Here is a 71,295-nt window from a genome sequence, read left to right as displayed (position 1 = left end):
AGAAGCCATTCACTGTGAAGTAAAATTAAAATTTTCTTTTATACCTGGTTGAAACTGTGATCACAATGTGGGTATAGTTCAATGGCTATCTGTAGCCATCCAGCATCTCACTGCTACTGAAAGGGTAAGGTTTCACTCACACTCCAGCACTACTATTTCTTTCTATCTGTGCCTTTGTTGCCAGCTCTGAGGCTCTGCCCCATACTTCCACCAGCTCTGGCACCCATCAGATCTTTCTCTGAGCCCATTCAATTTAGCAGCTCCACAGAAAACTACCCCTCTTTGGCTGGTTTTGTTTTCTTCCATTTTAGTGATTTAAATAGGCTCAAAGAAGGGCTGGGTAAGACCAAAAGCTGGCACAAGGTAAGCAGCTTTCCATAAAGTAAACCTTGTAATTCAAATACATATAGACATACGTATGGTATGACAACCATACTTCATATAGCCAGGTAATTGAGATGAATATTGGCTCTTATCCGAAGTCACACACAGGAATAATCATCCTCATAAGATTTAACTTTACCTAGGGTTAGAGGCATCCTGGAACAAGTAAGGAGCAATTAACACTAAAATATTCTTCCTATTCACAAGCTAATGACATATTGATTAGAGTGTAAAATGGATTATGGGACTTTTAAAGTTTAGGGTTAACATGGTAATTACTTTTTTTTTTCTTTTTTTTTGTAATTGATTTTCAATTGATGTATTTGTTACAGTAAGATCTGGTGACATTTTACGCATCTTCGGTTGTTTTTCTGGTCAGATTATACAGGATTATATGGGATATTTCCAGTAATATAATATTACTAAAATGTTTATACTTTCCTGCAAATTATTTTTCAAGTCATATCTGGCATATTTTTACATCCTGCCAGGAATTTCCACATAAATATGTTGAGGCGGCCCAAGCATTGTTGGGGTCAAAGTGTGGAAGCTTTGTTTCATGGACAATGAAGCAATGAAGTTGATCAATTATAATCTGCAAGGTACAAGAAAGATACATCTCTTCCGTTTCCCACTGGGTCTAGCTGATTAGAAATACCTAGTTTTATTCCAGTTTTCTAATCCCAAACTAGGTCATGAAAGAGCAGAAAGATAGTCCTGCCAAACAGTTTGTCCTGTCAAGCCCAATGGAAGTAGCATAAAAAGAGGTAAATCAGTCTGCCTAAGCTTAAAAGAGGTGAGAGAAACCACTCTCATATTATTACCTGGAGAGAGCAGGTTAAAAATAAAAATAAAAATAAAATAATAAAAAAGCATTATATATTAATCATATTTTATACATGAATTCAAGCAAAGTGAATTAAAAGTCATCAAGATTCAAAGCTCAGTCCTCCTGGACAGAATGTGCGTGATTTATTTGTTAGCCCATGGCTGGGAACAATTCTGAACAGTCACTGATTAGTTGCTATGAGTTATCAGATGGCAGAACTTAACGTGTTTTAAGAAAACTGGACTTGGCAGCAGCCCTGCTGTGACCGTGCCCCAGACAAGTCTTTGACTTCACCACCTGATGCAGCCTTTCACCAGACTGCATTTTTCAAAGAGCTGTTTTAGTAATATCTCTGCCTGGATTTAGGAACTGAAGGAAAATTATGCTAACTCTTCACAAGGCTGCTACATTATGAACATAGGCGAAAGAGCTTAACCAGTGTTTGGAAGAGGCAAGTTCAGAAGTCCGTGTTCAGTAAAAGTCTTTCCAGCCACTGCTTTCAAAGTAACGCTTGCCAAAGATAAAGAGGTGATAAATTCCCTTGCAGCCCTACTCTGCAGGCTCTGCATTATGAATGGGAAAGGTCCTGGGAGGGCTGAAGAAGTTCATGATTCCAGTTGTCCTTCACCCCTTGTGCCTGAATTCAGCTGCTGGTCAGCTGCTGAACCACCCCAGTATGAGCCTTAAGGCAAACCAAAATCAGACAGCTGTAATATCATCATCAGCTGTCCCAAACTACACCAGGTGTGCTCCAAACTACACCAGATGTGCACATGGTAGTTTTTTATTGCGCTTCATGAAATGTTTCTTGTATTCTTACAACTTCAGGAAAGTACCTAGATAAAATACATATGCTACATCTTCACTGTATCAGGTCTGTCTTACTCTAACTTTTAAGTTACTTGAAGCATAAGTTGGGAAGTGATCTTTTACGGAATTCTTGATTATGAAAAGAGGAGTTGTGTAAGTTTTTATAGCTGATCCTTCAAGCCATCAAAAATTGATTTCTCCAGGGAGGTGCATTGGCTTATCCAGTTAGACAAGGGCTGTACCACTGGCATACTGCTAGCAAAACTATTGCAGATTTGACAGCTGTCCAACAGCTTAAATCTAAGGACTCCGAGCTCTGTTTTCCTTTCATACAGTATACACAGTTTCATTGTACAATACATTTGCAAGTCTGTATATAATTTCTCTGCTTACTTACTGTCCACTAGTACCAGTTGTACATCTGTTCGTTTGACTGTTCTCACTGCTGCTTGGAACATGACAAAACTCGTTAAATCCATTAAACTGCAGATAGCCCGTTTCCATTATTTGCAATTTCTAATGACCCAAGCTTGTCATTATTACTGTTGTGTCTAGTTTACATGCTACATCTACATGCTCAGAAACACAGCTTCTCCTTCATTTTCAGAAGGGGATGCGTACTGGCATTTTCTTATCCACACCCTGAAACAGGAATAAAAATCCCAAGTCGTTAATAAATCACTCTTCACTTTTCAACTGAAATGATGGACTTAGTCACTGGACTTTGCAAAATTATGGAACTCCCCTTAGAAGCCATCAACACCAAGAACAAAATACTGAACTCGTGAAAAAAAAGGGGCATTTGACGTAATCAGTGAAAGATTGCAAAGCAATCACTAACGTAATTCTAGCTGTTAAAGAAAAAGTGGATGAGTCAAAAGAGAAAATCTTTTGCTTGTGATCTCTTCTGCAGGGCTGGCAAGCAAAGCACTGACAGAACAAAGAGGTGTGCATATGCTGTTGTTAAAGGACTGCACATGCTGATCTACTTTTGGTATCTAGCTCGTTTCTTCTGGAATACAAAGTCTGGTACAGTTTTTCATGATCTGAGTCCCGTGGGTCCCAGTGCTGTCATCAAACGTACAGAGCATGGGGTAATAAAGATATATGGTATATATATTCTGTCAGTTTAGGAGAGCACTAGGCACTCATTGAAAATGAAAAAAATGTTTAACCTGACCTGACTGCTACAGTCATGCATTCGGAAATACCAGAGATGTAATATTTGTAAATTTAAAGATTTTTTTTTCCATGAATTCTACCTTATTAGAGACTAGCCTATTATCTTTATTAGTATCAAGTGGTCTACTTAAAATTTAGTACTGTAAGTCTGTACAGAAAAAACTTTGATTTTTATCATCAAGGTCATGGAATTTGTCTTTTATTTCTGTCGTGTATAATTCTATAATCTGATTTGAAGCACACTCAGATGTATCAAACCTAATTTTAAAAAGTCTTTATTTTAGTGAAAATCATCTCCAATCAGCAATTAGAAATTCAGTGTGATAGAAAACAGGAATCCTATTTCTGTTCTCCTCATTTAGTTCCTTCTGAAGCAGATGTCTAGTGTTTGTCAAGATCGAACCACAGACTAATATGGTACTTGCCCCATTTTAAGCTGCAGAAGGGACTGCTCCTTCTTGCTAGTATTGCAGTGAAATAAGCTAAGGCAAAACGTTAAATTAAAAAAGGATCCTCCATTCTTAAAATCAAATGTCAAGTCAAGTGAAAGTCAAGGAAAGATTAACAATTAATATTGCCCTTAAAAATCTTTTTCCTGGGGGACCCAGAGGCATGTACTGAGAACAGAGCTTGGAATAAAAGTTCCTTTTTTTTTTTTTTTTTTTTTTTTCTTTTCGTTTTTAGGAAAAATAAAACTGTGTTTTGGTGTTATGTTATATATCCAAGGGTCTGCGTTCAGTTCAGATCAGTCAGAGTGACAGGTGTCTGGGTACAGACCATCTTTCTTGGTCCAGCCTGGGCGCGAGTGGGTGTGTTTAAAGCTGCATGTGAGTCGCAGCAATCCCACTAGGACTGCCTGTAAGGCCCAAGAGCTCGTGGGACCATAACCCCCTGTATGTCACCGCAATACTGGGGTGGATGGAGGCTTCTTTCTGCTGCGCAGGACCGTGAATGGGAGGCACACACCCTGGCCGTACCAGGCCATGTGGCAGGAGCCCGCTGCCTCATGGCTCAGCTAAGGTAGGCAGGCTCCCTGGGCTGGGGCACACGGTGGGGTGGACCAGCAGCGCTGTCAGCAAAACGGACACCTCTTGGCTGTCAGAGGGAGCCACGGCTTCTTCCCAGCCCCATGGGACTGAAGACTCTGAGTCAAGCCACGCTGCTATACTACCGGCACCACTTCCCCATACTGACAGCAGAGAACCAGGAAACAAATGCTAACGTTGAGGCACAAAATGATTAAATCCTCTATTACTTCCTTTATTAAATCCACACCTGTGACAATAATGATGATTCTTTCCTACTTAACCATGACAGAGCTTGCCTGCTCTTCCGGACATGCTGGAAATGCTGGGAAATAGTGGGTGACTGTCAGCATGGGTTTGTGTTGTTGCTCCAAAGCTGGCAACTTCCTAACCCCAGTGAGAGTACCAGGAGCTGGCCTGTGTCCCAGCTGAGCCAGCTCCTCTGAACCGAAATCCTTCCTCTAGACTACAGCGAGATTATTTCACGTGTCCACAGGTAGTCACTACACCAGTGTAAGAGCACAAGAAACACGCACAGACAGGACACTCCCTCAAGCATTCACAAATGGCTGGTGGTAAGGGCCGAAAGGCTGCTTTTAGTGGTGTGTAACAACCGTTCAGAGAGATGGCTGTCCTCATGCCAGATAGATATGACCTGCTGGAAACATGGATCTCGGTGTGCGGCTGGAAATGTGGATCTGTGCAACAACCAGTAGGACAGGCTGTTCTGGACCTGTTCCTGCTTAATAGGGTTGTGTACTCAGGAACCGCCAAGAATTTATCCGGTTTCAGAGCTTTATCCATTCAGAGTAGTTTGAAATTTATGCTAACCTAGATTTGAAATGCTCCAATTTAAAACATTCTGGGCTCTGAGACATTTCTGAAAAGTGTGAAAATTGGTAAATGGCAGAATTAGGATAAGTAACGGTGATATTAAGATGATGTAATTAAAGTACCTCACTCTGAAGGTACCAATCCACTTGGCAACACTGATATATTGTTGATTGGGTATCAGCATCATCTAGCCGGATAAAAGATAAGTTGTGAGTATACTTAAATCTTCCGTGTCTCTTGCTTAAACAACTGTTAAATAAGCAATATTGAGTTATCCCATCTATTGTTTTTGCTTGTTCCTTATTCATTAGCAATGTAATCAAACACACATCCCTTTTCACCTGACATTTTTAAAGAGGACTTTAAGATTCAAAGGTGTAAGGCGTTTTGCCTTTGACAGACATCTGTGCCTCATTTAGTTAAATGGTCCTTCAAGAGGCCTCAGCATACTTGCAGCTACACTACAGATACAGAAAGGACATTGAATATCTATTGTTTATCTATAAATATTAGTATTCCCATAAGTTACATAGCGACTGGCCATTCCTTGGTGTAATGGTGTTAATTTTGTAACTGATTGTAAAGAAAAGCAAGACCAGCAAGCTATTCTATGTTACACATAATAGACATATATATGTATATAAATATATAGAATATATTTATGCTATGTTACACGGAATATACTATATATGAAATCACAGTCAATGCCAGTTCAGATCTGCAGAGACCAAAGTTCTGCTGAAACAAAGGTGTCAGACAAACCAAATACTTTTAAAAATCTGAAAAAAAATCAATAACAATCCATTTGTATGATCCAAACTACAAAAAAGCAAGATGAAACCAAGTACCTGACACAGAAGAGGGAAGTGTATCCAAGCAATAGCATTAAGACTCAAAAGAAATAGGTCCTGTGGAGAGAAGTACTTAAATTTGGTAATCCAATGTATATTCAGCAGCAAAGATAAAGAAAGATTAGTGAAATAACTTAGACATCAAGAAAAAATAAAGAAATTAAAAGATTCCCAATCGGAACATTTTCTGAAGTTGAAAGATATCTGAGGCAAATGCACTTTTCTTGGTTGCAACAGTGAAACTGATAAAAAGTTCCACTGCGATACACAGAGTTAAACTGGATGAAGCATAAAATAACTCAAAGCAGATTATGGCCCAGTCTTTTACTTTTGACCAGCTCCTGAAGTCCTGGGGGAAATACCAGTGGGAGAAACAGAGAACTTTTCCTCAGAAGCGATAGCGTGTTTTCAGCCAGAGGAGAAAGACACAAACACAGCATTCATGCTGCCATATACTGCAGCACTTCGAACACTAAGATTACAAATACGTATTTAATATTTTATATCACTTCATTCTGTGGATTTCCTGTCTCTGGGAATAGCCATTGACTTTGATCTGCAGGCACTGATGAAGATAAGAGACAGAAAAGATCTTCCTAATCATGCTAAATTTGTCTTTCTTTATCAGTAGCTTTCACAGTTAAAAATACTGGCTGAAATCCAGACAAGTTTGACAAGGCAGGGGTAGTAACTAAGATTTATGGCATAAAGGTTAGCACTGCGGTTTGAATGTGAATGCAAAGGTTGGGTATTGTTTGGAAGGGCAGTATGTATCTGTGTGTCACGAGCACCCAGCAAGCAAACAGAAGAAATAAAGAAAAAAAAGGGGGTGTGGGTGTCAAGGGGGAAGAAAAAGAAAAGCCACAGGGAGAAGCAAGATCTGTGTGACACCAAGAGAAAGTCAAAATAACAAACTGCAAGCAGACAATCTTCCTCGTGTTGTTTGGTATTTCCTCTTTTCGGGGAATTAGGACTTGATGTACATTCCTCGTAAATAAAAACAGTGCACCACAGACATAACTGGGTTGTCTGTCACTGGTTTTCTTAATTTAAATAATACTTGCAAGGATGAATTTGGTCAGCAACAGAGACTACCAAGTGGGAAAAAAATGTATTTTTGAACTGCGTTCAAGCATTTACTAATCTTGACGTTGCCTTACAAAAGTGATCTTTATATTAAAAAAGCCAATCTCCAAGGAGATAAGTATTTTCCATTACACTGCTAGTTACTACTATTTTCTACCAGCTAGAATCATTACAAATAGAAATACTTCTTTTTGCCAATGACTTATTATTAAAAAAAAAAAAAAGGACAAAAGAAGAAACAAATTTCCCTCAGAAGAAGAAACAACTATTAAGAAGTTGTAATGAACCATGTTTACTGACTTCAGTTATCGCTTTCAATATTTTCTTGACACACATAAAGCAAAAGATTTTACTAGTTAAGGTAATTATTATTTACTCCATAGAATACATAAATAACTGGGACTTAACATGGCTGGAAAACTGTAAGTTATTTTTACAAATCTGGTTGAAAACATTAGGAATTTATCTTTTTCTTTCAAGTACAGAGAAGTATTCAAAATCTTTTTTTTTTCTTTTTTTTTTTTTTTTCTTTTTTTTTCACCAAAAACCCTGCAGCATGGAATTATTTCTGAAGAGTAATGGCTGGACATTCTCAGGCTTAGAGCTTACCAGACATGATGTACAACACCCACAAGACACTTCCTCTCTTTACCTATGGTAGAAGGTTGAAGACTGTTGACCAATCATGTATTACAACATGAGTTTTAAGGTTAAAAAAGAAACGTTGCTTTGTGTAAAAAGAAAACTCCAAAAACATTGCACAAGCTTTTATTTACAACCAACAGGGTTACGATGAGATCAGGATTACACCAGAGAGGTTGCACTGTGTTTCGCAGTTAACAACTTCACTAGGAACAGGATTATGATGTGGATTTTAGGGGGCAGAAACCCTCCAACCATTATCAGCTGGGGTGGCATGGACGCCAGGACACGTGATGGGACGGTGAGCGTGGTGGTGGACAGGACTCCTGCCCACCTCAGCTTGCCTTGAGGACATTACCAACAATGCAAACATAATGCTGACAGGTCCTCAGAAAGCTGTGTTCTCAGCCTCCCTGCCTCCAGGCGGCTCCCCTACCCCTGTGACGTCTCTATTTATGGAGGACGTGATATGTAAGTAGCCTGTTCTTAAAGACCCCAGTGACAGACCCTGACCATACCCCAGCAATCCTTTTTCCAGTATCTTACCCTTGAAGAACACTTGTCCTAATGTTTAACATAAAATACCCTGTTTACTATTTCTGCCCATGGTGGACAGCGAAAACAGGTTATTCCCACATAGTCATAAATTCTCACATATTTGTGGACTGTTATCATTCCTCCTACTCAGTTTTTCCTTCCGTAATTAACCAGTCCAGAACTATTCAGTATTTCCATGACATTCTGGTTGTTCCCATCTAGATGCTCTTCAGGTGGTCCGCATCCTTCTTGACACACAACACCCCAAACTAGCTTTACAACTGCTTAGCAAAGCAGAATTACTTGCCAAGTCTTGCAAACTCTAATCCTTATAATGGATCCCAGCAGAACACTTATCTTTTTTTTTTTTTTTTTTTTAATAACACGCCGTTGTTGACTCACACCCAGTCTGTGACCACTCAAAGCCAGAGTTACTATTGTACAAAACTGCTACCTAACCAGTTTTCCCTACCAGCTGATTATTCCTGCTTAGGTCTGCAGCTGTTTCAGTTGAATAGCTTCCTTTTTTTTTTTTTTTTGTATTTCTAATTGAAGATCATTTTATATTCTGTCCCTGTCCTCCTGCATACTTACTCCTTCCCTGCCTGATACATTTATGAATTCAGTAAGCATTTTCCCTTCTATAAGCATCCTTCAGGTCACTAATGACTAGCACCAGATGTGGGATCTGTGCAGTCCCACTTAATACACACAGTGCCAATTTGATAGAGCACCATCCTGTCACTCTGGTTTTCCAGATAGCTCTGTATGCACCTAGCTGTAGGTCAATGTAAAACACACTTGATTCATTTGTTTAAGGGAATCAAATGACAATTTACCTGAAAATCAAGACGTATTGCATCTGTAGCACATCTCTTTCCACAGGATAGGTCATCTGGTTACCAAGTCAGTCAGATGTATGAAACATAATTTCTTGCTGACAATTACCAATCTCCATGCTATTTTTCAGCAATGCACAATAATACTTATTTCTTTCACTGTTTTTCTAAGAATTTAAAATAATTTTGTTCATCTATCATTTCATACCTCCTCTTTGCTCTCTTCCCTCCCCTCCACTGTGCTTGTCACTTTACAGCCTTCCTCGATGCTACCCAACAATCACACTTTCTCAAAGATACTGATTAATGACACTGATATTCTGTGAGCAACACCTTTAAATACCCTGGGATGAAGTAAAAGAGGGACTTGAGGTCAATTTGAAAATTCCTGACTTAAGTACTTTACCCTTTTCTTAGCTGAGGCTAAAATCTTATCTTCTGTTGTTATTGCATCAGTTTCCTGATTTTACTGATCTTTTTAGTGAGGTCTGGAAGGTACTGCCCTTCTGACACCTTTAGTTTTCTCACTTGATAGTTAGAGAACCATTTCTACCTCGTACAGTTAGCATGTTTCTAGAGTGATTTTATTATTATTATTATTATTTTGCTTGCTAGTTGCATGTCATTTTATGCTTGTGTTTTTTGAATTTTGTTTCTACATACTTCAGTTATACTTTAATTCTCAGCATTAATATCCTAACCTACTATTTTTCCATCCCTATATATTTATTTCTTGAGTAATTTAGCCAAACTGGTTCGTTAACTATACTTGCTGAATTCCTTTGCAATAAAAACCTGTGTTTGCCCTTAATACCATTCCTTTAAATAACTGGCTGCTCCTGTGATTTCACTCTTCCTTTTCTTTTTACCTGTTATACAAGCTTTTCAGAGGACTTCTAGCTTCCAGTTCTCCAAGTTCAATCAAGTCTGCCTTTCTGAATGTCATGGGTTTTATTTTAATCCTACTCTTCTTACTCCTCCAGTCACTAAATCTGCTGTTTCGTGGACAGCCTCAACTAATGTCCACTGTGACCTTTTCAGCTTCTTGCTTCTGACTGGTTTTAATCAAAACTAGCCTCTTGCTAGGTACGGACCTTTCCAGAAGCCCTAGAGGGCTCCAGTTCATGTAGCTATCCACCTTCACAGGTGAAGAAGATAAAATAAGGTTGTGGCATTGTCTAGATTACACGCCCTGTTTCATGCAGCTGCAAATGTCTCAACATGTGCTCTCAGAGCCAGCACACACAGACCCAGGCAGACACAGTCACTGTACTCCTAATGGCAGCACCCTTCCACCCACCAGAAGACATGAAACCTTGTCTCTTCCCAGCCATTCCTGTACCCAGGAAGGAATTTTCAGGTTAATCACGTGTGAGTGACGCACACTGGAACAGCTAAGTATGCCAAGAGGGGAGTTCTGGCTAGCAGCACAGCATGTCATGGCCCCAGCTGTCGCTGATACTGAATATAACAATAAGGACATGTCTCATCACCCCTCTTTGCAGTATGCTTGCTTCTTGAAGCACTTAAACTTCTCTTGACCTCCCCACAGCTGACTCCTGCACACAGTTACACAACTTCCTACCACAACTGCTGTGGGCGCAGTTACAAAAGGGTGCTACAGGGGCTCTGAATGCAAACCTATCTCCTTTTCAACCTGGGCTACCTGGGATGCAAGGCTCGAACTTTCAGCTGGAAGTCATGCCTGAACTACAACACGGACAACATGTAGAGTAGACCCTAAGAGAAGAAGGACCTGTGGGTGCAAGAAACAAAGGGCCTGCAGAGGCTCTATGGCAGTAAATTACATATTTCCTGAACCACCACAAAGATGCAACTGGTGGAAACTCCTTCACTTGTGAGCTGGGCTGCCATCGTAGCTGTTGCTACCAAATCAGAATAGGCATAGTGTACGATGTTCCTTTTATCAAGCTGCTTATTTTTTATCACTTTCATACAGAAAACAAGCATAAGCAATACTTCTTCCTTAGTGTGTACATACTTGGCCTGGTCAGCCTTCTTTATGGGTTTTGATCAGATAGGTTTTAGCAAGCTGTTTGTGATGCTCTTTGGAAAAGTAGGATACTAAGTGGGTCATTGTAAAAACTGTGGGTGATAAACACTTGCAGTCTCTTTTCGTGTTTCATTGTCACAGTCAGCTCTAGCTGACAAGCAGCTACTTTTATTAGATCAAAAGTAGGACTGGAAGTGTCGTACATATAATATAGAAATTCTTTGCATTTGAGGTGTATTGACATAAGGAATAGTACAACCTCAAGTCTTAAATAGCTAAGAAGAATGACAGTTACTGTGAACCAACCTCTAATATAGATGGTCTCAAAGTTATTGTTTGAAATCCAGAGTAAGCAAGATGGCTTTGACACTCCGACTTCTGTAATGTCACCTGGAGTCTTCCTCTAGCATGGAGATTGATATTTTTATCTCAGTCCAGGACAATGAGTATTTGTGAGGTCAGATGGGTTGCTTTTCTTCTCGCAGCTAACAGAACTTGTTTTTTTCTTCTGATGCTAGCAGGAAAAGAATTTTGCTCTGAAAAGAATATAACAAAGGAATTTCACCTGTGTTTCATGTTGGGATCTGAAAATAAAATTCTGGCTTACAATAGCAACATTGGGTAGCATACCTCTTCTTAAAGAGAATGGCAACAAACGAATTCAATAAAAAGGACCAAATATAACTCCCATTAAAAATGAATATGGGGACTTATTACTGAAGTGAGAGACTAAACAGTGGCGAGAACCATCCCTTCAGAATCAGAGGGATATTTTCAGTGTCCAGAAAATTCTCTGAAATACCAAAATGAAAAACCTCATCTGAACTCTCTTTGCTTCTCATCATGACCTAGCTATCCTTCAGTCTTTTACACCACAACGTCAGCCAACTGACGTATGACTGACCCTCTTCCATTGGCTTTATCGCAGTCATTTCTTCATGCACAGAAATACAGCTGATTTATCCACGTAATCAAGTCAACTCTAAAGAAACTGAGCTACTTCTATCAAGAAATGAAGTAAGAGAAAGAGAGACTGATTAGTGGAAGTGCATTATTTGTGTATTTATATTCTTAAACACACGCAATCAATGACTGCTTGCGTGAACACAACTGAACTGAAATCACAGAAATAACCATGTCGAACACTTGCATGTTCCACGAGTAGGGCTTAAATCTTACTTATGAGGTTTTAAACATATTATTTCATTGGAGTTAAGAAGTAATAGCATTCGGGGCTATTATAGGCTCTTCGCAAATTCCATGGAGCATCACTGCAAATGATGACAATAATCATATAGTTCTGCATTCACAGATAGTCATATTTTCAGTAAGTAGAATATTTCAGAGAAGTAACAACTGAAAAATAAAAAAAAAAGCCAACCACCTCTCAAGAGAAAAATGTTAGATTGCCAAAGCATTGTGACACAGCCAAACAAACTTTAGCTGAGATTGTGTAACCTTAACGATCACTGTTGATAAAATTGCAGAATGGTCTTTGTATTACCAAATTAACATTACAGCTTTTGTCAAAGGATTTCAGAAACCTAAAGAAACAGCGATCGTTCTGCCTGTTTTTTCTGAAGTGCCGTAGGTCCACGGTAAAATCCGGGAAGAATGCAAGGCTTAAAAACTTCTCGCCGATGCTTCCACTCACTGCCTCTTGCTGCTTTATTTCAGTTAGGGTTTGTTGGTTGTTCAGTGTAAACGCAGTTTATACACCGCTGAATAACAACGCAGCCTCTGGCATGGGACTGGATGCTGCTGAGGAGCGCATCCCTTTCTCCTTGCATTCTCCTCCCCACTGGGACAGAAGTCCTTCAAAGCACTTGAAAATGAGAATCGCAGCATGCGTTTTACTCATTTACTTTGCAATTGCCTTAGGGACACACTGTTAGGTTACATCCAGAGCTCCTCATTTGCTTTTATCCGTAGAAACAACCACAAACTACCCCCCCCCCCCCCCCGAGCATCTAAGGCTGTGCAAAGCAAGGTGGCTGGGTTCTGTCAGTCTGCGGAGGGGCAGAGACTCGGGGGTGTTCAAGGCAAGGCTGGGCGTGGTGCTGAGGGACACGGGTTAGTGTGTGACACTGGTGGCAGGGGGACGGTTGGATCCCCATGGGCCCCCCCCCCTCACAGCGTCCCCTCACGGATCCCCCTCACGGGTCCCGCCCGCCCGCCATGACGGCGGGGGCGGCGCTGCAGGCGGCTCTGCGCTGTGGGAGGCCGCGGCGGGGATGACGCAGGGAGGAGGAGGAGGAGGAGGAGGGAGGGGCCCGTGATGGCCGGGGCCGCCGCCGTCGCGCTGTCCCTTTCCGCGCTGCCCGCCGCCGCCGCCGCCCCGCCACCGCCGCCAGCAGCCGGCTGCCGCCCCGCCGCCATGGCCGAGGAGGAGACCTCCAGCGACGGGTGAGTGCGGCGGGAGCGGCCCTGCGCCTCACCTCCGGCCGCCATTGGAGGCGGCCCGGCGGGACCGGGGACAGCGGCGCCTGCACGGGGGGGGGGAGGGAGACACCGCGGTCTGTGGGCAGCCCTGCCCGGCTCTGCGAGCCGCCCGGCCCCTTTCCTCCCGCTGACAGCCGCGGTGTGTGCCGGGTTCCCGCTGCCCGCAGCGGCGTCTCGCCGCTCCCCACCGCCTGCTGCCCGTGGACAGCGCCCCTTCCACACTCCCCCCCCCCGCGGTGCGCCCGGCTTGGTCGCGCCCGGTCCGGCGGGGACGCGCTTGCGGCCGCCGCCCTGCCTCGCACCGGGGGCGCGCGCCCGTCCCCGGTGCGTGCCCCGCGCCGTACCTCAGGGTGCTGGCGGCTGCTGGCCCCGCAGCGCCTCGCCTGCGTTGTCACAGAATATATCCTCTGCCTCCCCCTTCCCGCCATAACATATCCTGGCTCCGAGTCTGTTTTAAAACACAACACCTCCGCTGGTCACTCTGAGCTTGGTCTGTCATAGTTGGCGGCTCTAGCCCCGAAATTGCCCGATCAGGATATATCTCGCTTTGCTCCAGTCACACGTGTGCTGTATCCCCTTCTGTCAGATGTTTGAGCGTGCTCTTAATGCACTGTTTACATCATTTTTTTTCTTCTCCATCCTTTAAATATCCTGGTGGTTTATCACACTGCTGATTGTGCCGATTGCCTGCCCCCCCCTGCCCTCCCCCCAAACTCACTTCTTGCCTTTTCCTTCTCCTTTCTTTCACAATTATGTTTTTTTGAGGAATTTCACTTAAAATTCTTCAACAACTTGCATGAAAATCACACTGTACTTTCACAACTTCATATTCAGGATGCTATGTGCATGTTGTCGTATGATATGTCTGTTCTCTTATCTTCCAAAACGATGTTCTCAGTCTTGTTCTATGTGTAGACCTTTTTTGAGCTTTTGGTGTTTATATTTCAACTTAGAAGATTTGTTGCTGCCAGTGCAGTCTGGATGGACCAGAACTGGACGATCCATCTTGTCCAGATTATTCCTCTTTACACCTTTACACCTGCATACACACGGTGTTCTCTCCTCAGGTATAAACTTCACAGGCTTTTCTTTCAATGCACTGTGCAGTTCAGTCTAATCTGTAACTGCTCCTTCCTCCTTTCCTCAAACTTAGAATTTTTTTTTTTTTAATAATACAGTTTGTTGGTTGTTTTTTTTTTCACCTTCTGCAGCATTATACATTTGTAACTACAGTTCCCTACTTGGTTCTGTGTCCTTCCTCATCCATTCACATTCATAAAATACATCTAATTTGCAAAGCCTCTTCTTGATGATTTACAGATTTTCTAAGTAAGAGTCTTAAAATAGCTCTGCCTCAACCTGTTTTGTTTATATGTTCATTCAGCGCATTAGCCTGAACTGAATTAGCTGCCTGATTCGATCACACAGGGTACTGAGCGCTGCTTGGGTAGTGCCAAATGCCCTCAACTTCAGTAGCCCGTTGGAGATGCGGGATTGGAACATGAGATGATCTGGACGTAGGGTAAGGAGTCATAGGCTAAATTTTTCAAAGAGGATTATGAGAAATTTCTTGTCATGGCTTACTCCACTGGATGGCTTCTAAAGGGACTTGATTTTCAGGAAGTTGTCTGTGTCATGCTTCTGAACAATCAGGCCATTTAATGTGAAGTCTTTCAGAGTAAGCCCCCAATTCATTAAAGACTTCTAAGTCTTCTTAGACTTCTAAGAACAAAATCTCATGCTTTTCCATGAATTTGGAAAGTGCATTAGCTGTGATGAAATGTTAGTACTCCAGGTTGTTAGCACTTTTATTGGTCTGTTTCTAATGATGAGCATTTCTTCAACTTTTCAAGCAGAGGGCAAAACTCAGTACCTGGAAAAAAATGATAAATGAGTGAAATGTGTTAAATACTTCTGGATTTAAAACTTCGTAGCAGTGAGAGGAAGGCTTACTATGTAGCATTAGAGCCCTAAATTAAATTGTTAGCGATAGGTGTATACAAAGAATAAATATGAAGTTTATTTTATCTGCTTAGAGAAAATAGTGTGACTCATCTTGTTACGCAACATACGCAAACAACCGGTTTGTTGAAATCTAGTAACTGCCTAAGTAGGGTGAAAACAGAAAAGCAGCCACACGTTCCTTTGTAGGAAATCTCAACTGAAAGATACTCAGGGCCTTGTCCTAACCTAGAATGAGAAGTTTAACTAAACAAATATTTTGGTCTCCATCATGGAAGTGATCACTTGTTTAAGCATGTCACCTGCTAGCAATGCTCAAACTTCTTCACAGCCCTGAACCTTCTCTGTATAAGGTGTAGAAACAGACTTCAGCCTGTGAGACAAACAGCCTACCATAACCTTTTTGCCGATGCTGAGTTCACTTACACTCACTCTGAATTCAACAGGACTGTTCATGGCTTGTAATATATCTAGGAATAGCAGCTACTAAATATACGTACGTATCTGGAAAAAAATCCCCAGAACAGAAGTTCCCCCTTTGCCCCCCGTGAAAAGTGGAATAACTTCCTTTAAAACAAAAAAAAAAAAAAAATAGGGAAACTGCACTTAGGAGCCTACATCAGTTTTCTTGCTTATAACCTCTAGCCTCACAAAATAATGGCTTGGAGAAATACGTAAGAACATACACTGTAAGTTAACTGCAACACCAGTAACCACAATTATTTTTGCAATATCATTCAAGCTTGTTCATATCGTGATTCTTTTGGTATGTGATTTAAAATGATACAGAATTATTTTTATGGTTTTGAAGTGAGTTGTTTGAAATAAAAGAGGAGTAACTTATCGAGCTTAATAGAGCCTGTATCTGACTGTTAGTAAGACAGTTCACAGTGATAGATAGCACAATGATATATTAAAGAGTAATATTAAAGCATAACAGGACACTCTCAATCATGCTTTATTTTTCTGCTGGTTACATTATTTAGGTTCTAAAGCAAGCTAAATGCAGGTGGACTGATGAAATCTGGGTGGTTCTTACCTTTCTGGTGAAAGGAGTCTACTTCTAACAGCCTGTCCTGTAGCACACACGACTAACAGCAGGTTTGGGACCTACAGCTTCCATCTTTGAAGAGACACTGAAAACATAAGTGCACTGTGAGAAGTGTGTGCAGGAAGAGGTTAAAGGATGTTTCCTTCCTCTTCTGATTTTGTCTTTTTCACTGTTGTGTCAGTCATGACTCCAGTCCTTGGTGCCTTTTGCACTGCATTTGTGTGCTCATCTGAAAGTGTATGTATGAGCAGGTTTTCAGGCCATTATAAGGTTGTTTTAGTTTTCCAGTCCTTGTATGCATTCGGTAAGGGAAGAAGGTCTGTGGTGGTTGGGAAGACCTCTCCTCTGCCAACACACGCTTGAGAAAGGGAAAGATGGCAAAATACAAGAGCTATCCTCTCCTTCCAGTGACAGCAGCAAAATGATCTTGGCAGTGTGTGTCCTGTCCCAGTCAGTACAGGGCAGAAACTCACCTCAATGTCAGTAATGCTCTGCTTTTCAAGTCTAGCACCTGCAAGTGTTATGGAAAAGTTCTAAATATATATATATATATGTAGTGAGAATATAGAATTAGATGATCTGTTCATCTTTTTTACTTGGTATTGACTATTCTTTGGAGTCCCTTGTTTGTCAGAGAATCTTTGCCTTGTGTTTAGGACACTTAGGGAATAATTTCTTATTATTTTTTTTCTTAACTTGTTAATGTTTTTTCACATTGGTTCTCAATAGTTACATGTGATGTCCTTACCCTTGTGATATGGCTTTTCAGGGAGATCCATTTATAACTTACCCACTGCCTTTCAAGCGCCCTCAGCTCAGCGGGAAATCGGATGTTAGGGCTGCTGCCACAGAGCTGCTGGGGATCCGCGGCCTTGGTCAGGCACTTTTCATCAGGGTACAGCCAGGCCGCTGAACTTCCTTTCACGGTTTAACAATCAAAAAATAGTAAAATTGGGGCATCCCATTTGTAATTCAGCAAATACAATTGTGACTTTACAGATATATTTTTTTTTATTTTTTTTATAATTCGTAAGGGAGATCGCCTCAGGAATCATAATGGAGAGGTTTGAATAGCACAGGTTAGACACTGCTGTGCTAAAGGTTTTCTCCTCCACTCTTCCTGAAACTTGCTCTTGTATTAGACAACATGAGGAAAGGTACCACCAGCTGACTCCAGAGAGCTGCAGAGGTCTTTCCCCCTCTTTCCAAGCAGCAGGGAAAAAACCCTTTCAGTGGCTCCTCTCCATTTGCATGTGCAAACACTGGTTCCCACCGCAGGCGAAGCAGCATTCAGGTGCGTTGTTTCCACGGTCCCTACCTGGCCCAAACACAATCCCCGAGTTAGTGTGTTACACGTGCTTCACGCTTCGTTTATATAATACATGGATGTCCCATTACTAAAGAACATGCACTTCTAATGGCTCACCTGGAGCTTTCCATTGCCTCTGGTAGAAGATCCCGTTCTCCTTCCCTGATTATCTGGCTGAGTCATCTGTTATGACAGAAATCCCTTATAAAATATCTTACTAGGTCGATTAGTCACCTGGCTCAAGTCCTTACATCTGAGAATGAAAACGACAAGTGCCAGGATTAGCGATCCTTTTGCCAGGGTTGCATGTTTTTGGGCATCCCCCAGGGCTCTGTATTTTATTTGGATCAATTGGGCTGTGCCTTGTAGGCCCAGTTAGAGATTAGCCCTCTGAAAAGAATTGTGTCTGTGCCAGGAGAATCTGCACAATCTACAGTTTTTCTGCACATTAATGAGAGAATCTGAACCACTTTCCCAACTCATAAATTATTAAAGCATCTTAATTTTCCCCCCTCATATTTAGTGGTTTATTAAAATTGTTTGTTGAGGAAATTTTAATTAGCGTACTTCATAACTTGAGCATTTTCTTGCAACTCTGATCTTTCAGGATAGGTTTTTGTCCATAAATTGTATTGAGAGCCAGAGAGAAGAGGGCACGAGAGGAAAGGTGAGTGAGTTTACGTTGGCGCTGAAACTGAAAGATCCAGATGGGAAGCTGAACAGCAAGGGAGAGGTCAGTGGAGAAGAGAGATTTGTGAGTCCATGAAGCTGTGTAATGAAATGAGGCCACTCTGGAATAAGGTTAAGAGGGTAGAAGAGGAGGATTTTAAGGGTAAAGCCTTGGATGACACTGAGAAAATACGGTGAGGAACACCGGAGTAGGAAGGAGCTCTGAATGAGTTGTAGTAGAAAACCAAGGATCATATGAGGTGACAGAAAGGAGGGGAAAATAAAGCCCCCAAAATCTTTTCTGTAATAAAAGATGCACAAGGCCCTGTTGCCACTGAGGAAGTCCACCCATATATTGAAGTGAGGAAGAGAAAGATACAGCATTGCGGAGGAAAAAAATAAAAGGGGTGGGTTGGTGCTAGCCTACTGTTCTAGAAACTTCTTTCTTCATTACATTTAGTACGTTATACTGATGCTAAAGGCTTATTAATTATTCTTGTCCAAAGGGGGATGTTTGATGCAATGGCTTTTTGCAGCCTTCAAAATCAAAAAGAAAGCCTACAAGAAAGTAGGAGAGGGATTGTTTGTCAGGGAGTGTAGTGACAGGACAAGGAGTAAAGTTCTTAAACTAAAAAAGGGTAGATTTATATTAGATATTAGGAAGAAGTTCTTTACTCTGAGGGTGGTGAGGCACTAAGACGGTTGCCCAGAGAAGCTGTGGATGCCCCATCCCTGGAGGTGTTCAAGGCCAGGCTGGATGGGGCTTTGGGCAACCTGGTCTGGTGGGAGGTGTCCCTGCCCATGGCAGGGGGTTAGAATTAGACAATCTTGAGGGTCTCTTCCTATCCAAACCATTGTATGATGATTTTTCTTACCTCTTTCAGAGGTCACTTATGTGTCTTTTCTGACACATAAAACATATGCTGTGTAGTCATGTTAACAAAAGAGTCTTTTAGTTTCAGGATGAAGGGAGGGGTTGTGCACTTCAAAGAGTTTTCCAAGAAGTGGAAATGAGGCAAGGTAGCCCAAAGATCAAATACCAATTCTTGAAGTTTGACAAAGTCAGTCACTGTAGGTGACTATGATAACAAACACAACGTAGAAACTGTACTAACGGCAAGCAGCAAAACAATGCATCTTCAGTGTGTATTTACACTCACGCAGAGACAGGTTGTGTGGTAAGAGTGTGGTTTGCGTGTAGTGTGTCTGGAGCTAAGGAATAATCATGTGCTTTAGGTAGTCTTTTATGTGTGTTTTTTTTTAATGCTTTTTTATGGAAAAATAAACCCATCTCCTATTTAAGTTGTGATCTAAATTATGCATGATACAGTATGGGATATAAACAAAAGATAAACAGGGTAGAGCATGGGTGGGCAGCGGTGTATGCTTATAACAGGCGGTTGTTATTTTCGGATTCTGTTATTGTTCTGTGTGATGGAACTCGGGGACTGTCTGAAATGTGGGCCTCTGGCATGGTAGGTGTTAAAAGGCTGACAAGCAGGGTTTAAACAGTATATAAAGGTTGAGGTCATGTAATATCTGAAGGGCAGCACGAGTACATCCGTAGGTGGAGGAATGAAACAAAAGTAATAGAAAGTTATGTATATCTGAAGGACACCAAGAGAGAGTTTTCATTTTCTTTATTTCATTTATACATTTCTTCCTAAATTCTTGGTGCAGTGTGTCGTGCAATGTTTGTGAAAACACTCAACAACTGTGGCAATGCCAAGTTCTATCAGATGCGAATTTGCTGTGGAGGAGGCAAAGGGGTGTAGGTACTATCTGGTAGCTAAGCTGTGTTACATGTATGGTCTCTGTCACGGCTTTACTGTGACTGCCGGCCCCCCCCCCCCCCCCGCCCTGTTCCTCTCCACCACATCTGCATCTCTATCTCTGTGTTCCCTATTCTTTCCCACCTGGTCTGTAGCTGCCGACAGGATTTTTCTGTAGATTGAGTTTGATTTTGGCTTTTAAATTAAAATGAAAAATACTGACTCCTTAGAAAATGTGGCAGGAAGTAACTGAGGGCTTGATTACTTGGTTACTGTCAGCGGTTAGTGGAATGGATAAACAAATGGAAAGGCAGTACTGGGAGACAGAGAAGACAATTGCAAGGAGGGACGCACGGTGATGTAAGGTATACAGCAAGGCATACCTGTGGCTAAGGTTCAGCGTGGGAGAGAGCAAATTGTGGGTAATCTCCACTGCCTGAATGCTCAGGTTGCTCAAATGAGTTCAAACACCGTGGTAAACTTCAGTAGCAATAAAATAGCCATAAAGTGCTCATTGTTCATGGATTTACCTTATCTACGTTCTCAGGTTAATTCCGGTAAGCAGTAGTCCTGTGTAGCACTGTTGATATAAATAGAGATGGTAATAAAATTTCCTTGTGAATTTTTACAATAATCTTGATGTTGAATGTTCTGAATACAGAGTTCAAGATGCAGTAAGCGCATGAGGAATGCATTGTTTTTACCTCTGACCCAGTGTAGCAATATTCTGCAATAACCTATCATGGGCTTCTTGTTGAAATGGACCTGAGGTACATTACACTTCCTAGAAATATTATGCAGAGGTTTTCAAAACATTCTATTTTAATGTTAGTGAAGTATCCAGGAGTTTCACAACATCTAATTGCATGGAATGTCTTGGCTTGACATTCATCTAAACAGAACTTCATAGGCAGGCTTATGTCATCTGGGAAAAAAATGCTTTCCTTTTTAACCCACTCACAGCACTTTCATATGGTATTTTTGTCATCTCATGAAAATGGTAAACAGACATTTGTTAAAGGATTTGGTGCTTTGTTCCCCTACCATGTTCCTAATTCTTGCTCCTGAGTCTTGCCATCGTAGTGTGCTCCTCAAGGTCTTCCCTGAGGATTGCAACATTTTTTTGGTCTTTTCATGCGATGATTGTAAAGTGGACCCTGAAATATTTTTCTTCTTCTGATGTTTGCAGTTGCCAGAAGTTCATTTTTGTCCCTGGAACATCTCATTCAAATTGCTGTGATGGCCACTACATCTGGCTCCTGCTGTATGTGCAGAAGCTCTGCCCCTGGTTAGGCAGCCTTTGCAGTAACAGTTACTGTACATAGATAGTGTGTGACTGATGATCATACATTTATGATTGTATGATCGAATTATTCTGACTGCACGCATCATCCTCAGAAAATTGAAGTCCTGAAGAGCAAGCTACGCTTTGGGGACAGGAAGGAAGGGCTGTAAGAGGGAGTCCTAAAATTGGTTACGCAGTTAAAGCTCTCATGAAACCCTATCCTCAGCCCTGTTCCGGAGGCATCCCTGCCCAGTTAAATCCAAACCGACCGAGGTCGTGATTATGTCTTACTGTCAGTGGCACCTCTGACTTTAAAGCTTGCCATCCTCCAGCGTGCCCCACTAGTCTTTTTTTCCACATTATTAGCCCATAGATCTTCTGGTTAACTGCTTCACTCCTCTGCCAGCTGGGTCTCAATAATTAGTTGGCTTAAAATACAGCTTCTTTTAAAGGTGAATCTTTTCACAAACCTGATGGAGAGAGTAGCCACAAAAATAGTTGAACAAAATGGAGGGAACACTAAGTTTTTAGATCTGATCTAGTAGTGGTAATTGCCTGGGATTCTGGCATCGGGTCCAGGCATCAGATCACCCATTTCACCTCCTACTGACACCAGCAGGAATAAAAATGCAAAAGTAGGGTGCTTCTCAGAGATTGACTAATACATGGACTTCTCTGTGCATTTCGTCTTTCTCATTTTAGAAATCGGCTTTTATTACTTAACAGACTAACAATGAAGATTAACTGCAGTTAACTTTATCTGGTAAAGGTTTAAGTCTAGTATATATTATTTGCTTCATCCTGTTCTCAGTTTCATGCAGAGCATGTTGCTTTCACATGATAAATGTATTGTCCCAGTTTCCTAAAATTTGTGAAATTTAATGAAGAAACTGGAATTTTCTTTCATGCTAATCAGTAGTACTTTCTCTTACTGTCAATTAAATGTCCTTTTCTTTATAGCTTTATTTTAAAATCAGTAATATCTCAGTTACATTCTTACATATCCTTTGAACAGAAGGAACATTTATCTTGGTCTTTAACGATGGTTTTTTACTTCTCTACATTTAACCTTTCTCCATCCTAGTCATCCTTAGCAAGATTTAAGCTCTGCCTATACTGGTACCTAGGTTGCATGTATAATTTTATTGGATTTCAAATGGTTACAGCTGTTGAAAGGCAAAAGGAGGTCAGCTTGTCTGAAGCTATATTGGGGAACAGGAACCTGTTCACAAAATTAAATCTGCAGTGATTACGTGACATCCTAATTTTAGTGGTAGTGCCCGATGCATTTTACATTTCATATCACTATTAGTCATTTAGTACTGTGGTACAAAAAGAAAAATGCTACCAAATTTGATTCAGAGATGTGCAGTTCCAATACATAATAATTTTTAAACTTCCTTGAATTGGAAATAGTTGCTGGTTCTGTATCTCCTCGAGTTTACTTTTCAGTTTACTGGGGTTTTAAAAACATGCCTTTCTGTTCTTTCACACACTAGCTCGAAATAGGTTATTGCGTTTTTCTCCAGAGTATTTTTTTTCACTGATTTGTTACACAACTTATATCCAAGGCACGTTCTCCAAGGTATAAGCAGAGAACAAGATGGAACTTGAGTATAGTGAATGGCTTTAAACCATTTTAAACAATGCCTTTAAGCTAAGAGAGGGTAGGTTTAGATATTAGGAAGAAACTCTTCTTATATATAATTAATGAAATGAGAAAGTAAAAGTGTATTATAATTTAACTCTTAGACATCAGTTAGCCAGATGTAAACCTGCTGCTTCTCTCTGATACTTTGACACATGAAGTCATGTTTGATTTTGGCATCCTTGACAGTTTCTTTTGCTTTGTACTGCTTCAGGTCATTGCCCATAAGCTTGAAATTTAATAGCCCAAAATGGAATTGGCTCTGAAAACTTGTTGTTGTTGCTATTCACCTCTTTGATTCTGTATCAACTACAGCTGATGCTGACGAAAATGCAGAAAGCATTTAGTTAAACAGACTTATTTTTGCTGTTTCCCGGAAAAAAAAAAAAAAAAAAAAAAAAAGACTATGCCTTGGTATTTTCACTTAAGCACATATGCAATACACACTGCAGCGTGTTTTTAGAGCATTGTAGTAAGACGCTGTTTTACTTTTAAAATTGACATTTTGCCCTAAATTTGATATATTGAACTTTTGCCTCGTTGTGAATATGGGAAGCTCCTTTTCACTCCTGTTTTGCCTGTCGTTGGTTTTTTTATAGAAATTGAAAGGGTTGACTGGGTTGCTTTTCTTTGCAGTTTTAAATGATACTGAAACCAGCCATAACAGTAGCTGCCCCATTCTTTTAATTATTGATGTATTTTGACTGCCACTTATAAAAAGTTCTAAATTCCTTTGCTAGCACAGTACTTCAAAAATACTTTCTGCAGAAAAAAAAAAAAGAGAGAATCTGAGCTGTTTTTCCATTAGCTTACACTTGTTTCTCTGTTACAGTGCAAGCTTCTCCTTAGTTTGGGACTAGCTCAAATCAACTGATGTTTGTAATGATCACGCTAGCTGGATGGCCTGAAAATCAGAATGCCATTCCTCTTAGTGCTATGCAGAAACAGTATAACAAATTCTGTGCATGTAGTTGATGTAACTCTCATCCTTACAAATAGCTAGAATTAATTCTGAGAGTCAAGAGAGGGGAGGGTTAGGGTTTTTGAAAGATCAGCTTGATTCTAATAAGCTTTAAGGGTGAAGCTTTAAATGATTTACCAGTGAGTTCACTCAGTGTTTTAGCTTTTTAAGCAGAAATTCAATTGAAAATATAAAATACGCTCAGTTGTTGAGAGCAGAACAAAAGCAGATAGGCAGCTCAGTTGTTCATGTATTTAGTTACATTCCCTCAGTCCTTTTTGAGTTATTGTGTAACTGTTGCAGATGCTGAGCTCTGACTTTCCTACTGGTGGAATTTTTAAGTCCAGATAGTATTTGTGATGAGAAACTGTTCTCCACGATTCTGTCACTGATACATGTTTCAGTGTCTCCTTTTTGATTAGTACTGGGAGTTCTAATTACCTTACTAATTTCAAAATTTGTAGTCAGAAGTAAAGTTTATCGTAAACACTGTAGAAAGATCTCCGCATATATTCTCCCAGAAGGTCAGTAATTTTTGACAAATCATCACAAAGCAAATGACATTGCTTTCATTTATTCTGATTTGGTGGAGATCTGTCACGTACAGATTTTGTGTTTTCCTTTTTTGACACCCAAGCTTTCATAGATTATGACAGCTAGCTCTGCAACAGTTTTATACATGGGAAAACACCTCTGATTTTAAGCTTAATGCACATTCAAAGTCACACGTTCATACAACTCTAATGGGAGTAATTACATTGTGAGCTTGAAGAGCAAGTGAAGACTGTCTGTATATTTATATCTCCTATATAGAATTACAAACAACTTCTGTTGAACATTCAGTTGAACATCTTGATATGGTAGAGCTTCATTTTTGAAACCAGCATTACAGGCCAGAAATCGGGTAGACTGTCAGCTGTTTGAGTGCATGCCTCAGCATAACAAGAAGTGTTTACAATCCTTCAGTATTATTGACGCTTGCATGAGCTTTTTTTGGAGTATGCCAAATTTGTAACTGGCCACAAATCCATCAGTGGTCTTGCACATAATCAACTCTCATCGAGCTAAATAGGTTTAATCTAGCTGTCAGAACGATAGTTACCTGTGTTACCTATTTGCCACATTCTTCATCTGATTTGACCTAGTTGGTGGAGGTGGATGGGTGGGTCACATTCGCTGTGCCTCTGCCTCTACTTGATGCTCAGTTCTTTTGAAAGTTACCCTCGGGCAATTTAAGTTGAGCTGTGACAGCAAATACTTGTTTCAAATAAATGTTCGAGCAGCTAAGAAAAAGAAGTATCACCCTTTACACAATATTCAATTATTCTTTACCCCTTAGATTTCTGCAGACAGTAATCATTACTTATTTTTAATATCTGTTTCCTTTCTCATGCTTGTACACGTAGAGTATGTAATATAAATGAAAAATTGCCTTCTTCGTTCTGACATCTAGTATCCTCTAAATCCTAATATTTTAGTTTGAGCATGCTTACATACGAGATTCACTCAGTCAGCCACACTGCCGGTGACAGCTAAGTCAAAAGTTTGTCTACAGTATATTTCTTCATTGAGTGGAATAAGATTTTTACAATTTTCCCAAGTTAGATTTACCTTGTTCGGGTGAATAGGTTTTTTCATCTCTTTTCAAAAAGTGCAATATGAACATTGTCATATAATATACTGAGTTGGAGCTGGGAAAATGTTGTAATGTTCCCCATCATGGCTTGTAAGGCTTAGTAGAAGGAACAGCAGAAGCAGAATCATCACCTCTCAGCTGTTTTTTAATTCTTTTTTTTTTTTTAATTTTTATGTAGCTGGGAACTCTTGAAGTCTTAAACCCTTTCAGACTATCACAAATGATCAGTTCATGAGCAAGGAAGCAGAAATACAACTAAGACTTGTATGGAACACTTTCAAATAAAAAAAAACACCACTCAGCTTTGAAATTTTCCTGCGGGAAGGAGGAGCTAAGGGCTGTGAAATTAGGTCTCATTTTCTGACTTTGGGTATTGGAAGTTGTGCCTGTGCATGCCAAAAAAATTCACCAGGTGTGCTACTTGTAGATTAGGAGCTTCCATCTAACTTCTCCTGTGAGGGTGGTATATTTGAAGGCCAGCCATGTCTTGTTGTGTTTGGGAAGGCCTTCCCTCAGACCATCATGTCCCGTAACATCTGTGTGCACCTCCAGAGGAAGGCCTCCTCTGACTCGTGTGGTGATCGAGCGGCACGATTAAGGGCTGCCTAATTCAGATCTCTAGCTTGGTATCCACGTGGTAAAAATAGTCTGTCAAAATACATTGAAATCAGTCAATTTATAGCATGGACAATGAGCATCACACCATGTGAGGCAAGGCAGGATTGCTGTACATCCACAAGTTACCTAACACTGAAAATTTAGATTAGTTTGAGAGATCTCTTTCCTCTTATGTAACTTCACGGCAATCTCCTGTTCTGAGTGGTTCACGGACACCCAGGCCTGCCGCTAAAGAAGGAGCGCTGTGCTTGATTAAGCAGGGTTTCTCATTAATTGAACTGCATGCTACGGTTTCCCATTGTTTGCTTTTGATTGCATAGCAAATAAGGGTGCGATTGGGGCGGTCTGTTATTAAAATAAGCCAACAGCAGGCTGTCATGGGGGAACTGGGTAAAATGGCTGCGACACAGAACCGTGCTCCCCAGTGAGGTACAATGTAAAATGTATTTAGTAAGCAGGATAGATACGGCAAGTGGATAGTGACTGAAATTATAATTTTTCTGTTCTGCAACACACACACACATCACACGCAAAGCTCCAGCACTCCCAGCCCGGTTTAGACCAGCACCACATGGACCCAGAGAAGCAGGACTACCAGTCAGCGCGTTGGGTCCTGGCCCCTCTGCATTGTGGTTGTGGCTCCGGCTTCTACAAGGCATCAAAGATCTGTGTGTATCTCCCGCGGGGGCTGTTTTTTCATTATTTGTTACCATGTTTGTCAGCATAAACTACTGATGGTCTAGCTAATTTGGCCTCACGCTGGTCACCTTGGCTAAGGCCATGTAACACATCTCTGGGACTTGCCCTTACCTTATGGCCTCCTGCCTCAAACGTGTTAGGAGAAGCCTGGAGGTCAGCTGCCTCCTACAGACTCGTGTGTGTTGATTGAGCCCTTAGCAGGGCAGCAACCCCCCCACCTGACCCCTCTGATTTTTCCTTGTTCCGATGCTCCAGGCTTGTTCAGGCAGCTGTGTGAGCAGAACTGACCCCAAACAGATGTGAGGAAGCACCCTATGGCATGGCTCTGCCCTCTCAGCCCTACTGATTATTAGCCGTTTTAGCATGGGTGTGCAAACTGGTGAATGTTCCTGCTTGGCCAAACGAGAAAAGACATCTTCAATTCCACTAGTTACATGCCTTGGTAGTTTGATACTCAATTCCCATTGCGTACAATCACCAGCAAACGACAGAAATGGGGGCTGGCAGTTGCCAGATTTATTTCACGCTTTTTGATAGAGCAGGCAGCTAAGCACAGTGGATTTCCTAACTCCTCAAAATACAAGATTCCTCTGTTTTTTCATCTTTATGAAGGAAGGTGGAAACAGAGTGTTTGGGAAGTGGTGGCTGGTGAGAGCAGAGTGGGGCCTGCCTCTTCTGGCAGTGGTTGGCTCGCTCGCAACGTGAAACTACAGCTGAAATGCTTAGTTTTCTTTCATGTCTTACCTACATTGCTGGTGAACAAATGGTCTTGAAAAAGCCATTCCTTTTTTTTGATGCTGCATAGCTATTTTACCCTAATATCACAGTAATAAAAATGATAGGTCATGTAAGCAATTGACATTCTTGTGTGCATTTAGAGGACACATTTAGCACAGATGTACAGAATAAATAATACCTTTGGAAGGCTACAGTGCACCTATAGCAGGGATGTGATTAAATAAATTAAACAGTTCATTGTTCTCTGCATGTGAAAAACATCAAGCAATTTGTTGGAAGGAGGTGGGGAGAACAAAGGATTAAGTCTTGAATATAAATGATTATATATTTTCTTTCTTAAATTCTTAATCGCTTTTTGATGGAAAGTCATCTTCACTTGCTCTTTCAGTTCAGCAAGTACAGAATGAGTGAAACATATATATAATTGTTATTCTAAGCATTTCAGCTTGCTGACTTTATTTGTCAAGGTTTACACGTGTGTGATGTCTCCTCTGAATGAAAATCTCTGTATTCATAAACAGTACTGATAATTAGCAAAAGGAAAGAGTGAACACTTACGCTAAAATTTCCTGATTCTGATACAATTCTTGAAATATTTTTCTTGGGTATTCACATGCCTCCCTAGGACTGGGAAATGAAATTCTGAGGTTGTGAACTGTAGATTTTTGGGGGGTCATATCTCTACACTGTCTTCATGTTGACATGTTACAGCTATACATTTCCTTACTAAAAAATCTTTTAAAAAGTTCCTTTGCTAAATAAGTGTTTTCCCTAGAAGTAAATATTTTATACAGTTTTAGCTTGAGGGAAACAGCAACTGGATTTTGTGCTCCTGACTTGAGAATTATGAATGCAAATGTGTATTTCAGCACCTAACTAGCAGAAAGTTTAGCTTAAAAGGGTGGAGCATGACTATTGTTTAGTAATTCACCAGAGTAATTCATAATATTGGACGCAGTGATATTGATAAGCCCAGATTTAACAGTTATTTGCTGGTGATGTCGTTTTTGGCAGGTGCCAGCTTTAACCTCACAGATACCTCTTCTAACCCTTTAAGATATCTATTTTAATGTGGAGGCCAATCAGTTGGATACCATTCCTGGAGGATGCTGAGTTTCTTCAGGTCTCGGATTGCACGAGGCATCTGGGCAAGCGTACAGCATTCAGCTGCCCAGCTCTCAGTCCATACGCCATCAGCGTGCTTCCCACATTCTGGGGTTTAGGAAGGTCATGTACAGACCAGCCAGACATCCGTGTGTTTCTCAGGAAAGTAAATAACGTTGAGTAACAGTGGCCATGGGTGATTGGGTGATGAATCCTTTCTTGACCAAGTATGTTGTGTTTGATTTTTTTCCTGATGTTCCCTAAATGCAGCGCAGCTCGCGATTGCATTGTGCGTTCCCAAAAACCCTGCCATGTTGTATCATAAACATAAATAGCTGTGCAGCTGGGATAGCTCAGCCCCTGACAAGGGTGGGGAGAACATTATTTGGATAAAGAACTTGGAAGGACAAATGGTAAATTTGTTATTGATGGGTTGTGCAGGCTCCGAAAAATTGGACACTAGTAGTCTCGCAGTCTTTTAAGATCAGTTTTTGTCCAACTGATACTTGCAGCATTCAATCCTGAAAATACTGTAATTAATTGGAAAGGAATTCAGTGTGGGAAAAAAAAGCACTAAAAGAAAATTGATTGCAAGTTTGGTGTCTTCATGCTCTTCTCCACAAGGAGTGGTTTGAGGTCCTACAGTAGCAAGCTTTGCACTGCAAGTAGTCTGAGCTACTTCAAAAACAGGCAAGGGAGGGAGAAGAGGATTCCTTGTTGAAAAAGGGGAAAAAATAGCACCTAGGAAGAGCTGCACCTAATTGCTGTGTCCTTTGATGTCCCTGAGGCTGTGCTGCTAGCTGAGTCATTCCCCTGCTCTCATGGTCAAGAGGGTACTATAAAGATAGCAAGTGACAGCTGAAAAGTAGCTTCTGTTAGGGGGGCTTGAAGTTGCTGTTTGATTTTCTGCTGTGACTTTGTTTCTAAGTCTCTAATGAAGTCCCTGGTGCTTTGCTTTGCTAGAATAAACCTGCTTATTTTCCACTTTTTGGATTTATTTGCTGTGTGCATCTTAGTTCGGGTTAGGCTGGCAGGCACAAGGCTTGTTGCTTTTCTGGAAGCAGTGGGTTCATGCAGGGTAGTGTATGTGCAGGCAGGCTTCCAGGGGAACCTGAGAGGGGCCTGGAAACCCCCACGATTGTGTTTTATTTCCTGCCAAGCTTCTCGGGTCGCTGTGAGGACTCATGTCTCCAGGTTCCCAGAAGAATCCTGCTCTGACGGAGGTACATCGGTACACCCTGATAAGGGACAGGCAGCGGAGGGACAGGGTGCTGTTTGAACAACACCCCTGATCCTAACACCACTTCATAAAAGACAGGGAAGGTGGATTTCTTCCTACTGCTCGCTCCTGTCCTGCAGGACGTGTGGTATACATGGGTTCTTTCAAGAGCAGCAAAAGGAACTTCTTCAAAGCACCAAATGGTGCAGAATGGGATCGGCTTGCTCAAGAACTTTATATTCTGTATTGCTGTTGTAGGTTGGGATGGTTGTTCAGCTGGCTTCCTGCTTGGTGTCCCACATCGCTGCTACACCTTAAAGAGGCCGAGGACAAAATGCTAAAATGTAAGTCTGTTTTTAATAAGATTTATAGATTTAACAAAATTTTCTATCATTTTCCATAATCAGATTTTTTTTCAAATACAGCTTCTACATTGCAATGAAATAACCATGTTTAGAACTCTATTTTCATTGTTCCCTTATTTATTATATTTGCCTGTTGGCTCTGCTTTGAAAGGGATGTCCTATTCCAAACAGCAGTTTCCATAAAATGTACTTCATATTGTATCGGTCGTGGCTAGCAACATCATTTTTTTGCCTCTCTTTTTTTCAGGTATTACAAGCACATACAATAAGCGGTATGTGTATATAGCCAATGGAAATAAAATATGGACGCTGACGTTCTCTCCAGACCTCACACGTAAAACTCCACTTGTCCTCCTTCATGGGTTTGGAGGAGGTGTCGGAATGTGGGCTCTCAATTTTGAAGAGCTCTGTGAAAACAGGACCGTTCATGCTTTCGACCTCTTGGGATTTGGACGTAGCAGTAGACCCCACTTCGACGCCGATGCTCGGGAAGCAGAAAATCAGTTTGTGGAATCCATAGAACAATGGAGAAAAGAGGTGGGGCTAGAAAAAATGATTTTACTTGGACACAACCTAGGTGGATTCCTGGCTGCTGCTTACTCACTAAAGTACCCATCAAGGTATGTGAAAATAAAGGAATGAAGGAATTCCTTTTCTGTTTTTGACTGGTGATGTTAGCACAGGTTTTATATTATCAGGCTATTTATAGATGGTCTTTAAGGAAATGGCTGTGCTGATTTAAAGGAACTTGATAATGAATTTTAAGCCCCAAGTGTTAATTGCGTGGTTTGTTTCCAGATGAGTAGAGATAAGTAGATGTGGTAAACACATTTTTTTTCTGTCTACTTTACTTTGCTTCTTTGTTTCTGTTCAGTACCCCCTTGGCATGTTATAAGGCTAAATAGCAAGGATCATATTTATATGTGAATGTTTGAGACATCTCTGATCAAACCTATTATTTTAGGACAAAAATAGGCCTGTTTCTGTCAACTGTCCCATTGTTATGGCTAACAGTGAAACTTCTGAATTTATTTTCCCTAGGTAGTTTATGCCTATATGTTAGCAGTCAGCCTCGTGCAAGCATGATGATGTAAAAAGAGTTTTAGTGGCTGTTTGATTTAAATTATCTCTGTGCCACTTCGTATTTCTTCTTTGAAAAACAATCCAGCTGTAGCAGTGCTGGAACCACGTCTCATCAACATTTTCTGCACCACATCATGGTTGACAGCTAATCCATTTTTTTTACCCTAAACTAATAATTTGTCTCTTTTCAATATAGCCTAGTTATATAGGCCCTGTTGAGCGAGGATCCCACCAGCTGAGGTTGTTCTGTATCAAGAAATGACCTTGCTTTTGTCTAACTAGGCATAGCAAACCCCTGTTAAAAGATGTGAATGGAAGTCCAGATTGCCACATCATATGGGAGATTCTACATTATACAGAACAAATGTCTTATTTTATATTAGCATCAATTGATACCATACGCATACCTTGCTCTCTCATTTGGAGATCATGGTATAAGGCCATACATCTGTTTTTTTTCCTAAAAAGCTTAGTCTCTTTCTCTGTCAACTGGCTGACAGCTGGCACATGCTGCTGGAAGTGAGGTATGAAAGCAGGCTCGTGTCTAAATCCAGAATTTGAATGAATGCAGTTCTCTGCTTTAGGGATGTAAACCTCTTATCCATTTGGGTGTAAAACAGCTTCTAGCTGACTGCAGGTGGTTGCTTGTAGGGATGACTTAAAAGTTTCTTACCCTTTCTTCTGAAATTTCTGTACGTGGTTCTGTGTTTCTGCCTTCTGCTGTCTAACGTTGAAAGTGGCTCCTCTGTGTTTTCATGCTTCACTCTGCTTAAGTTGGGGTCAGTTCATTTGGGGGTGTTTTAGTTTGTGCTCTCACATTACTAACGTCTCTCTGAAAAAACTAACACCATCAAGTTATCACACTGACTGATAGGATCTTAGGGCAGTGCTGAATCAAGTGATAAATATAGAACAGCTTTCAAACAGATTATCTGACAATTCATTAGAGGCTTAAGGGATTCTGGATCCATATTGTTATGAAAGTAGATCTGTTTCTCCAGCCTCACATGATCCGTTAATTTACTGTGTTGTACCAAATCTGTACATGGGACATCTGAGATTATTAATTCAAAAAGATTCCCATTTAGAATACTCCTGGGTGGTGGTGGGGTTGTGATTTTCAAATACTGCAGCTTCTGGACTGTCACTTTTTGAATGGTTTTCATGGCCAGCTTCCTTTTATCCAGCTTGTGCTTTAGACTTGATTACCAAAAGGAAGAATGCAAAAAAAGGAAGGAAAATATTAAGAAACATTACAAGACAAAAAAGCTAGCTCTGTTTTTATTTCTGTGTATGCTGTGCTATGTTTAATGGCATGGTGTATGCACAGAATATTTAGTTGTCCTGAACAGCCCCTCATGGCCTACACTCCTTAGCCTCTAATCTCTCATCCTTGGTTTATGTAGTTAAATTCTACCCTGTCCTCTGTTACTGCTCTTGTTTGCTGCTGTGTGCAAATACGCTCATGGCTGAGCTGACAGCCAAGAAACATCTTTGTGAGCTTAATCCTTTTCAGCCCCTCATTTCAAGCACAGATTTTTGGTTTCCCGAACGATTATGGTCCAGAAATAGCCTGCAGAATCACTTCTAAAATCGTTTTAGCCACTAAGAACTCTGCTGTATTAAATACCTGATCTTGTGGCTTTGAAAGAGAAGGAAGTCTTGAAGAAGAAAGTGTTGAAGCTTGCATGCAAAATCTCCTTAAATATGCAAAACTATATTGGAGTCACTTTTCCAGGTATCAGCAGTATCTAGTACAGCCCTGTCAGAGCGGGTGTTACTATGGGATTAAACAAATGGATGATTCCAATCCATCAAGGTGAAATAAATTTTTTGCTCGAGGGGAATTTGCAGCATGAAGTGATTGATTTGTTGCATGTGCTGGAGACGCCTACTGTACCCGCTGTACTGAGATTCCTTTGAGTGATAATTTTATAAATTGTCTCTCAGGCATTGCTTTTATCAACCAAAATCAACAAATTTAGAAAACATCTGCTAATTTTGATCTGCTTCACTCACTGCTTCACTCAGATCAAGTTTTACTTTGATAAGTCTCTTTTTCAGATAAATTGCATCCCTTCATAGAACGGAGAGCTGAGATGGCTTGGAGAAGAGTGACAGAGTTTTAAATGTTTACTTAAATGAAACTAGTGCAATTCCCTTTTTTTCTCTCAAATTAAACTGCTCCTTCCTAAACCAAGTAGGTGGGTTTGGTCATTTTTTAAAATAGGAAAAGGACTCACTGTTTTCTCAAATGTCTATGATAGTAGGTATCTATTGAATGCTGAGTTTCTCGTTGTGACGTGAGCTTCCAAGCTTCTGGTGTTCCTACATATGATTACTTGAAATTCCAGCCTTATTTAAGTAGCATTTGAATGCAGAACCTCGATGGGTCAGAAACATAATAGGCCACTATGACAGAAGTGACTAAAACAGATTGTGTCATCCTCAGAGAGCAATTTTATGACTTTCTCAATCAAAGGAAAGTCACCGTACTCTAAACCTCTGAACCTTTTCTGCCAACAGGGTCAAACACCTTATCTTAGTGGAGCCGTGGGGTTTTCCGGAGAGGCCTGACAATGCTGAACACGAAAGACCAATTCCAATCTGGATCAAAGCACTAGGAGCTATACTGAGTCCATTTAATCCGTTAGCTGGGCTGAGGATAGCAGGACCCTTTGGTGAGTTTCAGCTACTCTTAAAAACCGTTTGCCTGAAGTGTAAGCAAGGAGCAGATACCACACTAAGATAGGCTTTGTTGCAAGCCCACATCACCCACAGGGAGTATAGTTGGAGGAGGTGGGAGGGCTTGAGGAAAGACGAACTCTTGAGGGCAAGATCTTTCTGTTAGAAATACTAGTGTGGTAGTTTACAGCACGTACTGTAGGCTACAGCTACGATGGGCCAGAACATGTGGACATCTGCTGGTGAAGCCTGACAAAGAGGCATTGCTGTGAAAAGGTTGTCGGGTTGCCTCCAGTCACAGTCCGTTTAGTTGCCCTTCCAACTGCAGTTTGAGTGACAAACAAGATTTCCAATTTTCCTTAACATTAGGATGCAGTCTCTCGTAAGTACATTTGTCTTTTGCTGGGGTTTAAAGAAATTGAAACCGTGTTCTTTCCATCGGCCGCTTTCCTGTTACTCTAGCAGTTTTGTGAACCTCAGCAGTGTCCTGCATTACAGCAGCAGTCTGTCATTCGTATTTCTACATTTTCAAAAGCACTGATGAGATAAATTCTGTACACCCTAACACCAGGACTAAGTAGAGATGACCAGAATACTGCTGTTTTAGTTGATACGGGGAGTGAGGAGAAGTTCATGGTCAAATCTTAAATTCATCATACGTATTCCTCCTGGAGGACAAGAAGTAATCTGTTTATTACTCTTTGTATTACTGGAGTATCTGTTGGGGGGGCTTGGAAAAAGATAGCCTTCAGACCCCTCAGAAGTTATTTATAACTTTGTGTTTACCTCTCCATCATTTTTAGTGTTCAGTCTGAAAGGAACTAGTGGCATTTCTAGGCTTTGTTTAAACCACATCTGTTTCTTAAATCTCTTCCTATAGGTTGTGTATTTTAACATGCTAATGTATTCGATTGTTTTCAGAAGGATGACAAAATTAGCGTTTCAAACAAGCAGTGTTTTGTACAAACAGATTTTCTTTTTGAGTAAAATGCTTTCTAATCTGGTTAACAAAACAACTTGAAGCATATTGAGTGATAAGCACTGATTTAATGCATTCTATCCAATAACAAATGTATGCATAAATCAATCCAGCTGGAAGAGTTCAGAGCTGAAGTTGTCTCCCGTAGCAAGTAAATGCAGTCAGAACCATGCTGTGGAAACAGACCCTGTCTTGTCCAGGTATCCCCAGACTAGGCTTGCCTATAGGTTGAAGTTGAGGGCACTGCTTTTCAAAAGTTTTCATTAGTTTCTCACACCAGATGTTCAAAACGTTTCTCATCATCAACTTACCGTGTAGTTCTTGACAGGGGAGGCGTAGTTCTTAGAGAAGGGTAGGTTTAAGCAGTGCAGGCATCAAACCCAACCTGATGAAGGCACTGAACCAAACCCAGGTTTCCTTCTACGTGCACTTGTGCTTGAACTGCTGGGCAGGTGTAACTGTGTGAGCCTCAATAGAAGGCGAAGGCCTCTTGCTCTTGTTCAAAGGTATGAGTTAGACATTTAAATGTGGGCAGGGTTATTTGGGGTACCACAGTGCTGTCTCATGGATATTTAATCAAACCTGCAGGCAGACACCTAAACCTGGGAGAGAAGTAGAATTGAGAGAGAGCTTTTTCCTTGAGTGGTTTCCAGTTAGTTGATTTTCAGAAAAAGACAGAAGTCTGGCAACTAAATTTCTCTATAGAGAAAATATAGGTGGCAGAGCAAATTGCAGAAAGTTTGCAAAATCTTCATCATTTCAGGACTTTAAATGTCTGTTTCATAAGCAAATTGTTTTCTCTTTCTCTGTATTCATGTTCTAAATTGACTTAAAGCATACATAAGGGCATGTTGCAATAGTCTAATCTCAAGGTTACAAACGCATAGATCACTGTTACGAGGTCTGCATAAATAGTGCCAGGCCTTTGGCCAGCAACAGGTGGATAGAAGTGACATCATCGTGATTGCACCGATTAACAACAGTATTTTCAGTTTATAAACTCAAGTGGTAAACGGTGAGCCTCTGTCTTCAGAGGTGAGTAATATTCTCAGACTGAGATTGGCCTTTTATGAGGTTTTTGTCCCAAAGATCCACCCGGTCAGTTAGAAGAGGGTAAATTCCTTAAGGAAGGGATTCAAAATAGGAGCTTAACTTTAAAAAGCCCAAATTGCCCCCTGAAAGGACCTGCCTCTTTTCTTTGGCTGTTAAGAGAGCATGCAGATGACAGCTTTCCTAGGTGAAATCCCTTAGTTTATAGAATCGCAGAATTGTAGAATCGTTTAGGTTGGAAAAGACCCTTGTGATCATTAAGCTCTCAGTCATCAACCTGATACTAGCGAGTCCACTGCTAATGTCTTGTACTCACGTCAAGATTTCTATACCTACTTTTCAGCGCAGACTTCTTTTATTTCACCTAAACACTAATTAGATTAACTAACTTCAGAAGAAGACTGTTGTATAAATAGGAGGAGTATGAACTTATACGTAAAGAAGAAAAACATCACAGCTTTTTCAGCAGTGCCTTCTGACTCTGAAAGGCCGGATGCTTTTGGCACACCCGGTGCTGCCAGAGGAAGAAGGAAATTGTTGCTATCATGCAGAACTATATTTTTGGCAAAATGGTATCTGCCTAGTCCTTTCGCTGGTTCCCTTTGCTCGTTTCTTTTATTTTGCAGTGACCCTTCACAAACATTCCCCATATTTGGTAGGCATTAAATTGCCCCTCTTCTGGTACAATGTAAAATCTTTCAGAATTATTATGTTTAGCTCCTGTTTGCTATTGTGTTTTCCTAAGACTTGTAAGTGGTGTAACAAAGCATTGTTTTAGAAGTCATCAAAGTTAGCCACGAGTTTCACGGGAGCATGTTTGGAGGGTTTTAATGAAAAGTGTTAGGCAGTCTGATAAAGTTGTCTCTACTAACATTTTTCTAATTTTCTGTCTTGACAGGACTAAGCCTTGTTCAGCGTTTAAGACCAGATTTCAAACGAAAATACGCATCAATGTTTGATGATAACACCGTGACTGAATATATCTATCACTGCAATGTACAGTCACCCAGGTGAGTGTGAGTTTCCTAGTCTATGTTTTGAAGTCAGTCTTTCCTTTACTGATGGCCTACTGCTCCCTCCAATGGTCATGGCAACAGTGTGCAGGTGTTTTTGTTTTGTTTTTATTATTGTAATATTTACTGTATTAATTAAACAAAAAATAGCGTTGTACTTTCTATGGATTTCAGAAACTAGATGTAGAAGCTATCCGAATTTGTTATTTCTTTTAAATTACCCGTGTCTTAATTCTGAGGGGTTGGGCGCTTATTTTTAATCCCAAAGTTGTTATAGTGGTTTGAATTGTAAAGATTTTCTTAAAAATAAATAAATTTGGTATCTTACTCTTTTAAGTGTTATCACTCAGTACTACATATAAAAAAAGGCTATGGAAAACTGCTTGAAAATCTGTTTCTTAATAGTCAGAAATCCCACGCTCATGCACTCTTTTGTCTATATTACCAAAAGGCACAGATACTCCAATTCTTAGGTAGGTATGGGTAAAAGGAGAAGAGAAAAGGCAAATCCGTTGGAAATATAATTACTCTTACCCTTTTTGAATGGCTTGAAGTGGTGAAACAGCTTTCAAGAACATGACTATTCCATACGGATGGGCAAAAAGGCCGATGCTGCAACGGATTCCACAAATGGATCAAGACATTCCTATCACTGTGGTCTACGGAGCACGTTCGTGTATAGATGGCAATTCTGGCAGCACTATCCAGTCTCTGAGACCAAATTCATATGTGAAGACAATTGTAAGTTCAATTCCTAAGCAGTTGTTTAGTTCGTTGTGTGGATTTGTTTAAATCATATCAATGTGTTTTTTATACCAGCTGTGGAAATGAGGGCCCTTTGATTTAAAGACCAGGGTAATAACTTCTGATTTCTTTAATGGAAAGACAGAAAACAAGTGTTAGCATGTCAAAGAAAGTGTCAAAGAAAACCCAGACAAAAGAGTGTTTCCCAGAGGAAGAAAGAAACTTAACTGTAGCACTGGGAACTGAATCATATCTTTGAACAAGGTCACTTCTCTGCTTTACAATTCATTTTTTTCTGTAATGTGCTAATAGACATAATTTTTGTGGTCAGTGGTAAGCACCTGGGGATTTGACCGTTTATTTTAAAGTAAACTTGTGCATTGTCACATCTGTCAGACGTGGTAATTGAATATACATGCATGTATGTTGCAATGCTGTGAAGTGATAAAATGTTCTTGTGTGTGTCAGCTGCCTTCTTACCGATGTCTCGTCCTAACTGGGCAGAAATGCATATGTGGTGCTGATAGTGTATTTCGACAAGTCATTGAAATATGTTTTTATCATCTTGATACTGCTGACATCAGAGCTGGAACTTGAAGAAAAGACGTTGTTACTGAACTGCTTACACACGTTAAAGAGCACAAATACATGTCACAAATGCAGATGTCCAGATCTGAAAGTATCACACTGCTGCTTAAACCAAGAGTTAAATTACAAAAAAAAAATCACTATTAACAAGCACACAGCAGCCTACACCCCCTGTCAAGGAGTCCCTTTCCAGCTCTCCTGTAGCCCCCTTTAGGCACTGGAAGGGTGCTCTAAGGTCTCCCCAGGGCCTTCTCTTCTCCAGGCTGAACAACCCCAACTCCCTCAGCCTGTCTGCAGAGGAGAGGAGCTCCAGCCCTCTGAGCATCCTTGTGGCCTCTGGACGTGCACCGACAGGCCAACAGGTCCATGTCCTTCTTGTGCTGGGGGCCCCAGACGTGAAGGCAGTACTGCAAGTGGAGAAAATTCAGCTATAATTAAGGCAGAGTGCTTTAATTTAAAGACTGAAGAGGGAGTGTTTTAATGGGGGAAGGGGAAAAATAGATTTAAATACAAATTAATCTTGGATTGACTATAGGATTAAAATAGTCAAGTACCTTTGTGACTTATGGTTTGCTTCATACCAGTTTTGTCAGAGAATGATAAATTTTAGAAATGCAGTAACCACCATGTGCGTGCTTACTTAAGCCCCTAATGTTTTTTACATAGTTGCAGTGGAATGATAGGCCAGAAATTTGTTGGTTTGGGTTTTTTTGTGTGTTTGTTTTTTTTTCCCCATATGTTGCATCATTTGGGTTTGACTGTCCCCTGTTTAACACAGTAATAGTTAATTGCGAGGACTGAAATCTGCTTCTAGAAGGCTAGAAAATCCTCAGCAATTTCTGTCTGAGTTGTTAATCATTTATCCTAGTGCCTTCTTGAGTCTTTTCCATGTAGTTTTCATGATAAGGGAATACAAATGATTAGATGTTCTCATACAAACACTTAAAGAACCGAAGACCTACTTTGCAGAATTGTTTGAGCAGAGAATGAAAGGGATGAACGTTAATCAGGGGTTTGATACATTCTTTTAGGTTTGTTTTGCAGTTACTTGCATTTACCTGAATCTTTTATCAACAAGGTGTGCAGTTGAGAAAGCAGTGGTTTTGTCCTTTCTTCCTGTTTAGCGAAGCTCATTCGAAAGGTGAAACAAACTTCCAGTTTGCCTTGTATTTACAGTCTTTTTTAGGTTGTATGATACCACCTCCTGGCAGAAGTTTTGCTAGCTTCATTAACACACGCTGGGTGCAATGGATCAGTTTCAGTTTAGAAACTTCTCCTTTCAAGTAATAGTGGTTTTGTTTTTGTGGTGATATTCTCCACCTATCCCAGTATTTTTTTATTTGTTTATCATTTTCTTCTCCTTTTGACCTGTTCTTTCACCTTCGTCCTCCAGGCTATCCTCGGTGCGGGTCATTACGTGTACGCTGATCAGCCTGAAGACTTCAATCAGAGAGTGAAAGATATCTGTGATTCCGTGGACTGACTGTCTTCTGTTCTTCAGAAATTCATACCGTAGATAACATGTAATAGCAATACTTTCTAGGAAATTATTAAAGAATGCGGAGCTAATGGAACAGGCTCTGTTTGCACACTGTTTCTTCTAAGAAGCCATTTGCACACTTAAACCACTTAGTGCCTTTCTGGGGGATGGGGAATTTTGAAGCAAACTTTGTACAGCTTTGTTTGAGATGTGGTTTTAGATCGTTGGCCTGCCGTACATGAAATTACTTACAACTTTTTAAACTGGAATTTTCTTCAAAAATGGAATGGAATTTCATTCGTGTGTTGAACTCTATAAAGATGCTGAATTCTCCATTAACACAGAGATCTATACCAGTATAGACGTAACACATAAAATGTGATTGTGTTTCTTCATAAACATTCATATTTTCTAGTTGATGTTTCATAGCGAGAATATGAAATCGCTTATATATTTTATTTATGGAATTCAGAACTCCATATACAATATTTTAACAGGGTTGGTTTTTTTTCGTTGAAGTGATAACAGCTTATGAAGCTGATTCTGAGAGAGAGACAGGGCCAAAATAATGAGCAGTCTTTATCACTGAATAATGTGTTACTTTGTAAGAAATCAGGGCTCAATATTAGGAAATCCTTCTTCTGTTGGGTTTTACCTCTGTTTATCTCAAGGCATCTTTTCCACGTGTGCAACTTTTACAGAAGCTTCAGTTTGTAAGAGTCAGTGATGACACCAATGCTCATGCTTCCATAAATATTTTGATACGTAGATTTCAGTGATCTAAAGTACAGAAAATGGCTTGTTAGTTATTCTATTTTTAACTCTTTATGATCATTGCAAGATTTGTTGCTTGCCTAAACCTAACAATCATAGAGAAGTTGGCAACAAGATTTTGATTAGGGCTAGGGAATGCTCATCTGGATAGTGAGCGTAATTCCCCTTTCCTTTAGATAGAACTTCTAGTCTGCTTTCTAGTAAATTTGGGGTGGGGTGTGGGGTGGGTGCAGAGGGATATTTTCTAATTGGCAACTACAGCAGGTTAGTGTATTTTAGTTAGCATGCAACCTCCTTATAGGAAGGATTCTTACTGGAACAAACAACACCACTGTAACAAATTGTAGTTGTACGTTTTGGAGATTTCTTTATATAGTTAGATATTTTGTGTATTTTGAAACTGGAGATAATCCAGCCTCCGCATCTCTTTGAAAATGTAGTTTGTTAGTAATTCTTTACCAGCCTAGTAAATTAAATTAAGCAAAATACTTGGTCACTTTAAAGCCAAATTATGTGGTGGTTTGTTTTTTAGCAAAGAGTTTACATCGAATTATTGATCTGCTTCTGAATGTTAAATTGACTACTGAAGAATTCCTAATACTTTTGTACACAGAGAATCGAATTGATAGCACCATCTTAAGGCTTGAGTGGAATTCTGTGCATTTTTGCTCACATTAATTGTGGTGCACATTGATGATAAAGAAGGCAAAGATGCCTAAAATCTTCAGGAAATACTCAGGTTATGTTCCCAGCTGAACATAATCTCTCTTTCTGAAGGAGATTTGTATCTATATGGTGCTATGTAAACATCAAACAGTTTTTGTAACTGCCTCGACTGCTAGCACTTGATATCTCACAAGCTAAAGATTTTAATTAAAATAAATTATTGAATTAAATATTGAATTTTCACTTTAGAAGATGCCAGATTTTTAAACAAAATTCTGTGTTATTTGCTGAATTCTCGAGTTCAAATGGAAAATCAGAATAACAATTTATTTAATATAAGCTATAAATTATCAATCATGCCACCATTTAGGTGGATCCCTTTGGTATGTATTTTTTTCACCCTTTTGATGTCTAATTTGTATTTATCAACTTAAACAGCTGTTCAAATTGTATGTAAAGGCCCGATGGAAAATACGTTTTGCATGTCTTCCAAATAATAAAAGGTGAAGCGAGATATTGGCATTTTCAGATAGCACTTAATGATGGGAATTCTAGATTCCACATCAAGAGATGGAAGTAGGGATAAAAATTGCACATTGAATGTGAACATTCTCTTAAATATCCCTTGCTTTTTCAGCTCATTGTACTAGTAAGACTTACTTGCTGCTTCAGTTTTGCACAATAAAAAAAATAAAAACACCTCTAAAATCTTGTGGTTGGTTCATGTTCAGACATGATGTTGCTTTTGTAAAAAATGTGTAATTAAGCTCTGGAATTCAAGAGTAATTAATGAGTTAAGCTAAAGCACCCAAAATACATTAAAATGTAGTAAAGCTTTCTCTTCTAATGTCTCGATGTTCTTAGGGTTTCTGATATTTAACTGAAGAGGCAAGTACTGGTGTACAAGTGGCTGCGTACTGATCATATACATAAAGAAAATGTTTGTTGGTTGTCTTCCAGGCAGCGTTAGATGAACCTGTGATGGTCAAGGTGGGATTTTTGAATATCCTATTGTATGCAGCATAACCCAATAAAGTTACTGTAACAGGCATTGTAAAAGGTGCTGAACAGCAAATGATGCATGTGATGAAAAGACTTGGAAGCCAGACCATTTAATTACTGCCTGGTAATAAGCTTGGCTTCTGCAGACACTCTTGATTCAGTGTGATGACCAGTTTCTTAAACGTTCTGCAGAGAATACCGTCAGCTGGTGGTGCTATTTTTATTAGAGTGCTGTAAAATAAGACAAGAATCAGTGGCGTAAGCACACCCAAAGATCTGTCCTGTTCTAGCATCACAATGAAGACAGCTTTGTGTCAGAGGCCAGGGCATAACAAAAAGAGTCCAAAATACTAATAAAAATCCAAGATTAACTAAGTTTCCAGGACATGCTCTTCCTAACGTTGTTGTGATAAAAATTTATTAAAGTAACTTAGTGATGTTTTGTTTGCATGGCTGAGTTCATCTTGTTACTTATGGAACCCTGCCAGATTAGATTTTAGTTCTAAAAAACTTGATTTTCAGAGAAGTAATTTATTGATAAGACTCAATAGTAAAGCATTCACAACCGTCACAGGAAAGTCCCTGTTTGCATCTGATTGTCAAGTGCAACTGAAGAACGTGTGACTGTGTAGGCAGTGAGCTTGGAAATGGGTCCAAACAGGAGAAACGTCATCATCTCCATCATCTTATTTCACCTGGACTAAACCCGTGCTGGCGTTTCTTTTCAAACCTTGCATTTTTCATGCTTCTGTTTTAAGGTTTGTGCTGAACTGGTAGGACAGCCTGGCTGAAAGGCCCTCTGGAGTCCGTGGTGGTTCCTCGACTTTCCAGCTCGTGCAGATCACCGTTGCTCAGGTTTTTGGCTGGGAGTAAGACAAGATGAAATACAATAACCCCCCCTGGAATCGGCATACGGGCAGACATATTCAGGAGTGCCTACACTGTTAACATTTATTTAAACGGGAGCCTCCAGAAGCATCAGGCTAATGGGCAACTCCTAAACACGTTTTCCCCATAAATGTCAGGAGAATGAAACAGGTAAGGGTGCTCGGCACGTTACTTTTCTAGCCCTCTCCTTATAACAAGACTGCATCAACCAAACTCGTGTGAGGTATGGAGTGTGTTCACAGTATTTCTCCCTGCTACCTCTGCATAACTCTTGAGTTAGGTACGCCGTTCACACCTGGGACTTCCCCTTCACCAGAGTCAGGTTTATTCAAAGATTAACTGGAAAAAGAGGAGGTAACTGTAGAAAAAATGAAAAGCCCTGTTCACTTTTCAATAGAGCGGTGAGGAGAAGTAACTGCAGGGATATTGCTAGTCCAAACGCCAGTTGATAGCCTTAGCGTGCACCGTTTTCTGCTCTGGGTGAGAATTTACACGGGTAGTTTCTCAGGGCTCATCGCAGCACCTGCCATTTTATTGGGTCCTTTTACATGGGCCAGTTCACCCTCAGCCCAAGTCTGCTGTTTTTGAGCACGGCAGGCGGGTGAGAAGCGGTGAGCTGGAGCAGGAGGGAGCCTGCTGCTGCCGGGGGAGCCCCTGCGGGGAGGTGGCAAAGCCCCAGGCTGCCAACATCTGTAATCCGGGTAAGTGCTGAAGTGTCTTCTCAGGTAATTAATTCCTCCTTGCCGCCCTAAAACGATGAATCTTTGTCTTAACCAGAGCTTTCTCTCTGGCCACTGGGACTGGGCGGCAAGCTAGCATTTACTCCTCCAAGCTCCCTTCTCTCCACTTTTATTTGCACCTGCCAAGACTGCCACACAATAATGAGGAGTATCGAGGTAAGGGGAAGGCCTGCAGCACCAGCTGAAGGGTGCTCTGGCAAGCTTGCATCCACGATGTGGGGGCCACGGGAAGTTTGGATGTGCCTCCTAAAGCTTGCCATCTGAACACACGTGCTATTTTTAACAGGGAGTGTTCAGATCCAGCATCCCACCAAAAAATCAAAAATATTTTAGTAAAATGGTTGTTCAGTAGAAATATAGAATCTAGAAATACTTGCCACATATTGTAAAAATAGTAACTATCACAACTAGCAAGGACGTGGCACTGTACGGAAAATTACACGTTTTCTGATATCTATATATCATAATCTGTGCTATTAATTAGCAGTAAGGTGAAAGTGGTGACAGTGAAAGCTAGGTACATGGTGCACATATATTTTATGCCTTGCTTGCAGAGGAAAGTTAGTGAGGTGAAACTCCTTTTGGGGGGAGAAATTGGGTGAGGGCAGTGAGGCGGAGCGTTACCCAAATGCACAGCAGGAGGTAGATGTGCTTTGAGAATAAACTACTGCGAAGCAGAATCTCCATACATTAGCAGATCTATTTCTGTACTTTTGAATTCCCCTCATTCATGTGTAAATCACCGGAGCTGTATGTGGAGCAAGGTGGGACCATCACTTCCCAGCTTCGTGAGGTTTTAATACGTGCCTAATATCCAGCAGCCTTTCTGCCTTGGCTTCATTTAAAGGCATTTGCGTTCGCTCAAAGCTCAAATCTAAAACCGAGGCTGAAGAGCTCAGTGGATGCAAATCCCGCACCCAGAGCCCCCCCCCCCCCCCCGACAAGGAGATGACTGCCTGCAGCCGCCTGAGGTTCATCGCCCCCCGTACCTGCCAGGAGGGAGACGGGGCTCGCTGAGCCAGGCGCGGAGCTGCTGCCTTTGGCCACACAAGGGGCCACTGTTGTATGGAAGGGCTACACTTTGCACAGAAAAAAATAACTCAGGTGCGACATGCAGGCAGAATCACCCAAATGCTGCATAAACTTACCTTTTTTTATTAAAAATAAATAAATCTGGCAGATTTCAGCAGTAATTCGGGGGGACAGCCACTATTAACCACACAGCAGTGTTTGCCCGCTGCAGGTTGACTACAGCTTTATTTTTTCTAAGGGGATTTAAACCCAGTATTGAGTTAGATGCTAACGGGTGAGTGAGGAGCTGCGTTTATTTCTCTCCCTGGCAATATCCGGAAAGAGATGAACATGCAGCCAGGTGAATGAATCTGAACTCGGATCGAGTCACATCTTTAATTAATAGGCAAATGATTACAAAACCATTTCCAGCAGCTCCTGGAGCACAAGCCAGCTCCTAGCTGGGGCCGTGCATCCCTCGCCCCAGAGACCCCAGTCCCCTGAAGTCAGCCCTATAGGTGTGGATGCCTATAGGATTGGCAGGGGGGAAGATGAAGGTGGAAGAGGAATTTGTGGGTTTTACGTCCCCTTTCATACAGGAAAGGGAGGGCTGCGGAGCAGGAGGGAACAGCGTGGTGCCATCAGCTTGGAGCTCCGTAGTACTGACTGTGCCATTGTTTTATTACCCTGATGTCTTTTCACAAGGCAGAAATAAAGCCCACACAAAAAGACTAGACGGGGGGGGTGCAAATGAACCTCCTGTGTTATTACAGGCTGGCCGCAGAAGGAGAATAAATGGTGATAAGAGGAAAAACAACTGCGACGGAAGGGGCAACTTTGAAAGTGGCTCCAGTCTGGCTTCCAATTTTGTTTCCATAATTTGATTGCGGGTTGAAATGGGGCTGCTTAGACACCAGCCACTCGATCTGTGAGCAGCAGCAGGTGAGCAGCGCGGAGGCACGTGCCTGGCATGCCATCGGGTGCGCAGGGCACGGCTGCACCCACGCTTCGGGGCTAAGCAGGTTTCACCCCTCCTGCTAGCGCAGCAGGGAGAAACTCACCTTGGCTTTGTGAATGCGTCACGGGCAGGTGTCGAGACCCCAAAGATGAGGGCACAGGGTGTAGCACGAAGGTGGACGAAGACAGCAAGAGCAGTGCGAGTCACTCACAACTTGCTCCAGCAGCCCTGGCCGAGCCCGGTGGCATCTCAACCCTCCATTGCGGCGTGCCGCCACTGCATGTCACTGTTAGGACAGAGCCACAAAGGAGGGACTCGGTGAGGCTGGTGCGGCTCTGGTGGGGACAGACCCTGCTGCCCCCGAGGGCCACGGCTGCAGCAAGGTGACCCCAACGCAGGAGGGGAGGGCAAAAAAAAAATTGCTCCAAAGAACCGGTTGTGCCCAAAGTGACAGAAACAAATGGTCCGAGCTACATACTTAATGAAGTGTTGCTGGTTTTTTGTCTTTTATTTTTTCCCTGCATAATGGGTAGGGGTACCCGTGGTGCAGGCAGTGGTGGCCTCCCCTGCCCCCTAGTCCAGCTCGGGCTGGGTGGCTGTCCCCTGCGTCCCTCCTCTGGCTGGAAGGTGGGAGCACGGCAGCAGACAGCACGAGGGAGGAAGCGTCTGCCAAAAAAACAGCATGTTACAGAAGCAGGGCGTGATTCGTGGTTCAAGGGGAAAGCTGAAAACGCGCCGTGTCCTGAGTGTTAATCACTGGGGACTCTGCTGTAAATAAATGAGAGACTCTTGCTCGCTGTCTCCTCACTCCCACATGCTGCCAGACATCTGACTCCCTCCAAAACAGGGATTTTTGCCGAGGAGGAAGCACTGCAGTGCCCAGGAAGAATCACAGGCCACTGAAATACCAGTGGTGGCATTTAAAAGGAATTTGCTGTGCCAGTCCCACGGGAGATGCCCAGGGCACCCCATCCATCCTGCGTGCCCCGTTGCACCCTCCCTGCTGCATCAGGTCTTGTTGGGAGACAAATGCCTTGGAGGTGCCCATCCCACCTGAGGAATAGGGACAGCCAGGGGAGATGCCAAGAGAGGGGCTGGGCAGTTTTATGGGGTGCAGCTGGCTGGGAAGCTCCCACAAATGTTTCCCCGGTGCCCGTCCCCGTGGTGAGGCTGTGCCGACAGCAGCTCAGCCGCTCGGCAGGTCCGCCCGGCGCTCACGCAGGGGCAGCTTGTCTCAACAGGATATTAAAAAGCAGAGATTATGAAAGCAGGGCTCGGCACGAGGCGAGGCAGTGCCGGCATTTATCTTCTCCCCGCAGCTCATGCTCAGCGTGCAGGAAACCTCTGCAGCGCCAGCACACGTCCCCCTCCTCCTGCTGCCATCGGTCCCTCCTGGTGGCTCTACGGTGGGGACCGGGGTTAGCTCGGAGGGATGGGCAAAGACCAGGTTCACCGTGCCCCAGGGCTGCAGGGTTGCTCTCTGTTGTGGCTGCCAGACCCGATAATGGCTTATTCCTGTTTTCCCCCACCCCACAGTCACTTCTTCTCCTTCCTCCTCCCTCCTGGTTTTACAGTCTCTGGATGGAGGGATATTTTTAGGGCTCTCAATTACTTTTCAGATCTATTCTAAATTTATCTCCCAATAATCCAAAGTCTTCAAATCGCGGCAGTGGGATTCACGTCTGCAGAAGAAGAAGCTGAAAGCACGGTGTGCCCATTCGGGCCTCGCCTCCCCACAGTGATCCCTCCTCCTCCTCGCCCACCACCTCTCTGCGATGCATCCCCCAGACTCCTGCCAGGGCAGGGGGCTCACCCCCACCCCAGCTGGACCACCGCAGGTGCAAAGCTGGGAGCCAGGCTGATGGGTGGGTTTGCAAATGCGATGCATTTCGCCCCAAAGCTTGTTGTACCTGCAAAGCTTCCTGGGGCAAACAATTTATATGTATTTCTGAAAGTCAACAGAGAAATGTGGTGTTCTTCAACACGCTCATGCTGCAAACCCCAGGCAGAATAGGAAGGGGACTCAGGATCCCTGCTGCACAACTCCTGTAGGGTGCTCATATGCAGAGCCAAAAAATATCAGAACTTCCCAATACACCTCCAGAGCCTGCAGCCCTTTGATCTGCTTCCATCTCCTCCCTGCAGTGCATGAAGAACAAATCTTTTCCTCCCACTAAGTGCTTCACACCTGCCCCAGCCAACCAGCCCAAACCCTTCAATAATTGCCCTTTTGGGGAACCAGATGCCAAAAATTTTGTCCTGTGACCTCGGACCAAGGAAACTTGAGGCTGTCTGCGTGAGGCTGCGCCCCCTCACCCCGAGCCATGGGGCTGCCAGGGCAGGATCCTATTCATTTTGTTTCCTCCCCTCTCCTTCCTACCAGCCGGTGCCCAAGTGAATGGAGTGGTGATGCTCCGGGTGGGGGAACAGAAGGAAAAAAGGTGGGAAGGGGTTAATGCTCTTTCCATCTTAAAGCACTGAGGCTGCCTGCCAGTTTTAGGAAAAGCTGCAAGTCATGCTGCCAGGACTGAGGAGGAGGAGGAGGCTTCAAGTCTCCGGGATGCTCTAAGGAAAGTGCCGCAGTGCAAACCCAGCCCTGCTGGTGCGGCAGGCGGGGAGGTAGCAGGGGAAATACCAGAGCAGGGGGATCTGCAAAAACACCGCTATCCCCTCCCTGTTTCCCTTCGCACCTTCATGTGCCCCCCACCCTTCACCTTCACGTGTGCCCATCCTTCACTGCCCCAGGTGCCACCCACCCAAGAATCAAGAAAACTGGGGCCCTGGGGTCTGATCGTGCTGTGAGCCCGGGGTGGTGACAGGATCTCCCCGGGGCACAGCTCTGTCCTTAATTCCCTGCTCCTGGGTGCTGTGAGGCAGAGCCGTGAGGGCAGGAGGCAGCCAGGGCTGTGCCCCCCCAGTGCCCCAGCCCCACAGGGGTCCCACTCCAGGGGAGAAATCCCCCTCGTCACTGGGGTCCTCTTTGATTTTGTTGCTTGGCAGCACGAACACCGTGCAATTAAAGGCGAGTAAAAGCACCAAAGTAATTTCCTCTCTTACATTTTTACATTTAGAGCACATTACAGCCAGCGAGACCCAGGCTTTTGAGGGAAGCTTTGGTCAATTAAGATTAGCTGTCATTTTGCATTTATTATCATCATTTATGAATCCTCTGCGTTGCCAACAGGCAGGAGAAGAATATGGTGCATAGAATAAATAGATAATTGGTGAGGGAGCTCGTCAGGGCCCTGATTTCTATCCCCCATCCTCTCTGGCTCAGCTCTGTCCTATGAGTCAGCAGAGGGCCCTGGAAAACCATCGCCATTTCGGCCTGCTATTAATCCCTACGCATGTATCCTGTTGGCACACGGGCTGAGACCGAAGCAGTGCCCTGTGTAGTGTGTGTGTGGGATGTGGGCTCAGGGACCAGCACAGCATCCCCCTTGCACAGCCCCAGCCTGCAGGCACCCGGGGTTGGGTGCCCCACGCTGGATACAGGCTGCCCAAAAGGTGGCCAAATTGAGGCAAAACGTGGAGAGTATTTCAAATGAATGTAGTTAAAAGGATGGTCTTAAAGGTCCTGCACACCTGGGAGTGCTTCAAAATGCTCCCGTCTTTCTACCCCTTCAGTCCTTGCCGTGGCTGTGCAATTGCATAAAGGCAAGATGACCTTGGGAGAGAAAAGCAAGACTCGAGGATGCTGGGCTGGGTGAGGAGAGCTTGTGTAACACCGTATTTCTGGCAGGCCGACGCTCCTAAAATGTGTGTCCCTAATCAAAGGTAGCTTAAAGAGAAATACTCCTCTCTGCTGCCACAGCACTATTCCAAAGGCACGTGCTCTTGAGAGACGGGGTTAATCTTTACGTCTTTTTTACACTGCACGATGTGTGCCTATCACTGCTGCCTGGGTCTGAGTGAAGACAACGTAGCTCATTACTCGTGAGAGGCAAACAAAAAGCACCATGCATCAAATTTACTGGGCAGGGGGCAGGGAGAGGGGTGTGAGGAGGATTATTGCATCCCCATTGTCCAGCGTGTCTCTTATCTGGCCGGGGAGCCATGGAGCAAACAAGGCCCTGGCACGTGAGGAGCTCCTTACCTGAGCGAGGGGCTCCGCAGTTGCACACCAATAATCGCTAAGCCCTTTTGAGAGGTTAATAATTACAGAGCCCACTAAAGCAAATGAAAACAAATGCCATTTGATCCCATACCAAAGGGGAAGGCTAGGGCCGCTCTTTGTGCTCCCGGACAATGGGCTTTGCAAGGGCAACGCCATTTTGGGGGGTGAAGGTGCAAAGAGCCAGTATCAGCAACCTTATCTGGAGAGCCACAGCAGGATCTGGGCACGGCTCCTCACCGCCTGTTTGCAAAGGGCTGCCACAGCCAGCCTGAGGAGCACAGCCTCGTCAATGAACTGCTAACGAAGGGGAGAGAATTAAAGGGGGCCCAGCCTGAAGGCCGCATGCCAAAGCTCACTTGGTACAGGCCCTGTGCATCCCTTTTTCTTGTGAGGGAGAAAACCACTGGTTTTGTCCAACGGGGTCTGAAGGTGGTGGGATACCCCCTTGAGGTCTTCCTTGCATTCAGGACTGGCCAAAGACAGGCTCAATATTTGGAAAAGCTGGACCCCATCTACCCGTAAGTACTGTGTCCCTCCCCTGGTCTGCCCCACACCTAATCTATGGACTGGATTTCTATGAGGTTATCTTCAAAAGTACATGGTCACCATATTTCCCATCATCTCTCCACTTATAAGGTGCACACATTTCCAAGGTAACCACAACCTCCCCTTCCAACAGCAACAAGCAATGCCATTTACTCCAAAGGACTTGGTTTCTCCTCACTGTTAGTGAGTTGCGTAATAATCTTTCCATGCCCTTCAGTTCAGACACTGGTCCAGCACTGAAGTCTTTCAAGCAGCTGGCAACAGGACAAACTAAACTTGGAGTTACACCGACTCATCTCCAAATCCCTTTTTGCAGCATCACCTCACTGGGGTCACGAGAGGCCTTTGGGCTGTCAAGCAGTGACATGGGGAAGGACTGTTGCCCTTGCTCTGAATTGCGTTCATCACCAATGAGAAGTTTCCACACTCTTTCCTTGAAAAAGGAGATCCTGCAAAGCATAGACCATGAAAGAAAAACTTGCCCTTTGGTAGAGCTGATGATTATATTTTATAATATGTAAATATTAAGACCCTCATTTTCTTCCTGAAGCACCTGAGCTCTGAATGACTTCAGGAAACCATTCACTTGTGGTGCTGGGAAAAGTTCAAACCAAACCAATGTGTTTTTCATGATGCGGATGCTGACGGTGACTACAGTATTTCTGTGCACTTAGAGAAGGTAGTGAGGGACTGGTACAGATACAGTGGATCTCTGGCAGAATTGCAGCACTTACTCTTTTGAGTAGGGGATGAATTTTCTAATAATTTGCAAATAAATTGGATAATTTGCCTGTGTTTGAAAAATACATCCTTAGATAAATTTAACATCATTCTTTCTTCCCATGAATGCACCAGAATAAATGTGTAGACTTTTCTCCAGCCTTCCCTTACAGACAAAGTGTTTCTCACAGGCGGTATTTATGGGCTTTCAAAGGTCTGTGGGTGTGTTCCTCCCCTGCTGTTGAGAACTGAAGCTTTGTCAGCTCATGGCAGGGGACAGGCGATAATTGCTGTCCCAGAGATTGCCCCATTTCATGAGGAACTGAGCTCCCTCCTGGGATGACTGGGGTCATAAATGAGCATGGTCATGAAAGACCAGAGACCGAAGTAAGACTGGTATTTTCCGTATCTTGGACATTCATTTCTTTCATACTCTAGTGTTCTCTTCGCATGTCACAGTTGCTGTACAAATCTGATGTTTTCAACATACTAGCACATATGCACTAATACTAAATGCATCTGTCATTATAATCTGAAGTGATGCAAAGATGAAATAAAACATTAGTAATAATTGGAAAGTCACTATTAGGGCATTCCCAAACCCCCAAGTCTACCCACTGTTGATAGCATCAGAAAAATAATAATAATAATAAAAAGGGATAAACTAGATTTTGTTTTGGAAAACAGGATCATCTACTGTCGGACTAAAATCTTGGTCAAAATGTTACAGGGTTGCTTCAATGTCACTAACGGGCAGAGTCAAGGTTTGTTTAAGCCTACCAAATACACAGCTCCTTACTTCCAATAATTGTGTTTTCTTCTTAAATTTAGTAGGTATTTCCATGGGTCTAGGGTTTACAGCATTTTGTTTTGGCATAATCAAAGCATGCCAATGACATACTTTTCCTTAAATTACCAGTGTGGATGTTCTACCTCTACCCCCTCTCCATGCCATAGGAGGCATTTTTCGTTTTCCCTGTAGTCTGGGATTAGAAACAAGGAAGCCCAAAACTGTGGTTAGGGTGTTAATTAAAATCATACCATGTATTCCCTTACATTTTAAGGATTCTCTAGTGAAGATACCTTCCTGTGTTGGGGCAGAGACCTGCTGCGAGACAGCCCCAAGGCTTTTGCTTTTCTTCCTCCTAGCTGTGGTGCTCCATTTCCCAGGGAACTGAGAATGGGTAGGTGGGAGGATGCACTGGGGAGGTGCTGGCTGCCTGATGTGTGTCCTCCTGCCTCTCATTTACAGATACACATGCAAAGTGCATGTAGTTTTCTGCATGACAGCCTAAGTGGAAAAGCCTTGCTACCCTTCCCATTTCCCACCTCCTCCTCGGGACCGCTGCTGCACAATATGGGAGGAAAATGGGATGAACCACCTGGAGGCTGTCTAGATTTGAAAGGGAACACTGTATGTTACATGGTCCTGTAAGTGATGAGCTTTGCTTGGTGGGATAAATCAGTCTTGTGGGGAGAGCAGCGGGGAGCTAGACATCACCCTATGGCCAGCCCCACTGCTCAGAGCTCCTCAACCATCGCTGCCCATGAAGTCAACACACCCAACCATGCCCTCCCACCTCACTTCCTTTAAACAAGGAAGCAGCACAGCTGCTTTTTGGTGGCATTTCTCCTTCTGTCTTGGTGTAGCAGGCCCAGAGGGTGCATCAGGCAGGAAGGTGGGCATCACAGGGCTGAGAAACACCCCCACGTACCTTCTTGGTGCGCATCGTGGCTGACCTCCTGAGGAGACAAAGTGCTGACCACAGTTCTTCTCTTCCTCCTCCTCTGCTTGCTCTCCAGCAGTAATGCACATGTGCTTTGTCCATAAATATATTATTTTGTGTTCCTGCCAGCCCAGACTAATAGGGCTAATGTTTCCTGAGGAGCAGCCCAAAGCTACATTAGCCGCAGATGTTTGATTGATTTAAAACAAAGAGCCCGACCGCCAAACTGCTCCATATGGTTTCTCTTCCTGTCACTTTGCCTGCAGGGTTATCTCTGAAATGCAATTAAGGTGCTTAAAAGTACATTTTCAGGAAGATGCAGAATTGATGAGGGTAGGTTTGCCGATGGGTGCATCCAAATTGTTAGAGCAAGAGCGAAGAAAGTCGTGCCCTACCCTTAGCAGCTGCACACATGTTTTTTCCACTTGCATGAAGATCCTAAATAGGAGGGCAGGCCAAAAAATGCCCCCATTGTAAAGACCTTGCCATAGATGTACTTCACTAGTACTTGTGCTTCCTGATATTCTGCTCATTTATTATTGAAGCCAAACATTTCTCTAATTAGATATTTGCTTGGGAACTTAAGTGCTGCAGAGATTATACCCAGCCCCACCTCTCCTCTGCTCCCACTGCACAGGCACCGGAGACAAAATCCATCTCAGTGTACCTCCAGTGAAGGCCCAGCTCTGCCTGTCCCTTGCTGTAAGGAGGGTGCCAGTCCAGTCTGAGCACCAGGAGACCTCTACATAGGCTCTGCAGACCTGGTATGGCAAGCCCACCACTGAAACCATCCCACAAAGGACTGAGATCCCCTCTCCACATTGGCCTTCATGAGGCCAACAAAAGGAAATGGTGGCTAGCCCTCCATCTTCTCCTTAGTTCAGGTATTGTGAGCAAGTGGCAGCCCTCTGCACTGCATCCTTAAAGATCTTAAATACTTTGATTTCTGAAAACAGATCTGTTTTAATCCTCTCCATGGAAATTCCCCGAATAGGTGCCTGACATCTGGCATCTTTATGCACATCTTGGTGCCTAAGGAAAAGCGAGTGGGACAAGCCACCTGCAGTGACCCTAGGCACTGCCAGGACCTCAGAAACTTTCATCCATCTCTGGACCACTTATAAGAAAAAAACAAAAACAAAAACAAAACAAAAACAAAACAAAACAAACAAACAAACAAACAAAAAGCATGGATTTGAGCAGGAAATCCCAAACCATCATGGAGAATTAATTTCATATTATAGAAAACAGAAATAATTGCATCGCAACAGGTCTGAAGATTCATGACAGCAGTACATGCTGGAAATACACAGCAGCTCCCATATAAGCATGGGATAATTGTCAAGTGCTCAACTGTCTTCCAGCTAGACCTCTGTTAACCTTGTCCTTGCCTCTTTCAGAATGAAAATCCTAAGGTAATTCATCACAGAAATTCTTGGTAACTTCAAGTATAATTGCTAAGTAATTTTCAGGCATGTGTAATTAACGTGCCCGATTAATCTCATCATGAGTCTCAAAGCCAGGTTGTTTAATGGGCCTCGGATCTAAATAAACTCTCATATTTATATGTATATATATGCATACATGTGAGCCTGTTTGTATGGGAGAGAAGGATAGAGGCCCCCAGAAATACATCTTTCTCTGTAGCCTGATTTATTCCCTGATGAGGCATTAGTAGAAATATTACCCTAGTTGTTGCATAGTCCCTGAATTCACATGCACGATCAACACTATCCAGGTCCCCACAACCATTTAAAGTGAAGCATTTCATAGAAAACTGATTGTACAAACAACACCATATTGCACCGTGTTTATTTTATTTCAAGGGCTGCCAGAGCAGCTCTTCAGCTACAAACAAGAGGAGCTTGTTTGCATTTTTCTGCCCATGCTGCAAAATCAACCTGAGTTCTGAAAACTCAGCTCTTTTTCACTTTTTGGCTTTCACCCCCTAGCAGGGACGGGAATCATGGTTTAGAGGAGCCTACCCAGTCTTCATTGCCTGGCCTGGAAGACCACATCCCTCTGAGGGTGGGTGGAGAGCGCTTTGTTGGGGTGAGTCCCCAGGGACCTCAGTAGCACTGCCTGGGAAGTTCATCAACAACAGGCTCTGTTATGCACAGAGATGAGGCCCCCAAGGCCTTTGGTACTTGGGGATGGTGTTAGAATAACATGATGAGTAGCTGGGGTCATCTCAGACAAGATGAATTTCTGCCCGTCAATTTGCCATAATCGGAAGATTTTGCCTCTGAACTGAAGACACCTACAGAGACCCAACTGCGTGACTTGGAAACCTTTAAGCAAGACAAGTGTTACTGGCCCAGGGTCCTTAGAGCTGAACAGGTCCTTTGGGCCTTGGAAACACAGAGCGAGATTTCCTGTATGAAATTTGAGAGAAACATCTAAAGACTTCCCTAAAGAGAAAGATCATTTTTTTCTCCTGCATTCTGCAGCTTCACATTTCCAAACAAGCTGGAATCTGCAATTTCATGGTGTCTTTCCTTTCTTCTGAGAAATTATCTTTAAAGAGAAATGCCAGGAACATTGCCAGCCAGGCTAACGCAACGGGAGGCGTCACGTGCCATACACCTCCCCGACCCCTGCAGACAGCTCTGTCCCTCCCCTTCTCACCCCTGCAGACGCTGAGCTTGAAGGGGTGCCTGTCCTTGAATTTTGCCGTGCCCAGTCTCTGGGACAGCCCTGTTGCTTGCTCTGCAGAGGGATGCAGGCTGGTCTTGCCCTACCTCTCTGCCTCCAGAAAAACGTTGCAGAAAGCCCTGCGTGAAAGTCTCCTTTCCCCCAGAGACGAGTGGGCGCAGCCCTAGGACGAGATGGCTTTGAGCAGCAGGAAATGTTGACATGGAGGGAGGCTTGTTAATAGGAAATGGCGTGGCAGCGAGCCAGTGCCAGCTCCAGACCCTTCTCTGATTCTTCTCTAAGCTACAGCAAATTCAGCTGGTTCTCGGAGCTACGCTTTATCTCCCCTTTGGGAGGTTTCTGGGTCAGCTGTATTAAAATGCATTTATTCTTAAGGGGGTCAGTAATCTGCCACAGTAGTGATGTACGAGTGAATGGGGAGAATACATAAATTTCTAGCAATGCAGAAAGAAGAATCCCGGAGTTTTGCTATCTGCAGAAATGGAGCATGGGCACTGTCACTTTGTGTCACGACAGCCAAATTAAACAAATGGAATCTGACAGGAGGAAAAGAAACAAAGAACTTCTATCCAATTACTTCCAGAAGCATATTAAATTACTGGGGCACTCGCTTTTGTGTTAGCAAATAAGTATTTAAATGGACCTGAAGTCCTTCATATTCTGCAAGTTGGGTTTATCTGCATCGGAGATGCCGGGGATGCTCACTCCTGAAAGGGAACCAGAGGACAGACTTGACACTGGCTTGTGGCTCACACACGTGGGTGGCATCTCACACCTGAGGCATCTCATTCTGTGTGTCCTGACGTGCTGAGGGCTGGTGGAGCTGCTAGCAGTGCTGTGTGCTGCCACAGAGGAAGGACCCTGAGCCCAGAGGTGCAGGGAGGAGGTGGCTGGTTATAGTGGGGCAATTTAGGGTGTGCAGGATGTGCAGCCTGATCACCAGCTGGGAGGAAGCACCAGGAAGCACAGCTGCTGCTCCAGGTGTCTGTAAAGCACTGTGATGGGGGGGCCATGCATACGTGGAGCACTAGGTACCTCCCAGACATTGGGAAACACAGGGTACAAGACAGACAGCTCTGTGGAATAAGAGCTTGACCCTACCTCTCCAGTGGGAGGCTCCAGGCACTCCAAGCCAAGCATGGAGCAGGGTCAGTCATGGGGTGGATTGGAAGAGGCAAATGAGCCATGGCCAGACTGCAAGGACCAAACCTCCTGTGCTGCCTCCATCATCAGAAAATGAGCAGCAGACACAGAGCAGGACTTTGGTTAAAGCAGGCTGCTCAGGGGTGCGAGCAAACCAAAGAGCTGGCAGCACCAAACACTGCACTTCTGGAGACAGGTCAGCTTCACGTAAGCCCCAGAGAATATTTCCTGCTGGAACAAATGCCCAACAGGGGTGTGAGATATTTGCAAAAAGTACAGCAATGGACAAGAGAAAGTCAAATGTAAGCAGTGGGAATGCCTAGCAAAAGGCCAGCGTGGACCTGCATCTTCTTTATGAGGATAGCAAGATCACAGCAGCTTGTCTGAGAGGCGGACTGTACAAAGACACCTCTCAGGAGGAATACTGCTAGGAAAGACAAATCCTTGCAAGCTCTGGCATATCTGACATGCGATGCTGAGGCACGTGGTCAGAGCAGACTGCAGCAGAACCAAAATGCGTCATCACAAAGTGGGATTGTGAGTCAAAGGCGCTTTCCCTTGGGTACGCGCAAGAAAGAGGAAGGTGAAATTGTCAGGAAACATCAAGACACTCATGACAGAGAGAAAACAGATGCTAAAAAGCAGCTGTGAGCAGGGATGGATGAGGACCACATGCTTCCCCTGAAGGCAGGTGGCCACCCGCCACCACCACCCAGGAGATCTGCCTGCGTAACCCATCACCACATCCAGCAGGAGGTCTCCCCAGCCATGGGAGCTGAAGGTTCCTCATGCTGGGACAGGATTGCCACACCAGTGCACAGGGCTGTCTTACAGGTGATCCAGGTGTGCTGGTGGGTCCCAGGCAAAGGGAAACCTTTGCTAGCCTTCAAGGTTTGCATGCTCACATAACAGCCACAGTCTCAAGCAGCACCCTTGGCCAAATTTGGGGCTGATTTATAAATTTTCTGCCATGTTACCTCTGCCTGCACAAGACCAGGAATGTCCCTGATGAAGGAGAAACTGCCGAGAGCTCCTTCGGATTAGGGGCTGGTCCGGTCAGGTCCTTGAATCACTGAAGGCCAAGGCAGGGAGGGAGAAAGAGAGAGAAGTCCAAATTCCTTTGTCGCATACCCTGCTGTAAGTCCAGAGTAATCACATTAAATGTAATGAGCCTCCAACACTTCCTTCCCTGCTCCCCTTTGGGAGCAATCATTTGCTGCGGGCCAATTCCTGCCATAAACGATGCTCCTACCTCCTGAGCTGGCAAAACTCTCCTGGCTGGGGGATCGAGGGGAGAAGAAAGCTGCAGCTCTTGCCTGCCTTATCCTCATCCTTATCCTCTTCCTCTGGAGAACCAAGAGCTGCCCAGTGTGCTTCCAAGGATGCTGCTTTACAATTTGTTTGTTGGTGCTGGTTTTTACCACAAGCAGCAGACAGGCCTGTTTAACCTCCTGCTAGTCCCCATGGGGTGGGTCATGAGCTGTGGAGCTATGCCTCAAAACTTTCCCATTCCCTTCTATTCGAGGAGGTGACAGCAAGGAGCATGGAGCCAAGAACTGAATCTCTTTGGCTTCACCAGAGGAAGCGCCAGGACTTGGGCCTAACAGCAAAGCTGTCTTCAGCACTTGGGCCTCCTCCTCCTCCTCCCTGCTTTCCTTCCCTGTGCCCAGGGAAATGCTTCCAGAGACATAAATCAAGTCTCCTGGGTGCTGCAGGCTGGGTGGCGGTGGTGCCACCACCAGGGGAGGACGTGGCCCCCAGAGAGCCGTGCCACATGGCAGCCCTCAGGGAGGGCTCGGCTTCCTTCTCACGGCATGGCCCAATCTGTGCTGCCTGTGGTTGTAATCAGAGTTAATTGAATCCTGGTGTGCAGGTTGCTGAGCAACTGGAGGCGTTTATCCCGGGGAGACGGGCACCATAATCACGTAACCTCGAGGGAAGTTGGGAGGGCAGCCACCTAACCCTGGTACTGCCCGTGGGCCACGGGACAACGCTGGTGTTTGTGGCACGGCAGCCAAAGGGAAAGCATTAGGGTTGTGCCTTCCTACCACAAGTTGGAAAGATTGGTTCGAACTGGGAATAGGGCCCCGAATGGACATGATACATCAAAGTCCATCTTCCCATTAGCAGGTGCTCCTGAACACCTCCTTTCCCCTGATCTCCTGGTGTTTGTCCCCCATCTTCAGGCCACCAGCAGCTACGAGGGGGCTGGCAGCGTGCTGCCATCACCGCCTGAGAGCTGAGCATCCCCGGTGCCATCCATGGGGCTGCCTGCCCTCGTTAGGAGCCGGCCTTGCTCAGCACCCGCTGTGCCATCATCAGGGCCATTTGCTGGTGATGAGGGGATTTCGGGAACCTGCTGCCTGGGGGGACGGGATGCTGGGGGCAGGAGTGGCAGGCTGATTAAGTGCTGCTGCAGGGGAGGGGTCCTGCCGTCACCGTGTCAGCAATCAAGGAGAATTTTTCCTTCACTTTTTCTACTTTTTTTTTTTTTTTTCCCTAATTGTTATTTTCTTCAAAACCAAAGAGCTGTCATGGAATGTAAATGCCCTGGGGTGCACCGAGAGAAGGAGGGGGGAAACAGCAGTGTGCTAGGGAAAGGGACTAGTGTGGTGGGACTCCAGGTGTATGGGGTGACTCCTCACCCCACCTGCCCTCTCCTCCCAGAGAGTTTTTTGCTTTGTAAACAGGCAGGTTGTGTCCTTTTATGTGTCTTTTAGCACCTTATTGCCTGGCAAGCAGTGCTCAGAGTGATGGGGCCAGGAGATAATCCACTCAGTAGGGTTTTGGGGAATGGCACGAGCCCTACCTCTTCCTTGTGCATGAGATTTTCCTGAGGGGAAAGAGAGCACAGGACCAACAGGAATTTCACACTGGCTGCAGGCTGGGTGTCACCATGTAGTGGTGTGGCTCAGCCCGGACCTCTTTGGTGGTGTGCTATCTAACACGGCCAGGCATGGATCAGCCGAAGCACTCCTGTTCTTGGCAGGAGATTCAAAGCCTGTTTCCACCTCAAGTATACATTTATTCCCATGTTACATGTTCTCTTTTTTTTTTTTTTTTTTTTTTTAACTGTAAAGGAAATATTAATTTCATGCTTGGCTTGACTCTCAAGAAGTGTTCTCCCTCCTGCATCACGATGTGGTTTTCCTTCCACACCGGGAGCTGAGGGACTGCCTTTCCCCAGGGCAGCTTCATGGCCACCACGGCACTGAGGGACCACAGGGCACCCTCACAGGGGCACCAACCCACCTCCACCTCCCCGCTTGGCCTGGTCTCATCCCCTTGCTAGTGCGTCCCTGCCACGTGCTTTATTTTGGAGGGGTGACTTTGCCAAGTGTGCGGCTCTTGAGGAGGAAGAGCATCAGAGAGCATCCCCCTGTGTCTGCTACAGCCGGGTATTTGGGGTGGTTTAGGGGATGTTCCTTATGGGTGACCTTCCCAGGCTTACGCTTCCCAGGTGGGATCTCAGAAGGTTTCAATTAGTGGTTTTCATATCATAAATTACACCAAACAGAGAGATGAGAAACCCACAGTCTTCCACTAATAAAAAATTCTAAAGCCCAACAAATAACAGGTAAAACCTTTAAACTAGGTCTTTAAATGGCTCTTGACCCTTCTTCCTCTTCAGGAGAAACACAGCATGTGACTGCTTCAACCCATGTGTCCTGGGCTTGTACACTGCAGTAGGTGCTAACCTTATTCTAAGCACAGACTGTTTTTTTCTATGGTACAATCCAAACTAGTGCTTGAATGTGTTAAAATCCATCTACATTACTTGTCACGTTTTTTTTATGAGCGTTTGCCTCTAAGTCCTCAAACTTTTAATGTGCTTGCAGAGCCTTGACTGGTCCATTTGCAAACTCGATACCAAGAGCTTGAAGGAATTTACAAAAAATAAAATCTGTGCTGCATGTGTGCCCGCCCAGAAAAATATCTTATTTAGCCTGTTGTTAATTTTTCCGAGTGGCTTTTATTCCTAACACCTTTACATCCCTCTGGTCTTCTGAAATTTCTTTCTTAAGTAACTGCATAGAAAGCAAATGCAGAAGCAGCAGTTTGGTAACTGGCTGGGTGGCTGAAGATTTATGCTGACGTACACGCTGTGCCTATGGCTGAATTAATAGTGCCACTGAAGCATTTGTATCCCCTGCTTTTTTCATTCCAACTTTGGAATTGGAAACAGCAACACCTGCACAGAAGGACTATGGATGACATGTGCATGCATTTAATCTATAATTTTTATTTATTCTCTAATATAGGATATTGTTGAGGTTACTGGTCCAAAAATCTCATCAAACTCCTCTCTCTGTTTCTCTCCTACATAGGCAAGTGTTTGCCTATTAGTAGAAGTTTTACTGCTGACTTCAACCAGTTTTATGCCCAGATATTTTCATTGTATTCTGTAAAGTTTGTCTTAACTCCTATCAGAGTAACTGAGAGCAGAATCTAGCCCACACTAAAGAACTTTCTCACTCACCTCAGCAAATACTTTTGTTCACTTGTTAATTTAAAAATAAATAAATAAATCTAAGTCGGAAATATTTTCTTCGTTCTGAAAAAATAAAAAAATAAAAATAAATTAATTCATTATTCACCTTCATAATTCAGTATCTTTCGGGGCCAGAATTTGGCTTCCCCAGCTCCAGCTCCCAGCTTCCCACGATGCAGTAACATGAACAGCTCTGCAATTTCAGGCAATCTGTTCCTTGCTCAGACTGTATTTGCTGGTGCTCAGAGTTCCCAGGTAAGAAAATACACTCCATCACGTACAGCTGTGAGGCGCAGCAAAAGACGAGTGCCTTAAAGGAAGAAGAAGGAAGGAAAGAAGAGATGTAGGTTGTTAAGTGAAGGTGGGGAGCAAAACAGATGAAATTGATAAAGTGGAAAGCTATATTATTCACTCCAAGGCTCCATTTAGTCCCTCTGCCCTGGTAGTTTCAGCAAAGTGAAACTCTTGCTAGAATCAATACTGCTATCATTTCACAAAATTACAGTGGTTTGAACAGAAAACTAGTCATAAATCAACTTCATGCATGGACAGCTGGAGGAAATATTTCTTGCTTCGAAGATTTGGGTGCTTCAGAAGTAGCGAAGGGGAATTTGACTGCCCGAGAATCCCCATTTGCTGCATTGCTTGGAAATACAGGCTGGCATGGCACATTCAAATGGTGTATGAGTCAAAATGGCAATTTGGAAGAAGGCAGTACCTCCATTTTAATCAGATGAAGAATTCTTAGACTGTGATCCTGCAACACCTGAGTGTGCTTGATTTCAGTGAAACGTGAGTGTTTTAGAGATGGTCTCTTGCTCCAAGGCTCCTCAAGCATCCATTCAGACTTGGCTAGGTACGTGTCCTCATTGCTTCTTTTGTGCAGGTTAGATCCCACAGATTTTGAGAGATTTTGGCAGCCCCTCACTTTCAACCTAGTGACTTAATATGGATGGAGCCTTTCAAGTCATTGCCGCTGGAAGATGTCCAGCCCTCTGCTGCCAGGGAAAGGGACTGAGCGTGGAGACTGACTTCGTCCTCGCTGTGCTGGGAACACCTCCTTAAAGGCCCTCTTAAGAAAAGCATGACAAGCACAGCTGCTGCCCACCTCAGGAAGGCTTCACTGTGCTCGTTTGTGTGGTCTTGAATACTTCTCAGATTAAAGGCTTCCTTGTAGCTCTTCTTTTGCAAAAAAGGTAACACCAGCAGTGAGAAATCACCTCCGTGTATGCTGGAATCTCAGGTGTGTAATGCACAGCAGAAAAGAAATGGAAAGTGTCATGGATAGTGTCTCCATGAGCCTTGGTCTCAACAGAGTAACAGTGGTTGGGGTGGTCCAACCATTAAGCCTGAGGTGTCTTAGATGTCCCCATCACCACCAGGTCCTGTATCCTCTTCCCTAGGGTGGCAGAGAGGGTGGCATCAGGGCTGTGGCCATAGGGCAAGGCTGGGATGAGGCAGCCCCACCTGTGCAGCCATCAGTGGTGGCACAAGGTGAGCTCCGTGGCTGGAGAAACCCACAGGAACCATTGCTGTGGCTTGGAAAACTGGAAAAGCACCTTCTTTAATATATATATATAAAGTAGGACATTTTTCTGCCATATGGTCTGAAGCTCTGGTTCAAGGGAACTGCATGATTACATTTCCATCCCCTGAAAATGTTTCCGGTTTCTAAAATATAGCTGGTATCACAGCCTTGTCTTGGGGTAGCAGCAGGACCCCACGTGTGCTTGCCCTTGCTCAGCTCACCTGGAGAAGGGACAGCCACGTCACTGCATGCCAAGCTGAGGAGGCGGAGGTTTGTTATTGCTGACTCCTGGTTGTGTCCGAGGCACCTCTGAGCTTGTTTTCACTCCTCTAACGTAGTGGTGAAACACACATTTAGGTGCTGTCTGAGCACCGTCTAGCTCTAGCTATTTGTAAGGATTTCTACTATCTTATGCATTTAGTACTCTGGAATTTTCTTTTAATTTTGATAGATATTTCTGGAAATTACTCAGTGAAATTTGAAATCATTAAAGAGAGCAATCATAATTATTTGATAAATAGCATCATTAAACCCATTACACAATAAAACATCGCAAACACGAGCACAAGTAAATATTTGTGTGAGTATTCACGCTGGATTTCCTCTCCTGGCATTTTGAAAAGCTCTTTTATTATCTCACGACAGAATTGCCAAGTAGCTACAAATGTTCATGCATCATCTGCAAACAGAGAACAGAGAGGAAGAAGGCTGCTGTTTAATAAAATTTAATTTACCCAATGAGGGAACAGGGAGAACAACATATGATGTAAACAGCCAATTAGGTGGCATGTGCACTGATGACTAACACCAGCCAATTTGTTAACAAGAAGCAAATAATAAGCCATAATCAAAAATAATTCAGACAACTGAGGCTAATAGACACGTTTACTTAAGCCATGACCTGTTCGTTATTTCTTTGACGTGAGAAAACAGGCTGAGCTTGTTGTGTGAATTGCTTATTGCAAGCTGTTCTGCTTCCAGGTGTTGGAAATTCAGAGAGAGGCAGAGTGGCTCTGGGCAAACTGGGGAGGGAGCCCCTGCCCAGAAACATGGGGCCATGGGGAGAAGAACTCTTGGGTCCATGGCTGCCTTGGTCTTCTTCTCCCGAGCTCTCTTCTACCACCAGTACCCCGCTTTCTCCTCTGACAAGGAGGCAGAGAAGCGCCTGCATCTCCAAGGAAAGGTTTGAGGTTAGGGGTGGCCCCACAGGAGCAGCATCTGGCCCCACATCCCTCTCCCCACGGCCACCCTTGCCCCATGGGATGTGTTGGGTGCTGTCCTGGGCATGGGCACCCAAGGAAGGAGGCACCCATCTACTGACAAAGGGGTGAGAGCTCAATGACAGACTTTTACAGCTTATCTCAGTGTTATTTCAGTGGGGTGGAGGTATTAGTAACAGTGAGCGGCCGGGAGGCTTCCCTAATACCCAGCAAGTCAAGCTCCACCGCACTGGAACTGCATCAGGGAGGCAGGAGCCACTTAATTAGACCAAAGCAACTGACAGCAACTGTGCTGTAAATCTTCCCTCGCTGCTTCTGAGGCCCCTGGTCCTCTGTGTCTTAATACTAAATGATGTCTCAATGATGGGAGAGCGGGCAACAAACATGCATCTGCGCTGCGCTGTCGCAGAGCAGGAGGGCAGGGTTTGTAAGGGATGAGCTCGGAGGGTAGTGATGCAAAACAAGGCTCCCGTCCTCCCTATACTCGAGTTTCCTGGTGGTGGGTAACCAAAACGAGTCAATTCCAGACTGAGCCTTCCCTTTGAGGATGAGGAACAGGGAAAACACCTTTGGCAGTGTGGCTGCAAAACCTCTCTGCTGACCCAAACCATCCGTTCCAGAGGCTGCTCCATCAATGCTGGTGAGACACGGCTGCTGGCACAAGCCTTGAGGAGAGAAATGGTGTTTGGATAATAACATACAGCAGCCTGGAACAGCGTTTGTATCCTGCAGGATTTGTTTTCCCAGTCTAGGCAGGTTCCTGTGTGCCTGTCAAAGAAATTAGGGAGGAATGTAAGTACGCTGATGAAATTTGATGAATACTGATATAAGGACTGTTCTCCCTACCTTAGTTCATCTGAGGTATATTAAAATAAATGTGTGCACCTAGTTGCGTAAAGCAGTGAGCAATGGGCATTAATTACTTGCAAACTGCAATAAAATCACATCTACTGCACATCAAGAGTGGATCACAGCTTGCTATCTCACAACAGACAGAAACAACTCACTGCTTAAAGTAAGCAGGTCCCTAAAATATTTTTCCTTCTCTAGAAGATGGACATTCATTCTTTCAGAGGGCATTTTTGCCATTGCCAGAAAACAGATTCATTGTTAAATATTTGCAAGTTTACTTCGCAAATGAAAGCATCATCCTCACAAAGTGGCTTTGTGGTCACTTCTCCTCGCTGCTGAGGGCTTGGAGTCCCACCAGCACTTCGGACGAGTTGCATTTTCCGTGTTGCTGGTGGCATTGGATGGTTATTGGATGGTGAGTGCCATCCCCACCCGCTCTCTCCTTTTTGTGCTGCAGAAAGATGAAGCCACATGCTAGAGAGATGGGTGCCCAACCTCATCCCAGATCCTTTCTCTTCCATAGAGAAGTTTTCTTTTGGTCTGGGTCCCTCTCTTCTAGTGGCTGACACCAGCCTCAGTATCCCCCAGGGTGGGCAGCTCTGCTGAAATTGTAATTTCCAGTTCAGGCCTTGGCCCCAAATTGTAAAGGCATTTCAAGGACTGGGCTCTCTACAGATTTCTTTACTTCTACCTTACCAGGACAGCACCACAACTATGCCCAGGACACCATGGTCCTACCTTGGAGGAGCAAACCCCTTCCCTTCTCTGACCTGTAGGCTCCACAAACCATGGACAAGGTAGTGAGTGGTAGTGGTGCCTTCCCCCTGCATCCTATGTGTGCTGCATTATCCCCCCACACTTTGTTTTTCCTTTGCTCCCAAAGTCATTTCTCTGCATTTTAGGAACTCCTGAGAGCTTCCATCAGCTGAAGACAGGAGAGGTCTCCTCGCCAGCTGCTGGCACTCGCCTGCCTCTCATCTCCTTCCTATAATATCCTGCCAGGGGTTGGCTCCACCTGCCTGCCCAACCTCAAAGCCATCTCCTCCTGCTGCCTCTCCCAGCCCTGCCCTTCCCAGCCCCTCACCAGTGCCCCGCACGTCCGAGTCACCCCCTCCTGTGCCCTCTCATCCAGAGTATTGAGGATTATCTCTGCGAGTCCCCAGGTCACTGTTTAAATGTGGTATTACATTTTCCTTTCAACCTCTTGCCTGTGCGTTCCTCACCCCATAAAGCATTCAGTAGGTACAAGGCATCTGGGCTGATGTATATGTATATGAATGAAGCGCACAGCATTGCGATGCATGAGACATTACCTCCCAGTGACTCTTGCAGCATTTTTTCCTGCTTGTTCGCTGTTAGTTTTATATGAAATGATTTGCAATCAGCGTGGGGGTTAAACGGCAACCTTCCAAGGCAGCCTCGCTCAGGAGGATGCGGAAAGATCAGGTCCTCTGCCTTGGTGCAATCTCTTTTTGAATACCCGAGGTAATTTGTGCCTAATGCCTTAAGCAAATGTGTGGGGACATCATCCAGGCACCTTCTGGAGGCACGTGGCCTCTGCAGCTGGGGCATTAGGAAACCTTGGCCAGCACTGGATAAACATGGCACGAGCGAGCGCCTGTCCTGCCTGGGGTTTTGATCAGTCCTGGCTGGCACAGGTGAGCATGGTCCCCAGGCTACAATGGCTCAAAAAATAAATGACAAATTGCACAAAATCAGAGAGAGTGTGGAGGCAGCAGGAAGAATACTTACCCAGATCTGGCTCAGAAGGCAGTGCAGTGGCAGCGATAAGTGCTGGAGGAAGGTGCAGAGGATAAGGCACGGGGATGTGGGGACTCCTGACACTGCTGGAGAGCAATGTCTGCTGCTCCCCACTGGTCTCACGGCACTTCCCGGCCTGACATGGGGCTGGTAAAGTCTTTGGGGCACCTGAGCAGCCCAGGACTGAGGCCAGTTGCATTCTGCAAACAGGCTTTCTGCATTGACAACCCTTCGGCCCAGCTCTATGTTAAAATATCGCTTGCAAAGCAATGGTGAGGAGGCCCTGCTGGTCAAGTAGCCACCAGAGACACTGCATCAAAATCTTCAGGGAGAAAGCTGGCTTTAAATGGCTTTAAAATGACAAGTTGTTTTTCCTGAAATTGTCAATAAGTAGCCAGCCTTTCAAGTGCAAATAGACATCTTGCCAGCTTGTTTACCCAGAGACTGGCAGAGGCAGGCTCAGCCAGCCCAGGCCCTGCAAGCCACTGCTGGGAGACATCACCACAGCATTTCGGATGGCTTCAGCCTTCTCTCAGTATCAAGTTTAATGGGGCAATAGTCATGGTGGGGCTGGCCAGGCCATAGCTCTTTTGAACAGTGTCAGCACTTAGATGCAGCAGGAGATGCTCCGAGGAGTTTCCCAAAGGATAAGCCATTTTGAGATGAATCTGGGATGCAACAACCATCATTTCCAGACCTGGTTTCCTTGAAGGTGGAGGGCACCATCCAGGTTTTCTCCCTGCCATCCTCTTCCCAGTTAGTGCTCTGCACGAACAGCCCATTGAGTGGTTACTCAAGGCTAATCATCAGTCTTTAGTGAAGGTGCAAGGCCCAGGACTCCATGAGTGGATCCTAATAAAGTCCTGGCGGGCTTTCTAGTTGTGTCAAAATGTTGGAGGACCCTTGGTATTTCCATAGTGAGAGACTGCAAGGTATCCAGATGCTGACCTAAGCTTGTACGTACTTATCTCTGGGTAATATTAGGTACCTTGCAGTAAGGTGTTTCCTTGTCTTTAAAGGATACTGCCTCAAGAGGGCTGGAGTGCTTTCTGCTGACTCTCCAGTGCCTGCTCCGTGTTTGAAGGGGTACCTGGGTGACTGCATTAAGCTCATCTGCACCCATTATGGTCCCCGTCCTGTGTTAAGGCACAAAGCCTCCATCCTTTTCCACAAGGTACTACACAGTCAAATCACAGCTCCAGCAGGCATGGTTTTATTTATTTAATTAATTAATTTTTGGTGCTTGTTCTCCCTGCGGAACCTGCAAGCTCTCCTTGCTGCGGTGCCGAAGGCAGTAAACAAGGGGGAAAGCCTAGGCGAGCAGGTGCTTTTCCCTTGTCTGGTGAATTGAAATAGTATAGGCGGCACCGGGCTGTATCTGAAGCGCAATCATTATATTTCCATAACTTTATCTGCAGAGGACACGGGAGCTACAATGCAATCAGCGCTATATAGTTTAAAGTGGAGCTGAGACGTATTGTAAAGTCAGCTGCAGCAAAGAACATATGGTACAGCTTGCCACCCCGCTATAGTATTTATTCAAAAGACGTTTTTCTTACAAAAACTAAGACATTATCAGTCAAATTGTAAGTAACCCATTTCCATTTATAGTGTACAGTCTACCCTCTGAGTCACGTACAAGATCAGCGCTAACAGCTGTGAGACTTCTAAAAGTGTTGTGTTGTTGTGTTTTTTGTTTGTTTGTTTGTTTTGTTTTTTATCCTTCTTTTTATATTCCTATAAATGTCTCCGCCGGGGTGGTGAGTCTTCCCTCCTCTCCACATCGCAAGCCAAGCGTCGCCCCGTCTGTGCCCTGCTTCCCTGGGCTGTCCCACATAGACATGAATTGCTTTACGACTGTTACTAAATCCTTTCTGCCTGCTGCCTTACCTGGAAGATACATGTCTCCCTTTCTTCTCAGGAGTGGAAGAGCTCTCTGTGATCCTTAGCAAGACCTGGGCACCTCTTGCCATACCTCTTTTACGGCACGTGTGGTGTATCTTCTTATTCCAATGGGTTTTCTCTCAGAAGCCGCTCTTCAGGATTTCTCTGCAAAGAAAAAAGGTCAAGGTTATCTCCTCAGGGAAAAGGGGCAAGAGGAAGGTCAGAAAACTATTTGACCAGATAAATAATGCTCTCAATTGTCAGAAACGTATTGGAGCAGAGCAGATGGGCTTTGTTTGCAAGCTCATTTGCATCATGAATACTTTGGCGTTGCCCAGATTTTACATAAGCCTTCTCTTTAATATTTCGTTATTGTACAATCATCCCTGTGATCCCTTCTGCAAACACACATGCACACACAATCCTTTCTAACAGCTCAAATTCAGAACCAGTGAAAGATGATGCAGCTACAGCGAAGACATATTTTCCTGTATGTTTAAGATGCTTGAGACAGTGCATGTGATTTTCCCCTGTAGCCTTAGGCCATATCCCACAGGATGTATTTAATAAGGGTTATGTTTTTATTATTTATTTATTTATTTATTTGGTTGGTTTTGTTTTTTGTTTGTTTGCCTTTTTTATTCTTTCTAGAATTTATTTATATCTGGAGCAAAATTAAGTGCTGAAGCTTCATTCCCATATTATCTGGAAGGGGGTATGCCCATTGTGTCCACAGAAAAGAAGCATTTTTTCCTGTTCAATATGCAGAAATAATACTTGGCATATGGAAAAATGTTATGGAACCTATGGTATTTCATTGTGGAGGTAGAAATGATAAAGAAGCACCTGAAAGAAGCCTTCAAACCTGCACTGCAACATTATGCTGGTGCCATGCTTGTGCGCTTCTCAGGCTGAATCAGCAGAACGATGTTCCTGAGTAATATCAGCCTCCAAAACAGGACATCCAGCTCTAGAAAATGGGGGGCACTCTCTGACCTCCTCAATGCCCCCCATGCTGCAAACACTTCACTCACAAGCATTGTATCCTGCCACCATGGAGGACTTTGTAAGTACACAGAGGTCAGGTGTTGGTGGCTGGGTTGCAGAAAACCCTCTGAGGACAGTGCAGGAACTCAAATTGCAAATATCCCAGGATATTTTATGAACCTAAGAAGGAGCATGAGGGATGTTGAAAATGTTCAGTGCTGTTCGAAGAACGGATGTTGTGTCCGTTTTTGAAAATGGAGCAGATGTGAGAACGCTGCATCCTCTGAAAACCGTGGTGTTACTGCAGGTGGGCACCGAAGCTTTGGATTTCAATCCTCTCTTTCTTCCTACTGGTTCTCAAATTACACTAGACACCAACAGAGAGGTGAGCTCTATCAACAGCTGCACACATTTACCAGCTTATCCATCACCCTCTTAAGGAGTCTGCTTAAAACCCTCTAGAAAGAGATGGTAAATTGACCCGCAGCCTTTCAGGGTGTTTGTGGTGCCTATCAGCCTCTCGACAAAGACAAAGACAAAGAAAGCCCCACAACTGCATAGTGCAAGCTGTGCATTTCCCCAGCCACCATCTGCATCCATGCCTTGCATGGTAGGGATCTGTGCCGCCCGCTCTGCTAAGGAGTAATGATTGCAACGCACCTTGCTGCAGCAATCCATTTATTTGTGTGGAGAAAGCACTCGATGGCCAACTTGGATGTTTTTCAATAGAAGAGCAAAGATTTCACTGTGATTCACTGGTTCAAAAGGCTCCCCAAATAAAAAGAATCTTTGCTTATAGGAGAGAGGTATCCAGCCTCTGTCTTAGTGGGCTTTTAGGTTCTTTAGAAGTAGCTGTAAATGAAGATGGGAATTGTTTTTGTTTGTTTGTTCATTATTATTTTTTTTTTTTTTTTTGCACTTGCTTGTGAGTAGAATCACATGGAACTTAGGACAATTTCTCACATGGGCTAAATAAATAAATAAATAAATAAATAAAGTCCACATCCTGGATTTAAGACCTCAAGTGTCAAATGATATGACGACTGTTTTGTACAAATGAATGAGCACCTGAATTTGATTGCAGAGGAGGAAACAAACCACGGAAGGGACCATAAACTGAGTTACACACTTGAATCGTTAGAGAAAATAGAGCTGAAAACAAAAGTTTCAGCATTCCCCCCCAGTTGTGGGAGCCTTTAGCAGCAGGTGATGGGCAGATTCCTCAGCCTTTGGTGCCAAAGCTCATGTACACAGACCCACCTACCTGTGCGAGCTTTGTAGCAGCCTGGTGAATCTGCTCCTCCAAAGCCTGCATCACTGAACCCCCTCACAGATGGAAAATTTGCCTGGAATGGATCCAGCAATGGTCCAGGACACTGGGCTGAAGCCTTTCACTCCTGGCATGGTTGTTTTCCATTTGTTTCTTTATACCTTGGCTCTTTGCTCTAATAGCTCAGGCAATCACCTCTCTCCCCACTGGAAAAGTAACCA

The 71,295-nt window shown here is 43.5% G+C and overlaps 1 protein-coding gene and 2 long non-coding RNA genes across 6 annotated transcripts in view; 1 reads left to right on the top strand and 2 right to left on the bottom strand.

Moving 5' to 3' along the window:
• The first annotated feature begins 13,296 nt into the window (after nucleotides 1-13,296).
• ABHD5 (abhydrolase domain containing 5, lysophosphatidic acid acyltransferase) lies at nucleotides 13,297-42,281 on the top strand. 4 transcript variants are annotated; one of them, XM_035318086.1, is made up of 7 exons: nucleotides 13,297-13,439; nucleotides 30,405-30,490; nucleotides 30,759-31,131; nucleotides 34,121-34,275; nucleotides 37,207-37,318; nucleotides 37,876-38,062; nucleotides 40,047-42,281. In XM_035318086.1, the coding sequence occupies exons 1-7, from the start codon at nucleotides 13,312-13,314 to the stop codon at nucleotides 40,134-40,136; spliced, it is 1,131 nt and encodes a 376-aa protein (XP_035173977.1). In that variant the 5' UTR covers nucleotides 13,297-13,311; the 3' UTR covers nucleotides 40,137-42,281. The 4 variants fall into 4 exon arrangements, with proteins under 4 accessions (XP_035173977.1, XP_035173980.1, XP_035173978.1 ...); XM_035318089.1 differs by lacking the exon at nucleotides 13,297-13,439 and adding an exon at nucleotides 29,105-29,154; XM_035318087.1 differs by lacking the exon at nucleotides 13,297-13,439 and adding an exon at nucleotides 29,520-29,617.
• A 13,462-nt stretch (nucleotides 42,282-55,743) lies between these two features.
• LOC118163122 lies at nucleotides 55,744-58,462 on the bottom strand. The gene is made up of 3 exons (XR_004748865.1): nucleotides 58,333-58,462; nucleotides 58,058-58,215; nucleotides 55,744-56,644 (listed from the first exon to the last, which is right to left on the bottom strand). It is a non-coding gene; the product is annotated as an uncharacterized LOC118163122 (long non-coding RNA).
• A 5,246-nt stretch (nucleotides 58,463-63,708) lies between these two features.
• LOC118163121 overlaps nucleotides 63,709-71,295 on the bottom strand; it is a 9,872-nt gene continuing 2,285 nt past the window's right edge. The window contains exons 2-3 of the long non-coding RNA XR_004748864.1: nucleotides 68,824-68,982; nucleotides 63,709-65,088 (exon numbers count right to left, since the gene is read on the bottom strand). This is a non-coding gene — a long non-coding RNA (uncharacterized LOC118163121). The remainder of the gene's footprint in view (nucleotides 65,089-68,823; nucleotides 68,983-71,295) is intronic.

Source organism: Oxyura jamaicensis, chromosome 2 (assembly GCF_011077185.1).
Source record: "Oxyura jamaicensis isolate SHBP4307 breed ruddy duck chromosome 2, BPBGC_Ojam_1.0, whole genome shotgun sequence".
Classification (NCBI taxonomy): domain Eukaryota; kingdom Metazoa; phylum Chordata; class Aves; order Anseriformes; family Anatidae; genus Oxyura; species Oxyura jamaicensis.
The sequence above is the reverse complement of the archived record's forward strand: the minus strand, read 5'-3'. Positions and strand labels throughout refer to the sequence as shown.

Excerpts from the sequence above, each read along its gene's own strand:
- ABHD5 (XM_035318086.1), top strand. The coding sequence starts at position 13,312 with ATGGCCGGGGCCGCCGCCGTCGCGCTGTCCCTTTCCGCGCTGCCCGCC. Across the intron at positions 13,440-30,404 it reads GAGGAGACCTCCAGCGACGG|GTTGGGATGGTTGTTCAGCT; the intron begins GTGAGTGCGGCG and ends TTGCTGTTGTAG. Across the intron at positions 34,276-37,206 it reads GAGGATAGCAGGACCCTTTG|GACTAAGCCTTGTTCAGCGT; the intron begins GTGAGTTTCAGC and ends CTGTCTTGACAG.